This window comes from Columba livia, unplaced genomic scaffold (genome assembly GCF_036013475.1).
Source record: "Columba livia isolate bColLiv1 breed racing homer unplaced genomic scaffold, bColLiv1.pat.W.v2 Scaffold_156, whole genome shotgun sequence".
NCBI classification, from domain to species: Eukaryota; Metazoa; Chordata; class Aves; order Columbiformes; family Columbidae; genus Columba; species Columba livia.
Window position 1 is genome coordinate 373455 of NW_027043052.1, and position 71111 is coordinate 444565.

The following is a 71111-nucleotide window of genomic DNA, read 5'->3' on the forward strand; positions in this document are numbered from 1 at the left end:
CCAGGGGGGTTTGTTCCTGGAGCCACACACAGAAATGTCAGGGTTCTGTGAGGTGTCCACATCTGAGCTGGTCTCAGGACTCCTTATGCACCCAGGGATGCTCAGAGACAGTCTGTCCCTTTTACACACAGAGGCAGGAGTCACAGTGTCCCTCTGGCCTCCTGTTGCCACTCCAAAGAGACAGGAGACACCTCATCCCTGTGGTGTGTCACCTGCTCTGCACTCATCCGAGATGTCCAACATCATGAGGAATGGACATGGAGACCCCAGATCAAGGATGCATATCCCAGTGCTGCATTCAGGTGGTTTTCCAATGTGATGTGACCTCAAGCCACTCTCTGTGCCACGGACCTTCATGGACCCCAAGGAATAGTTGATGGTGTTTATGCTCGCTCACGTTCATGTCACCTCAGGTACATGATGTGTGTGCTCACATCTCATCTGTACAAAGCAAATAGGGACTGCTGAACTATTCATTGCGTGTCCATCCATGGAGGGAAGAACAACCTCTGTGGGTGAGAAGCCAGTGCTGTAAATGGTAGTTGTGAAGGGCCAGTCGATGATGATTGACCTGGGGCTCCTTCCATGGGGTGTCCAGTGCACAGGGGCACAGCCCAGCCCCTGCTCTGCTGGTCCTGCAGGTCTCTGGCAGGAGCCTGGCTGTGAGAGGACACTGCTGTGTGCCAGCCCTGCACACACACGCTCTTTTTTTCTGTACCCTGGCGTTTGCATCTGTGGCCACTTTCTTGGGCATGTTCTAGAAGAACTGCCACACAGCAGGGCAGTGACCAAGCTGCCAGAGCACTCAGGCCTTGCACCAACACCAGGGATGAGGAGAGTGTGGGAGTGGAACCAGAACAGCTCTGGAAGAACAAGCGCTGCTGATCCCTGGCAGGGCTGCCAGGATGGACTCTTTTCCCCTCCTCCCATTGACAAAGAGTTAGTCCCTGCAGCTCAAAATAGGCCTTGGAGGAAGAATCTCAGAGAAAAAAAGTAACAGCAGAGACCTTTATTTTGCAGAGAGCATGGCTTCATATTTATACAGGCAGTGGGTTTGAAAAACAACAGACAATAAATTAGAAAGGGGATGAGAAAAATATCATGATTTATTAAAAAAAAAAACCAACACCACCACCACACACACACACAGAAGTCTGGGCCTCTAATGAGTTACATTAAAACTGTTATCTCTCAAAGAGCAGATGACGGACACTTTATTATTTGTGAAAAGCATCCCGCCACTAGTTTATTCAGGGCATCCTTGAGCTCCTGGTTCCTCATGCTGTAGATGAGGGGGTTCACTGCTGGAGGCACCACCGAGTACAGAACAGACACCACCAGATCCAGGGATGGGGAAGAGATGGAGGGGGGCTTCAGGTAGGCAAATGCACCAGTGCTGACAAACAGGGAGACCACGGCCAGGTGAGGGAGGCAGGTGGAAAAGGCTTTGTGCCGTCCCTGCTCAGAGGGGATCCTCAGCACGGCCCTCAAGATCTGCACATAGGACACCACAATGAAAATGAAACACATAAAAAATAAACAGGCACTGACCACAAGGAGCCCAAGTTCCCTGAGGTAGGAGTGTGAGCAGGAGAGCTTGAGGATCTGGGGGATTTCACAGAAGAACTGGCCCAGGGCATTGCCCTTGCACAGGGGCAGTGAAAATGTATTGGCCGTGTGCAGCAGAGCATTGAGAAACCCAGTGGCCCAGGCAGCTGCTGCCATGTGGACACAAGCTCTGCTGCCCAGGAGGGTCCCGTAGTGCAGGGGTTTGCAGATGGCAACGTAGCGGTCGTACGACATGATGGTGAGAAGACAATACTCTGTTGACATTGCAAAGATAAAGAGAAAGACCTGGATAACACATCCTGCATAGGAAATGGCCCTGGTGTACCAGAGGGAATTGGCCATGGATTTGGGGACAATGGTGGAGATGGAGCCCAGGTCGAGGAGGGCAAGGTTGAGCAGGAAGAAGTACATGGGGGTGTGGAGGTGCTGGTCCCAGGCTATGGTGGTGATGATGAGGCCGTTGCCCAGGAGGGCAGCCAGGTAGATGCCCAGGAAGAGCCAGAAGTGCAAGAGCTGCAGCTCCCGTGTGTCTGTGAACGGCAGGAGGAGGAACTGGCTGATGGAGCTGCTGTTGGACATTTGCTACCTCCAAGCATAGGGCACTGTTACAGAAGGAAAAGACAGTGAGACGTTAGGGGAGGCTTCTCTGAGCAGAGTCAAAATAATTTCTCATACACCCGCCCCTGCTCCACACCCCTTGTCCTTTTCCAGACCTTCCTCCAGCTCGGTGTCTGAGCCCTGGGTGGTGCTGGCTGGAGGTGCCGTGAGGAGCAGGGCCTGTGCCCGCTGATGCTGAGGAGTCAGCCCTGCTCTGCAGCAGTGGGGTCACAGAAACAGGGGGCAGGGGCCAGTCCTGGGGTTCAGCTTTGTCACATGAAGCTGTTCCTGGTCCAGAAATACCTGTCAGCATCTGCACTCCCAGGGATAAGGAAATGAGATGGCAGAAGGCATTTTGAAAGGTTTGGGGTTTTTTACAGCTCCTTCTGCCCTCCCACCCTGGGGAATGTTCTTGGATGTCAGAAACCCTCAGCATTTCTGCTGCCCTCAGGGAGAACAGAGCGAGTCCTGCGAGACCAGAGGGTGCCTGTGGGTCAGTGCAGAGTGAGGGCAGCTGCTCTGTCCCTCTGTCTTGCTCCAGCTGCCCTGGGCTGGCACCTTTCTGAGATGGAGCCTGATCACACTCCCATGTTACCCTGAAAAGCCACCAGGCACTGCTGAGAGCAGAGGGATCCACCTCAGACCATGACAGGTCTCACCCTTTCCTAAGGTCTCAGCACCCAACGTTTAGCCCAGGACACACACAGCTCATTCCCCAGCCCCACAGACTGCATTGCCCACAGCCCACAGGTCAGAGCAAAGCTGGGACACGTGTGCCCATGGACACACCTGCAGGAAAGGACCCACAAGCTCAGGCTGTGACTCTGCAGCTGAAACTGCCATCCCCAGAGAGCCTGACAGCAAGAACAAGATCCCAACAGCAGTGACCCAGAGCAGGGGAGCAAGAAGGAGAATGCGGTGAGGGTGGGTGTGAGAGAGGCCAGGGCAGAGGCAGCCGGGCACTCAGACAGCGTCACCCTTCCCCAGCTGTGCAGCACCTCCCAGACACCAACACTGCCGGGCAGCTGCTCTCAGCCCCTGTGCTCTGCAGAGGAACTGGAGCTCTGGCTGCACAGGAGCTGCTTCATGCCCTGGAGCCCCCGGCCCTGAGGGCAGAGGCTTTGCTGGGTGGGACAGGAGGCCAGGGGGCTGCTCACAGGAGGGATCTGCACTGCAGGGGGTCACAGGGACTTTTCTCTGTTCTCCCTCCCATAACAATTCCGGGTTTGGTTTCCTCTCATTTCTGATCATTTCCCTGCTGCCTGGAGATTCTCCCCTGGGAGGTGTTTCCCTGTCCATGTCTCTTCCCTGTCAGTGCTCACAGACCATCCCACCCTCTGTGCCCTCCCCCTGGCCCTACAGATCCTGCCTGTTCACAGGGCACTGCCTGGGGGCATCTTCCTGTTTGCAGGCTGGAAAACAGGACAGGTCAGATTAAGTGTGAGGTGTCCAGCAAAGGTGATGCTGGTTCTGCATAGGCAGAGGAGAGGCAAGGCATGCCAGGATTCTCTTGAAGACCTACTGCAGTTCATGTGTCTCAAGTATTTGCTTAAAATTAAGAACTGCCTTAATCACCACCCATTCCCCAGAGGAGGAGACTGAAAACACAGACTCAGGGAGGTTCCTTATCTTTGTAGTACTCTTTGTCTTCTTCTCCTTGAAACCTCCTCTTGTCAATATTCTGGAGTGAGCTGGAGCTGTGAGCAGCCCCGACCCACGGAGAACCCAGCAGCAGAAGGACCCTGCCCTGCCGGGGGTCGCTCGTCCCCCCACATCTTCTCCCCTCGGTGTTGTTGGGATCTCCCGGGCAGGCTGAGCGCTGACCCTGGCAGGCGGCAGAGTCCCTGCCCGGCACAGCCCTGGGGTGCAGGGACCCTGCTCTGCAGGACAGCCCTGGGCACCCCTGCCTGCACATTTACATTTACACCCCACAGCCACCCTGGGGAGAACGCAGCATTCACGTCTTGTCACTCTGACAGTGCAGAAGGCAATCCCTGCTCTGCAGCACATCCTCCCCTCTGATCAGAGAACCTCTGAGAGCTGTACTTACATCTCTCGCAGGCTCTGCAATGTGACAGCTTTCTGAGATCCTACCAAGATATGCAGATTCAATGCCCTGCAGCCACAGGCTTCATATCTGAGAGGATTTCATTTCCAGTGAACTCTCAGCATCCTCCCACCCCAGACTGCGTTTCCCTCTCTGTGCCTGGCTCCTGTGCCCTCGGTGCTGCAGGCAGAGCCCTCAGCCCTGCTGCGTGTGCAGAGGAGCTGCTCCTGGGCAGAGCTGTCTCTCTGCAGCGCTGCCGCTGCCATGAGCTCCCTGTGTCCCAGGAGCCCAGCCCAGCTCAGCAGCACAGGAGCAGCCCGTGATGTCCCTTTCTCTGTCCCCTCTGGGCTCCTCCAGGTATCTCTGGGGCTCCAATGGCACAGCTTCGAAGTTGAAGTAATCAGTGATGTTGATTCTCTCTCCTCTTCAGAGACTCTTCTGTTCAGCATTGTATTTTTCTTGTCCCATCATTAGACAGGACACAAGGAATGTTACAGCAAAGGATCTAATTTCTCCAGGCTAGGGGAGGAATATCTTCAGTTGAATGAACTTAGGCATTTCGTTCTGGTTTTACACTCCTAGGTCTAGAGAGACATTCATCAGTCTTTGGCCATGTCATGTCTGTGCTCTGATTCAAAGCCTTTGCACACATGGGCTCTTGGACACTTGGTACCAGGTTTCCTGTGGCAGGTCAGAGCTGGGCTGGTGCCACAGCTGGGGTGGCTCAGCCCAGATGTGAGGCAATGTCCTCAGCCAGGGACCTGACTGGGGAGCTGGAGCTGTCAGTGCTGCAGACAGAGCTGTGACATGGATGGAATGAACTGCCAGGCAGGGTGGCAGGAGTGAGTTCATCTGGTCTCAAGGACAGCAGCCTGCAAGCACAGCAACAGTCCAGATCAAAGCTCAGTCCAGACCTGTAAGGCAATTCAAGGGCCCCATAATGAGCTGTTCCTACCACAGGAATAGTTAAAGGACAAACAAAGACACTTTGTAGCTACTGATGAATTTAATTAGGGAAAGAGGTGAGAATCCCTGTGTCCTCTTGTCCTCCCTCTTCACCAGCCACATGTCCAGGGCCTCTATGACTTGAGACAGGAATCTGCAGAATAAACAGCAGTGGATGGGGATCAAGTCAGGGGTCACTGGAACTAATACAATCCTCTCCAGTCTATGGGACAGCAGGGGCAGCATCCCAGGAGCTGGGACAGCAGGACGATGTCACAGTGAGGCCACTCTCCCCCATCTTGGAAAGCTCATGGGGACTGTGGGGACTCCCTGACCACTGGCAGCTCTCACACAGTGTGTGCACTTTTCAAAATGGCCAGTGGGTGAGCAGGGGAACTAAGGGCTGTGCCCCAGAGCATGTCCACTGGGACCCCATTTCTGGGTGTCTGGAAGAGAAGGTGACGGGGCTTTCCCAGGGCAGGTTGTGTCTGTCCATCCTCTTTGCTTTCTGTGAGGAAAGGACGGGGTGGTGGACGTGGGGTAACAACAACGGTCTGATACGTGAATGTCAGCAAGGCATTCAGTGTCATCTCCTGTAGTATTCTTGTGACCAAGGTAGGATATTATGGTCTGTGTTAGTGTGTAAGTAGATGGGTAAAAAGCCAAGTGACCAAGATGTGTCTGGATCAAGCCTGAGTAATCTGGTCTGACCCTGCTGTGAGCAGGAGGTTGGTCAAGACACCTCCCGAGGTGCCATCCAGCCTGAATGACGCTGTCCTTCCTTCCCCTTCATGTTTTCCAATTAGGGAGAGCTCTCAGGTTCTCTGTGACCACAGGAATAATTCACATGAGGTGCAGGGCTGCTTTACAAGTGCCCCCGAACAGTCCTGACCACATCTTTTCCATCCTTTCTCTTTTGCCCTGACCCAAGGTCTTCTTTTTTTGCTGTCCTAATGCCCTTCCAGAAAGAACAACCAATGTTGTTAACCCTTTCAGAGCAGGTTGCTCAACAGGTGTCAGCATCCATGTACAGAGTCTGCACATCAGCCAGGCAGCAAATCCATCATTATAGAAATGGAGACGAGGCTCTTGACCAGCTCCTTGGACCGAGCAATTGGCACAACTTGTCTGCTGAGATTCCAGGGAACACGGAACTTTAAGAACTGAGAAGTTTTAGTCCTCGCTGAGCATCCTGGTTCATCTCCCGACCCATGTGGTGCTTCAGGCTGTGAAGAGAATCCAAACCAGCCATTGGACTGGGCTAATTCCATTTTACATGGTGCCAAACAGGGCAGATGAGGGGGGCTTATAACTCCAATCTCTGCTGCACAGTTGGGACTTCAGAGATTAGAAATGTAGGGAACAATGTATTGTCAGTGCACACCACATAAAGATTCTGGCTTCCTTTGTGCCTTTTCACTAACCTGGGATCTGTTCCTTGGCTTTCATTGGCTAAAAAGGAAACAACTCCCCCATGCCACCTGCCCCTCACACCAGACAAAGAAAGGAGAAAATGGATGGAAGAGGGATGATTTGGGAGCAATTCTGACCAACAGGTGCATTCTTTCAATGACAAAAATGGTGGAAGTGGGAGAAAGCACTGTTCCAAGGACTTCATACAAGAGATGCAATATGTATTTTGAGAAGTGAGAATGACTGCTGGGAGGGAAGTTAAAGAGCTTTAATTCATCAACATAACCAAGAATACGGAGTATTCTGTTACTGTTACTAGTGACAGCACCACTGTTCACAAACATCTTCAGAGCATCTCCACTTTTCCTGGGCTCCAAAGCTCATCCTGCTCAGAGTTTGACAGGATTGCTGCAAACCCCTGTGACCCAAATCTCTACAACTGTCTCTGCTCAACAGCCTTTTACCCCAGGAAGGGGAAAACTGCCAATGCAGATACCAAGCCAGTGCCCAACCTGCCTGGAGAGCCAGGACAGTTGTGCCACACAACAGCAGCCACTGAGGGAAGCTGGAGATGATGGGATTGAAATGGTTTCAACCCAAATCAGAGAATCATAGGATCATTTAGGCTGGAAAAGACCCTTAAGAACAAGAAGTCCAACCGTAAATCAAACTCTGCCAAGTCCACCACTAAACCATATCCCAAAGCGCCACATCTCCACGTCTTTTAAACACCTCCCGCAATGGAAGCTCCAATCCTGAGGTGGCAGGACACCACTGGCTGCAGTTGGACATAAGATACTGGTCATGGCTGTGAGTTCAGCCCTCGCTGGCAGAATGTCTCACACCCTCACTGAGGAGGGCAGGGGGCTGGGAGATGGGAGCACGTTTCAGTTTCCAGATCCCAGCACAGAGCCCAAACCATCCTGCCCTTGGACTCTGGATCCCATTTCCTGAGATGCAAAGCTGGTGGGGCTTCTGTGGATGATCATGTTAAAGGCATGAATAATCCTTCAGGGGTTTGTGTAATCTGTCTAGGTATGTCAGGTTTTAAAGAAAAATCAAAGTTTAACATGCTTTTATTTAAATATCTATAAAATAATACACTGCATCAGTGGTAGCCCCTCAGGCAATGACAATTAAATAGGCATTTGCACTATAAGGCTCCATACCTCATCCACAAGCACACATCTCAGTGGTTCAGATGACGGGTGTCTGGCAAACGTCACCCTTTGTGTCCCCAGGTGGTGGACACTGCTCATGTGCCTCTGCAGAGAGTGGCAGGAGCTGGATCCCCTTCTCGGGACAGACTCCTTCCAGGAGAGACACAGACACAGGAGGAACTCATCAGGGCTTTACGGCATTTCACTCAGCATCAGTTTTGGCATATTGGGTGCTGTCCTGTGACTGCCCTTTCTGCACAAATGATCATACAAACACAACCATTTAGTGAGACATGGTCATAAAGGGGCTGTTATGGACAAGAAAGCTCACCATGAACTCTGGAGAGAGCGAGGAAGTTTATAATAAGCACCAGGAAGAACCAAGAAGCTCAAGGCCTCTTCTGAAGAGCGGGAGGCCTGAGCAGCCGTGATTGGCCATTGTAGGTGTGGGAGAGGGTCAGGACATGTCATGGAGAAGCAATGAGATGGCTGATGGCTTCAGTGAACCCTTCCAGCCACGTCTGAGCCCAGAAATGGAAAGCAGTTGATGTCTGCAGGTGGAGGAGGAACAGGAGGAAGATTTTCCTGGGAATACGGAAGGAAGAAAGGCCTCTCTTGGGCTAATCGTGTATGGCAGTGACATTTCCATGTTCTGGGCATGGCTGTGCCTGGGAGATGGGGAACGGCTGCTGCTGGGGTGGCTGTGCTCAGTCATGGCCCATGAGATGACCCTGCTCTGCTCCTCTCTTACACTGCCCACACTTGGATGGTCCTCAGGAATCATCCATAAGCCTGGTGGATCCATGAACCTCCTGCAGTGATGGGGTGTGGATCCAAATAGGGGATTCAAGCAAGTGTGGGATTGGGACATTGAGGTGATTGGTGACCATTGCCAGGTGTATGAAAGAAGCTGGATGAGTTGTGATTTGCTCACAGGCATTTCCAACTCCACAGAAAAGCAGAGTCTTGCAGTTAAAGCAACAGCACTTGACATAAAACCCACTCCAAAACACAAAACACTCACACTGACCACAGGAAAAGCCTTGAAAAACATTGGAGAAAAATCCACCAGGTCCCAGGGGTCAGGGCTCAGCCATTCTGGTGATGAACAAGCATCAAGGGCTGACATGGCACCAGAGCCACCTCCGCATGGACCTCACCACCTGGAACCAGTGTCTCCAAGTCTTTCCTTCACCAGCCTCCAGGGACAGGGACCTGCACTGGTTGTTTCCTTCACAGGTGTGTCAGTGATGGCCCTTCATGGGGTCCAAACACCCTCAGAAACTTGGGGTTTGCTTCTGCATTTCAGTTCATTACAGGTTTGTTCACTCACTCAGTAGCTGCAGTTCCGGATCATGGCAGCAGAGGGGTCACTAACATTTAAAATGCTCTTAGAAGCCAAGGCTCTGTGCATCATTATCCTAAAGGCTTCAAGTCTGGTGTGGATGATTAGGGGGATTTCAGGAATAGCCAAACAGAGAGCATTTGCATAATAAATAGCAATAAAGCCAAATTTCTTCTATTCCCTTCCCTGCTCGCCCTTCCCTCCCTTTCCAGAACAGGTGGCATCAACAGCCTCCAGTTCATATTGATGTGGAATGTCTCCTAGGAAAGACTGAATATGTCAGAAAAGTGTGTAACTAAATCACCATATGAGTGAGGAGACTGGCCAGGACACCTCAAGAGGAGTCACACTCCTCTGGACCAAGAGGTGGGTGTTCCTGGCAATCTCAGGTGCCACAGCACAGCGATACTTGTGTTCAGGAGCTGGTCAAGTGACCCATCTCCTGTTCTGTAACGGTGTCTGAGTTTGCTCTGGTCACCCCTGACTTGAGCCCCATCCACTGCTGGGTGTTCTCCAGACTCCTGCCTTCAGGAACAAAGTCCCAGGAGACCTTGCTGGTGAAGATGGAGGCAAAGAAGCCATGAAGAACCTCAGTCCTGTCTGATTCTACTCTTATGAAGTTCAGCAGCAGGCCCACGTTCACCCTGCCTATTCTTTCACTGCAAGTTAAGCTCTGTCAGCTCATCTTGCTGCCCTCAGCCTCTCCTGCAGGTATCGATTCCAGGGCAGCTTTGGCATATTCTCTGCATCCATAGCCAAGGTTTCTAAATTCCCCCTCTTTAGCTTCCCCTGCTTCCACCTCCTGTGTGCTGCCTTTGTGCCCTGCAGCTCTATCGGTTCAGATCAGCAGCCTCATGAGTTAAATGCTTCTTTCCATGGGTACTTGGAGAGATCATTCTTGTGCTTGGAGCAGGATGTCCTGTAAGGATTATCAGAGTTCCTGAGCTCCTTCACCCTTCAGACCTACTTCCATGGCACCACTTTGCCCACCATCCCCCAGTATGTCCAAGTCTTCTCCTCTGGAGCCCACCAGCCTGTGCTCTGCTGCTGGCCTTCCTCCCTCCCCTCTGGTGCCGGGGACCCCACTGTGTCCTGGTCACAACAGCCAAGGTGGACACTGATGTTCACATCCATCACCAGCCCTTCCTTGTTTCCCAGTTCCAGATCCAGTTGAGCATCACTCTCATTGGCCCACAATGCAGACACGTTAAGCAGTTGGCCCAAGATCCTTTGGACTGATGGCACTTGCCACTTTGCCAGGCCAGTTAATGTCAGAGCAATTACAGTTCCCCATAGGAACCTGCTCATTGACTGGTGATTTCCTCCTTGAGTTGCTGACAGAAGATCTTGTCCATTTCTTCTACATGATCATGTAGTTTGTAACACCAACACATTGTCACTCTCTATTGTGTTTACATGACAAAGTCTTGGAACTGGGGGTAGGTGTGGGTGTGCTACAGCTGTCACCTCTCTGGGAAGACAACAGGAGTTTGACCAATGTCAGACAGAGCCGATTTCAGCTGCTCCAAGATGGAGCCACTTCTTGCCAAATCTGAGCCACTCAGTGATGCTGGCAGCACCTCTGGGATATTGTATTTGAGAAAGGGTAAAAAACGCTGCACAACAGCAGGTGGGAGAGAGGAGGGAGGAGATGGGAGAGAAAAGCACTGCAGACACCAAGGTCATATCCCATAGGACCCAAGCAGGTCCCTCAGCAGGCCAAAGCTTGCTCTCCTGAAATCCTGCTCTTGGCCTTGTTCTCATCTCCCAGGAGCCTCAGCTCCACTTTCCATCCCTGACTGTTCCATCCTGACCAACTCTTTCTGGTTTGTAAGTGTGAAGTCCCACAGGGCACCTCACCCCACTGACTCCTCAGTCACCCGTGTCAGGAAGATGTTGTCAATGAGCTCCAAAACCCTCCTTGTCCCCAGCCAGGAACCTGGGAGGTGTGGGACCATAGTCCTGCCCTTGGCCTTGCACAGCCCCACATCACACTGTCCCAGGAAGGGCCCTGGGAAACGTGGGAGGGACAGGATGTGACTCCCCAGGGTTGGGGGTCAGGGCTTGTGCCTTTGGTTAGTGAAACACATCCAGGGTTACACAGCATCAGAGAGACCTTTACTTTGCTTTTCTGACCTGTCATCACTGCCTCCAGTTTTCTGCTCTAACCAAACTCTGGGGTCAGTTCTTCAGTTGTGTCCCTCAGTGGGGCCCATTAATATTACAGGGAACTTTGGAGTTTGCATCTGAGTTTGACTTTCTGAGAAGTTTCATCACCTTCCCCTCAGGGTCTGAGGTCCATGGACTCAGCACCAAACCCACCAGAGGGGTCATTAAAGCGCCTGGGGCTGCTCCTGTTCTGCTGAGCTGGGCCGGGCTCCTGGGACACAGGGAGCTCATGGCAGCGGCAGCGCTGCAGAGAGACAGCTCTGCCCAGGAGCAGCTCCTCTGCACACGCAGCAGGGCTGAGGGCTCTGCCTGCAGCACCGAGGGCACAGGAGCCAGGCACAGAGAGGGAAACGCAGTCTGGGCTGGGAGGATGCTGAGAGTTCACTGGAAATGAAATCCTCTCAGCTATGAAGCCTGTGGCTGCAGGGCATTGAACCTGCAAATCATGGTAGGATCTCAGAAAGCTGTCACATTGCAGAGCCTGCGAGAGATGTAAGTACAGCTCTCAGAGATTCTCTGATCAGAGGGGAGGATGTGCTGCAGAGCAGGGATTGCCTTCTGCACTGTCAGAGTGACAAGACGTGAATGCTGCGTTCTCCCCAGGGTGGCTGTGGGGTGTAAATGTAAATGTGCAGGCAGGGGTGCCCAGGGCTGTCCTGCAGAGCAGGGTCCCTGCACCCCAGGGCTGTGCCGGGCAGGGACTCTGCCGCCTGCCAGGGTCAGCGCTCAGCCTGCCCGGGAGATCCCAGCAACACTGAGGGGAGAAGCTGTGGGGGGGTGAGCGACCCCCGGCAGGGCAGGGTCCTTCTGCTGCTGGGTTCTCCGTGGGTCGGGGCTGCTCACAGCTCCAGCTCATTCCAGAATATTGACAAGAGGAGGTTTCAAGGAGAAGAAGACAAAGAGTACTACAAAGATAAGGAACCTCCCTGAGTCTGTGTTTTCAGTCTCCTCCTCTGGGGAATGGGTGGTGATTAAGGCAGTTCTTAATTTTAAACAAACACTTGAGACACATGAACTGCAGTAGGTCTTCAAGAGAATACTGACATGCCTTGCCTCTCCTCTGCCTATGCAGAACCAGCATCACCTTTGCTGGACACCTTACACTTAATCTATAATCTGTTTTCCAGCCTGCAAACAGGAAAATGCCCCCAGGCAGTGCCCTGTGAACAGGCAGGATCTGTAGGGCCAGGGGGAGGGCACAGAGGGTGGGATGGTCTGTGAGCACTGACAGGGAAGAGACATGGACAGGGAAACACCTCCCAGGGGAGAATCTCCAGGCAGCAGGGAAATGATCAGAAATGAGAGGAAACCAAACCCGGAATGGTTATGGGAGGGAGAACAGAGAAAAGTCCCTGTGACCCCCTGCAGTGCAGATCCCTCCTGTGAGCAGCCCCCTGGGCTCCTGTCCCACCCAGCAAAGCCTCTGCCCTCAGGGCCGGGGGCTCCAAGGCATGAAGCAGCTCCTGTGCAGCCAGAGCTCCAGTTCCTCTGCAGAGCACAGGGGCTGAGAGCAGCTGCCCGGCAGTGTTGGTGTCTGGGAGGTGCTGCACAGCTGGGGAAGGGTGACGCTGTCTGAGTGCCCGGCTGCCTCTGTCCTGGCCTCTCTCACACCCACCCTCACCGCATTTTCCTTATTGCTCCCCTGCTCTGGGTCACTGCTGTTGGGATCTTGTTCTTGCTGTCAGGCTCTCTGGGGATGGCAGTTTCAGCTGCACAGTCACAGCCTGATCTTGTGGGTCCTTTCCTGCAGGTGTGTCCATGGGCACACGTGTCCCCGCTTTGCTCTGACCTGTGGGCTGTGGGCAATGCAGTCTGTGGGGCTGGGGAATGAGAGGTATGTTTCTTGGGCATGGGGTGGGACTTTTCAGCGTGGGGTGCTGAGACCTTCGGAAAGGGTGACACATGCTGTGGTCTGAGGTGGATCCATCTGTTCTCAGCAGTGCCTGGTGGCTTTTCAGGGTAACATGGGAGTGTGATCAGCCCCCATCTCAGAAAGGTGCCAGCCCAGGGCAGCTGGAGCAAGACAGAGGGACAGAGCAGCTGCCCTCACTCTGCACTGACCCACAGGCATCCTCTGGTCTCGCAGGACTCGCTCTGTTCTCCCTGAGTGCAGCAGAAATGCTGAGGGTTTCTGACACCCAACAACACTCTGCAGTGGATATAGGGGGAGGAGTAAGAAAACGTGGAACTCCTAAACTACCTTCACCATCTCTGTTCCCTATCACTGGGAAAGCAAGTGCTGGCAGCCCTTCTGTGTTAGCAGAACCAGGACAGTCCCCACCGTTCCTGTGGCCCCACTTCTGCAGAGCTGGGCTGACTTATCAAGAGCCCATAGGCACAGTCCCTGCTCCTGGTTGCATATTTTCCAGCACCAAGCATGGCTCCAGCCACAGTGCTGAAGAAGGTTCTCCTAGAAAAAGTAAAGCGTGTCTGTGTGTGACGGGGGAGGGTCTATGGGAGTTGGTTTGATTTTTGTCACAGAACTCTGCCCTGGCTTCTCACTGTCTTTTTTTTTTTTTTTTCTCATGACAACGCCCCGTGCTCAGGAAAAGCAAATGTCCAACAGCAGCTCCATCACCCAGTTCCTCCTCCTGCCGTTCACAGACACACGGGAGCTGCAGCTCTTGCACTTCTGGCTCTTCCTGGGCATCTACCTGGCTGCCCTCCTGGGCAACGGCCTCATCATCACCACCATAGCCTGGGACCAGCACCTCCACACCCCCATGTACTTCTTCCTGCTCAACCTCGCCCTCCTCGACCTGGGCTCCATCTCCACCATTGTCCCCAAATCCATGGCCAATTCCCTCTGGGATTGTTGGGCCATCTCATACTTGGGATGTGCGGCACAGCTCTTTCTGTTTGTCTTCTTGATCACAGCAGAGTATTCTATGCTCACAGTCATGTCCTATGACCGCTACGTTGCCATCTGCAAACCCCTGCACTACGGGACCCTCCTGGGCAGCAGAGCTTGTGTCCACATGGCAGCAGCTGCCTGGGCCACTGGGTTTCTCACTGCTCTGCTGCACACGGCCAATACATTTTCACTGCCCCTGTGCAAGGGCAATGTCCTGGGCCAGTTCTTCTGTGAAATCCCCCAGATCCTCAAGCTCTCCTGCTCACACTCCTACCTCAGGGAGATTGGGATTATGGTGATCAGTGCCTCTTTAGCTTTTATTTGTTTTGTGTTCATTGCGGTGTCCTATGTGCAGATCTTGAGGGCCGTGCTGAGGATCCCCTCTGAGCAGGGACGGCACAAAGCCTTTTCCACCTGCCTCCCTCACCTGGCTGTCATCTCTCTGTTTGTCAGCACCTCTTTTTTTGCCTACCTGAAGCCCCCATCCATCTCCTTCCTGTCCTTGAACTTGCTGGTGTCTGTTCTATACTCGCTGATACCTCCAACACTGAACCCCCTCATCTACAGCATGAGGAACAAGGAGGTCAAGGATGCCCTGAGGAAACTAATCACTGGAGGCATTTCAAAAATAATAAAGTGTCTGTCATCCACCCTTTAACAGATAACAGCTTTAATGTAACTCATTAGAGGCCCAGATTCTGTGTGTGTGTTGGTGGTATTTATTTTTTCATAAATCATGATATATTTGTCATCCCCTTTCTAATTCATTGTCTGCTTTTCTTTTCAAACCCACTGGCTGTATAAATATGCATCTATTCTCTCTGTTTATTTAAACAAAAAAAAAGGGCTCTGCAGTGACTTTTTTTTCACTGATATTATTCCCCCAAGGCCTGTATGGAGCTGCAGGGACAGTTCCTGTGTTCATGAGAGGAGGGTAAAAGAGTCCATCCTGGCAGCCCTGCCAGGGAGCAGCAGCGCTTGTTCTTCCAGAGCTGTTCTGGTTCCACTCCCACACTCTCCTTCTCATCCCTGGTGTTGGTGCAAGGCCTGAGTGCTCTGGCAGCTTGGTCACCGTCCTGCTGTGTGTCAGTGCTGTGGGCGCAGGCAGGGACAGGCAATGGGCACTGCTGTGACAGAGCTGGCCTCAGTAACAGTACTTGCACAGGGAAAAGTGACCTTCTTTGGACGGTGCATGATGGTTTATATCTTCTTGCAATGTTTCTCTCAAGCTTATTCCTACAAAAGTCACCCACTTATAAAACGCCATTGTGCATCTGAGCAGTGTGTGTGTGCAGGGCTGGCACACAGCAGTGTCCTCTCACAGCCAGGCTCCTGCCAGAGACCTGCAGGACCAGCAGAGCAGGGGCTGGGCTGTGCCCCTGTGCACTGGAAACACTTCAGAAGCTGCCCCAGGGCATCATCATGGACTGGCCCCTCACAACCACCATTTCCAGCACTGGCCTCTCTCCCCAGCTCACCGAGGTTGTTCTTCCCTCCATGGAGGGACACTGAATGAGCAGGTCAGCAGTCCATGTTTGCATTGTACATATGAGATGCGAGCATGCACATCATGTGCGTGAGATGGCATGAACCTGAGTGAGCAGAAACACCATCAGCTACTCCTGGGAGTTCCATGACGGCCTGCGGGACAGACAGTGTCTCGAGGTCACTTCACATTGGGAGTAACAGCCCACGGGAAACCACCCACTGGGATCTTCTTCCTTGAACTGAGGTCCCCGTGTCCATTCCTCATGATGTGGGGCTGAGGTGCCGCCAGCCCCTTTGGGGTAGCAACAGGAGGCCAGAGGTACAATGTGACTCCTGTCTCTGTGAGTAAAAGGGACAGACTCTGTCTCTGAACATCCCTGAGTGCATAAGGAGTCCATGAGGCCAGCTCTGATGGAACCCTGGCATTTCTGTGTGTGACTCCAGGAACAATCCCCACTGGCCCAGTGACATTCATCTCAGCTGCTGGGACGGCTCATTGCAAGTGCTCCTGTCTGCTACATCACCCTTGCCCGTGATTCTGGATTGTGCTTTCAAGAGTGACAGCAGAATCAGAGAAATTCTGAGGTCCTTGGGAAAGGAAGATGTCAAGCCCATCTTCAAGAAGGGCCTGAAGGAGGATTTGAAGAATTATGGGCTGATCAGCCTACTTCTGTCCCTGGGAAGGGTAAAGTCCATGTCTTCCTGCACCAATCTCCAGGCACCTGAAGGACAAGGAAGGGATTGCTGAACCCAAATGAGTGGAAAACCCAGTGAGTCATAAGAAACGCTCTGGACCCATTCCAGAGCTTTAGACCCTCAGGAAAGAGCTCAGTGACAGTGCAGCCCAGCCAGTTGCATCTGTGTCCCTCACTGAGCAGCACAACCAGTGTGCAGTCACCCCATGGTCCTGCAGCCAACCTGCTCTGCAGAGCATCAGTGCCAGGCTGGGGCCCTGTGGGGAGCACAGGATGGGGCCAGGAGAACCAGAGCAGATCAGAGGAGGGATGGGGGAGATCAGACAGGAGCTGACCTGGGCTGGAAATTGCCTTGGAGAGAAAAATGCTGGTGTTCAGCTGCCCCAAGATAACACCCAGAGTTAAGGGTGCAGGGCCAGAAGTCCTTGCTGTCCTGGTGCATCACCAGGCCTGGGAAGTAGCTGGAGAAGGATTGGTGTTCCCCACGTGCCATTTCTTACTGCATTTTTCCTCCTAAAGGGTGTAATGGAAAGCAAGTCTGGGACCCTGTGTCCGGACCTGCACTGCAGAAAGTATTCATCCAGAAGCCACACCATTTTGCTCTGGTACTTCAGTCCTGGTGCTCATCACATGTCCTTGAGACAAACTTATGCACCCCTTTTGTCAGCCTTACCCAAAAGTCACCCCTAGACAAGGTTCTTGAGCTGGGGCTGAGCTGGAGAACTGGGGTCCAGCTGTGACCAGAGGAAGGACAAGGCCTGTCCTGGGTCCTCCAAAGGACTGGCAGCCTCTGTGATCTCCACCAGAAAAGGCAGCGTGAAGGAAACTGGAGACCATCCCCCCCCAGCCCAGCTTGTTACTGCATGAACAACCAGGAGAAACTGCCCCTGGATCCTCATTCCAGACCCCATCTCCTCCACCCATACAGGCAGTGCTCTTCCCCTTGTCACTGAGGTGGTTCCAGGGACCCAAGAGAGGAGGAGATGTTTGGTGGGATATGGTGTCCTTCAGTGCTCCTCATGGTACCTCCTGCTGGGCTTTGTGCCACTGGTCACAACCCTCTGAGCCTGGATGTTCAGCCAGTTCTCAGTGGTGCTAAACAGGAACATGCCCATGAGCACATTGGGCTGCACTGGGAGGAGCGTGGCCACCCAGACAAGGGCAGTTATTGCCCATCATGACTCAGCACTGGTGTGGTCACATCTGGAGCCGTGTGTCCCAGTGTGAGGTTCCCCATTCTGGAGGAACGGGAGGAGCTGCCGTGTGGCCAGAGAAAGTCTGGGTCATGTGTGGAGATGTTGAGAGACCCAAACTTCTTTAGCCTGGTGAAGGGGAGCCTGAGGAAATGTGCTGGTTTTACTGAAATTGAGTTAATTTTCTTCATGCATTTTGAACCTCTCTCCTTCACAGCCAGTACAGTCTTTTGTTTAGATTTACTATGAGAATAATGAGATAACGCTGTTTCTTCCCTGGGATTGAGTTCATTTTGTCTTTTAACAGCTTTACAGTGTTTGAAATTTACTATGAAAGGAATGTCAGAACTCACTGATATCTTGGCTGTTGTCAGGGAAACCAAGGACTTCTTTGGCCATCCAGCTGTGGATGCAGATCGGCAGGAGGGGACACAGACAGGACAGCACCTGGATTGACATGCATGCTGATCAATGAAATATTCCCTATGATTAGCGCCATGCTCAGTCTAAAGCTGGAGCCGGCTTTTAGGCTTGTTACATCCGTTACTATGGGTTTTCCAGCTGGTTTGGTCAGTTCCATTCAGAAGTTTCATTCTGTCAGGAGTTCGATGTCCGTTCGGCCTTTTGCCGTTCTGCCATTTTGCCGTTGGCCTTTGGGCCTTTCTGCCTGTTGCCCTTTTGCTCTCTCTTGCTGGGATGGGCTGTTCAGGACCAAGGTGCTCCCTTCTGCAGGACTGGCTGCTCCGTGTGACTGGAGTTACATGGGGGATGGCACTGAGTATATTTTCTTAAATTAATTTATCTACTTCTATTTAACTTACCTTGACTATTGTCAGTGAAACCAAGGACTTCTCTGGAGTGCAGCTGCAGGTGCAATTGGTAGGAGGGGGCACAGATAGGACAGCACCTTGATTGACATCCAGGTCAATCAATGAGCTATTCCCTACCATTAGCGTCATGCTCGGTATAAAGCTGGAGATGCCTTTTCCAGCCCGTTAGTTTTGGTTTTCCGGCTACTTTGCTTAGCTCTGTTCGGAAGTTCCATTCTATTGGGAGTTCAGTGTTAGTTCAGTTTTATGATGTTTTGCTGTTTTTCAGTTGGCCCTTGGGCCTCTCTGCCTTTTGCACTTGTACTTTCTCTTGCTGGGATCAGCTGTTCAGGACCAGGGTGCTCTCTTCTTTTGGGCTGCCTGTTCAGCACAATGGGAGTTATGTGGGGGTTGCACTGAGTGTCATATATTTTAATTTATGTATATCTTAGTATAAGTATATTATTATTAGTAGTGTATTATTTTTATTTTCTTATTAATTTTTTGTCTAAACCCACAAGTTTCTCCCTTCCCATTCACTTCTCTCCCTTCTCCCACCTGGGGACTGGGAGCAGGATGTGAGCAGCTCTCATGGTCTTGGTTGGTGTTTGTGGTAAAACCATGACAAGAAAGGGCAGTGGTAGCTTCAGAAAACTTGAAAATCACTTTCCAATATGGTGTCAATTTTTAATTTTTTTGTTTTTGTTTTTGTTGGGAAACAGCAAGAGAAAGGAAAACCATCAGAAACTGCAGCTCTGGAGGTCCAGAGTGGAGTCAGGATAAAGAAACGTCATTCTGAGCGCAGTGCTGTGGTCATTCAGAAGGACTCTGGATCAGCCACGGCTTTGTGTTTCCAGGAAGAGCTGGTGCGGATGGAGAGACAGCAGCACAGGTGGGGACACACTGGGGTGAGAACAAGGTGGGGAAGCGCATGGGGTGTCTGCAGCCTGTGGGGAAACAGCCACAGGCCTGGGACAGTGCAGGATGGACTGTGGTGGAGATGGCCAAGGGTGAGGCTGAATGTCCCTGAAAGAGCCAAGGTCTTTGTCCCCTTGGCTATGGCTGATGTCCCTGCCAGCGAGGGCTAAGAAAAGACACAGTCGTCATGGCCATGGGGCTTCTTTGCCTCCTTCACCCCCAGGGAGACAGGGAGGTATGACACCATTGTCCTGCACTGGGCATCACACTCCCCACATCCCCAGGAAGAGCCCTGAGCCACCTGTGAGGGACAGGATCTCCCTTCCCAGGGGCAGGGGCTCAAGGCTTGGCCATTGTCCTTCATCAGACAAACCAAGGGCTTTCTCAGCATCAGAGCTGCTGCACTTTGCCTTTGCCTGATGCAATCACAGCCTCCAATTATCTGCTCTAACGAGTCCCTGGGGAGGCTTTGTCAGGAACAGCCATCAGTGGGGCCCATTAATGCTTCAAGGTACTTTGGAGTTTGCTTCTGGTTTGGACTTCTTGAGCAGATTCTTCAGCCTGTCCTTGGTATCTGAGGTTCATGGACTCAGCACCAAATACGCCACGGGGCTCATTAAAACACAGAAAGACATAACAAGTAATGCTTCTTTCTTTAATTTCATTCAAATATTCCAGACTTGTAGAACTAACTGGAGAGGTTTCAATGGGACACTTGCTGACGAAGGTTTCAAAGAAGATTTAATGAAGGAGGTTTATTATTTCAAGCTTGTTTTCTGTCATTTTTCAGTGTATAGAAGAAGTGACAGCAGCATTCTACACTGGACATGGATCCTGAGGGTCTCCTGAAGACATCTGGACAGGCAGGAGAACAGTCCTTGAGGCTGGACACTGTATGGACAACCTGGCTCCTCACCCCCACCCCCAGTCTGCCGGTTCCCTCATTGGCCACCAGAGATTGCATCACTTTTCCTACACCAGACTTCTCCACTGAGCTCTGCAGGAGATGCTGCAGCTCCTGTGCACCAGCTCCACCTGCTCTCCTGTGCAAACACTGCACAGTTCAATAAACAGCAGAACACTTTCCTCAGCTGTGTGTGTAAGTGGATCTGGTGAGGTCCAGCATCCACAAGGGACACCCACACAAGAACTGGTTTAGACAGAGAGATAGGAGAGGATAGAAATAAACACAATGAACGTGTTGACTGCCATGTTAATTAGAGCTCTGAAGAATGGGGCAAGTTTGTAACTCCCTGAAGCTCAAAGCAGAAACCAGACAGCTGAGAGGCCACTGAACGACCAAAGAGCAAGTGGAGGAGAAACCTGAGAGCACTGGGAAGGGCAAACGTCCAGACAGTGCTGGAAAGTTGTCCTTGGACAGGGACATTTAATCAGGAGAGGTGGGAACTCCTGAATGATGACGGAGATTAAATACTAGAGTGTTGGTAATGGAAGTACAGGGGAAGACCAATATTTCTTCTCCTTCCCTTAGTACATCTTTTGTCAGCTGTCTCACCATAAACAGCCAGGGCCATTTTAGGGGCCCAGTGTACCTGAGGTGCTGGCCTGGGATTGGCATCTATCACACAGGACCTGGGGAGACCAGAGCACCTTGCAGTGCAGGTGGAGCCTGGGCAGGGGTTCCCGGGGCATCTACACTGGCACCAGGTGTTTGTGTCCCTGGAGCTGAAGACATTTGTGTCCTAAACCCGTGCCCGGTTCTGGAAAACTCTTTTATTTTTAAAGAAAAGAAACCCCGCCAAAGACTTATTTTAATTTTCATTGACATCAACTGACATCTGATGGGCCTGCAGGCATGAAGCCAAGATCACGTTGTGTCTTGCACAGCGCCCCATGCCCTCTGAACCTTCCCTGCCCAGGACTCCTCACACGTTGCCCAGAGCGAGTCACACTGAGGGGTTGGCTGGTTCACTGGCTGAGATGTTGGTTTAGATGGTCACCTACAGCACAGGTGGATCCTGCCCCATCATCACCTGCTCTGCTCCAGTCTGAAACAGAGCCCAACATCACAATGGGATCATGAGAGAACTGAGGTTGAAGGGACCTCAGGAGTCTGCAGTCCAACCTGTCACCAACTGGTCACACCAAGGTGTTCAAGCCTTGATTCAATCAGAGCTTTAGCAGGACTAGAGAAGTGATCATCCCTTTGTACTGGGCACTGGTGAGGCTGCACCTTGAATCCTGGGGTCAGTTTTAGGCCCCTCATGGCAAGGAAGACATTGAGGTGCTGGAGAGAGTTCAGAGGAGGGTGACAAGGCTGGTGAAGGGTCTGGAGCACCAGTCTGACGAGGAGCGGTTGAGGGAGCTGGGGCTGTTCAGCCTTGAGAACAGGAGGCTGAGGGGAGACCTTATTACTCTCTACAGCTGCCTGAAAAGAGGTTTTATCATGGAGGGTGTTGGTCTCTTGTCCCAGGTAGCAAGTGACAGGACAAGAGGAAATGGCCTCAAGTTGCACACGGAGAGGTTTAGATTGGATATGAGGAAAAAATTCTTTATGGAAGCCACCAGTGACTGAAATGCCAGAGAGGTTTTAGATCCAAATAATATTTCAGGGACACATACACAAAGGATACAACTGGAAACAGAATTTTATTTTATTTTTTTATTTATATTTATATTTATTTTATTAAAATTACAAATTTTAATAGAAGAAGGAGAAGGAGGAGAGCTGGCTCCTGCTGCAAACTTGCCCTGGGAGAAAGAACCCGAGAAAGCCAGGGCACGAGTGGTGCCTTGGAGGGCAAGAGCAGTGGGCATGAACCGAGCCAAAAGGGCCCAGAGGAGCTCTGACAGGTGGTCATGCTCAATGCTGCAGAGGAAGGCAAAAAAACCCCGGGGACCAGGGCCAGTCTGCCCCGGGGGAAAATTCCTTCCTGACCCCAACACTGGCGATCGGCTGTTCCCTGAGCATTTGAGCGAGACCTGGCTCCTCGGCCCACAGGCTGGTCATGCCTCCCAGAAGACCACAGAATAATAGAAGGATAGAATGATAGGATGATGATGTCTTCTCTCTTCGCTTCGCTTCGCTTCGCTTCGCTTTCCTCTTCTCTCTCTTCTCTTCTCTTCTCTTCTCTTCTCTTCTCTTCTCTTCTCTTCTCTTCTCTTCTCTTCTCTTCTCTTCTTCTCTTCTCTTCTCTTCTCTTCTCTTCTCTTCTTTCTCTTCTCTTCTCCTATCTCCTCTCCTCTCCTCTCCTCTCCTCTCCTCTCCTCTCCTCTCCTCTCCTCTCCTCTCCTCTCCTCTCCTCTCCTCTTCTCCTTTCTTCACCTCTTCCCTCTCCCTCTTCTCTCTCCTTCTTCTCCTTCTCCCTCCTTTCACTAGCAGTACATGCTGAGGAAATTGCTGACAAACACTAATAACCTTGCCCAGCTTACCCATTCGCTCCATCACCTTGTGCCAACCACGCATCTACCTTCTGGTGGCCGGGAGAGCACCGGGCCCCCTTCAAACCACTCTGCATTCCACTTCCTACAGCTGCTGACCCTAGCTCCCCACTCCATCAGGACGGTGAGCTCTGCAGTGCTCCTCAAGAAGGCATTCCCTTCATTTTGCTGCTGCTATCCAGCTGAAAAGGATGATCATCCATCAGATGAACCTGGAAGGTTGCCCTGCTGGGAGATGGCCTTGCAGCGGAGAAACTCCAGCTGCCTCGTCCAGCTCTTCCTCCTTCAGCCCCTGTCAAGGGATTCCACCGGCTCCTCAAGGACTTCCTCTCCGATGTCTTCAGGCTGCCTCCAGGCCAGCTCTGGCAGCAGACACGGGACGCTGCTCCCTTTTATACTGCCCCGGGGCATTGTGACATCAGCATTGCCCCGTGGTCGCATTGTGACACGGAGGTGACATGGGCCCCCAGTGTCCCACCCCACCCACTGCCCATGCACCCAGCACTCCTTGGAGGAAGGACTTCGGGGTGCTGCTGGCCCCGAGGCTGTCCTTGTGCCCAGGAGGCCCAGGGCGCTGTCCCTGCTCTTGGTGGTCACGCACTGGGCATGGCTGAAACCACCTGGGAATCGCGGTGGCATGAAATTACTGAGGAGGTTATTCACATACAAAGGAACTTCTTCTCTTTGCCTTTAAAGTTACTAAAAGAAACTATGAAAAACAATCCTCTAGTACACGATGGTAATGAATTGCTCTGCGAAAGTGCTGCCATGGGTGCAGGAACCTGCCAGCCTACGTCTATTCCATTAAAGGATCTCAACATTTTGGTGCAGGCTCCATGTGTTTGGCATGTGGCCTCTGTCACCTCCTAGATGTCCAGGTAGGAAAACAGGTGGGGGAGCAGGTCTCAGCTAAACCCCAGGGCACCTGCTATGGAAAGCATAGGTGTGAAAGCATAGGCATAGCCTCTGGGCTCAGGCACCAGGTTCTGTGGGCTGGCAGATGGCTGCCTGACAGCTCAGACATGGTAATTATCCCTAATTCAAGCACTCGGGGTAATGCAAGGTGGTGCCGTGTTGGAAGCGCTTCATTAACTGCAGAAGAGTAAAGACATGCCCATGGGCAGATCCTCTGCTGCAAAGGGGCATTGTTCCTGTTGTAGCAAAAACAAGCCCAGCGATAATCTTTAGCCCATATCGGCATCTGTAGCCGGTTGTAAGAAGCAGCTAAGAAGAGTAATCGGGCTGCAGATGATAGCAAGGGGCCGCATTCATCCCCAGGGGCATCATCAGGGGAGGAAGTGACCGTTACCCGGTCTTTTTCTCCAAGTGATCTGAGAGAGTTGCGAAAAGACTATACTCGTAAAGATGGTGAGAATGTGTTAACCTGGATGCTCCGATGCTGGGATAACGGGGCTGACACAAGAGAACTGGAGGGTGGAGAAGCCAAGCAGTTGGGATCTCTGTCAAGGGATTCCACCCTTGATGGGGCAATTGCCAGTGAGCCCAACCCCACGGCCCTCTGGACCCGACTCTTGACAGCCATGAAAACAAGATTTCGTAACAAGGACGACTGTCAATGCACATCAAGGAAATGGAATGCTATGGAGCGAGGTATCCAGTTCCTGAGAGAGTTAGCTGTGCGAGAGATTATCTGTTTTGGGCCAGATAGCCAGGAGGGGGTGAATCCAGATAGAGTTGAGTGTACACGGTCTATGTGGCGCAGATTCTCACAGAGTGCACCAGCTCCATATGCTAAGATATTGGCAGGAACGTTCGTGTCAACTGGCGGTAGACAAAGTGTTAATGACATGACTGAGCGGCTCCGGGAATTTGAGGAAAACCTTTCTGATCCCCTGGGGGCTTATGTCTCTAGGGTGGAGAAACTGAGTGAAACGACTGTTGACTGTTTTGAAAAGCTGTTGAGAGAAATGAAAGCACTCAGGGAACACACACATGGCTCTTGATTTGTAGGAACAAATGCTTCAGCTATTAGGAGAAAGCATTTCCAATATCCAGAGAGAGAGAGAAAGCGTTTCCAGTCCCCAGAGAGAGAGAGAAGGCGTTCCCAATCTCCAGAGAGAGAACACAGGCAGGCCACCAGCAGAGGTTTGCTGTGGTCCTTCCTACGTGAGCAGGGAGAAGATATGAGTAAGTGGCACAGTAAACCTACTGGGGAACTTCAAGAACGAGTGCATGAGTTAACAGGGCAGGCTTCTAGGAAAAGGGCTGCCCCGGTTTACAAAAGAGATTCTGGTGCTCGTGAAGGAACCTCTAATTCACAGCGAGTGACCGTGGAAGACCGAGATTAGAGGTGCCCTGCCTCCAGCCAGGCGGAGGAAAGGGATAACAGAGTTTACTGGACGGTACAGATAGGATGGCCTGGTACAACACACCCCCAGGAGTACAAGGCTTTGGTGGACACTGCTGCTCAGTGCACAATAATTCCTTCAGGCTGTAAGGGGACACAACTCATCAGTATTTTTGGAGTGACTGGGGGATCCCAAGAGCTGACTGTTGTAGAGGCTGAAATGAGCCTAACTGGAAAAACCTGGCAAAAGCATCCCATTGTGACTGGCCCAGATGCTCCGTGCATCCTTGGCATAGACTACCTTAAGAGAGGGTATTTTAAGGACCCAAAAGGTTGTAGGTGGGCATTTGGTACAGCATCTGTGGACACTGAGAGAATTGAACAGCTGTCTGATTTGCCTGGTCTTTCAGATGACCCTTCTGTTGTAGGACTGCTGATGGTTGATGATCAGCAGGTGCCAGTTGCTACCACAATGGTGCATCGTCGACAGTATCGCACCAATCGGGACTCTTGGGTTCCTATTCAGAAATTGATTGGTCAACTGGAAAGCCAGGGTGTGATCAGGAAGACTCGCTCACCTTTCAATAGCCCAATTTGGCCAGTGCGTAAGTCTAGCGATGAGTGGAGATTAACTGTAGACTACTGTGGCCTGAAGGGGGAAGGGGGAAAAAGGGTGAAGGGAAACCTTCTCCCACGGTTTTGATTGTCTCCCCATGATCAAACCACGACAAAAACAAAGAATCAGCGTGGTGAGGCTGTCGAGTGGCCCTTGGTTTGTCCTGCAAACAACCTCTGAATGCGGATTCTTGCAGGTGCAGCGGAGCAGGCAGCAGCATCTGAGCAAAGCTCTGGGGGACGGGGTCCTGTGTGCTGGGGACAGCTTCCCTCGCCATTCTCTGCTCCCTCCTCCTTCAAGCAGGGGCTGCCCCACACAACACAGCCAGTCCCAGCCGGGCCCGGAGGTGGGTGTCTCCATGACGACCGCCCGGGCTCTGTGACGTCATAACCAGAGGCCATTGTGACACGGGGTTGACATCACCAGAGTCCATTGTGACACGGGGGTCCCCGCCCTGACCGTGGGGGTATTTAAGGAGCGAGAGCCCTGGGGTGCTCACTCCCAGGAGAGCAGCTTCTCAGGAGCAGCAGCTTCTCAGGAGCAGCAGCTTCTCACGAGGCAGCATCTCCCCTGGGTGCCCGTTGCGGCTCTTTGATAGAGGAGACCCAAGATGCCAACTGACAAGGAGGTGTCCTGCTCCTCCTCCTGCCCGCAGATCAGCCACAGCCTGGGCCAGCACACCCTCCAGAGCACCTGGGTCACCCCCTCGGTCCAGGAGCGCTTGCAGGACCACCATAAAGGTCCCCAGGAGGGGTCTGGCTGGCCTCGCAGCACCAACAGCGAGGCAGCAGCAGAGGCAGAGTGCCCGGCACCTGCCCCACAGGGCGCCACAGCCGACGACGCGGCTCTGTGGGACACAGCCCAGCGCATCGTCAGTGAGGCCGTGCGCAGGGCTGTGGCTCAGATCATGGCAGCTGGCCAGGAACCAGAGGAACAGCAGGACCTGGCCCAGCGCATGGACTTGCAAGATGAGAACAGCAAAGAGGGGTGCCAAGGCGGAGACACCATCCACAGCACCTGGATCAACCCCTCGGTCCAGGAGCACCTGCAGGACGCCCCTGCATGTCCCCAGGAGGGGTCTGGCTTGACCAGCACAGACACGGAGGCGGCAGCAGAGGCAGAGCGCCCGGCACCTGCCCAGCACAGCCCCACAGAGGACGATGTGGACATGTCAGACATTGTGGAGTACATCGTCAGTGAGGCCGTGCGCAGGGCTGAGGCTGAGATCCAGGGACCTGGCCAGCAACCGCTGGAACAGCAGGACCTGGCCCAATGCACGGATGTTCCAATGGCAGCACCAGCACCTGCAGGACTTGAAGCCATTGAGGCTCATTTGGCAGGAGAGGATGAGGGACAGGCCAGCACAGCCCCTCTCGTCCCAGCTGCAGAGGAGGAAGAAGAGAACACGGTTTCTCCAATGTCTGCAGAGCATGGGGGAGAGACCAGCGCAGACATTGCCTGCCCAGCGCAGGGCCCGGCTCCACGGCGACGGCCTTCCCGGTTCAGGAGGGCGCTCCGGGCTCTGCGCAGGGCTTTCCGCTGCAGCTGCACCGCGGGACAGCAAGAGGAGTAGAGCCGTGACCCCTGGCATTCACCTGCTCTGAGGACATGGTGCTGCCAGCCTCTGCTCGGCCTTGGATTGTTTTCAAAATCAATAAAGCCAAAAAAAAAAAAAAAGACAAGTTTTCCCCCTGTGCTCCTCTGCTCCTGCTCCACCTCGGGACAAAGAAGGCTGCAGGAAATCTCTGTCCTCGGGGTGCCCCGGCCTTGGTTGCCGGAAGCCCTGGGCTGGTGCTGCCGCAAGCCGGCAGTCTGGCTGGATCCCCCTCAAGCTCCCTTCCCACCCGCCTGTCTCCAGTTCCAGTCCAGGACTTGGAACATTTGAGATCTATTGCCGACTTGGCCTGGTTGACCTGCACCGTACGGCATCCCCTTCGTCTCACAAGGAACCTCCCCATTGCAGGGGTGTTTCAGAGCACCTGCATGAGCTGATACAGGCGAGACCCTCCAAACCCACATGTTGTCCCTCTCCTCCACTGAGGGTCTTCCAAGTCAGGAAGAGCCGGCTGCTCGCTCCCTTGCTGGAAATCTGAGCCATGACCCATCTCTGCACAAGGCTCTGATGCACAAGGCTGCCAGCATCACAAGAGCACGTTCAGGCCTGAGACACCGGGGAGAAGCACCGCAAACAGTGCTGGTCTTGACCAGAAATCCACCTGCTCAGAGCTTCGTCCCAGATGCGAGTTACTCTGCCCTGGGTTTCTGGGGCCCAGAAATGGAGGGAGGCTCAGCTATAAACCCAGTCAGCCAAGAGCCGCAGCAGCTGCTGATCCCTGTGTGGCGCATTGCAAACCAGCCATGGCTGTCTGTGGCTGCTGCATGGCCCGGGCTGCAGCCTTCACAGCATCCTCCTCTTCCCCAGCACCCCCGTCCCAGTGTAGGCTACGAAGCCATTGGACTCGTTGACAGTAGTTTACCAACAGTAATTTGCCAACAGGAGGAGTTCTTGCTAAATTAACAGCAAAAGCCATGCTGAAAAATGCAAGGGAGCAATGAGGGAGGGCTGGAGTCGTGCTCGGGAGCTGTGTCCGTGCGGGAAGGTTTATGTGTCTCGCTGGGTAGTGCCCAGAGAGTTGGTCTGATCGCACCGCAGAGCTCCCGGAGACATCAATCTGTTTGCTTCTTTCCTACACCAAGCTTTAAAGGCTGGTTTTGATAGTCAAATGGGATTCAAACGTAACGTTCCTCCAAGGAGGCCTTGGGTAAGTCATGTCCCAAAATTCCAACTTCTTTTCCCAGGGAGGCTGAATTTCCTCCATAGCAATCAAATGATCAGGTTTTGCACAGAAGAGTTGCTGTGGTTCTAAGCGCCTTTATTTTGTCTATGCTGCCTTAAAGAAGCAGCTGATCTGCCTTTTGCTTTTGGTGATGGAAGTCGGGAATGGCCAGCGCTGTGCTTCATGTCAGGATGGTTTCATTCTCGTCTTATTGAAACTTAACTTTTGCCGGATGCAACTCCAAGAAAATGCCTCAGCCTCTTCCAGGGCCCTGCTTTTTAGTCCGCTCTCAACATCACCGGCAAAGAGCTGCTGCTTCTCTTCTGCACTGGATGTTTGGACATCTCTTTGCTAGAGGGACAAGGTCCCTTCGATCAAGAGACTGAAGCAGAAACATCAGAAATTGACATTCCTCCAAGTTTTCCCCCAGTGCCTCAAGTTCCAAAGCAAAGAGAAGGGCATGGCGGTGGTGCCATTTTCTACCCCAGGGATAAAATTGTGGCAGGAATCATAGTATGGAACATCTTCTACAGGATGCCTATTGCCGGCAACGTCAGTGCAGGACTGTTGTGCTGAACAGTGAGTCTTGCTTAGATTGGGGATTTTCTTGTGGAAAAATCCATCTGCCCATTTAAAATGATGAAAAAGAAATGGAGATGCTCTGTTTGGTACAATACTTGCAAGAAACTTGTAGGTTGGTTGTGCTTTAGTTGTTAGCAGTGCAGGTCAGAGCGGCTTCACAGTATCACAGTATCACAGTATGTTTGGGATTGGAAGCGACCTCAGAAGATCATCCAGTCCAATCCCCCCATGGAGCAGGAACGCCCGGGTGAGGTCGCACAGGAACATGTCCAGGTGGGTTTTGAATGTCTCCAGGGAAGGAGACTCCACACCCCCCTGGGCAGCCTGCTCAGTGCTCTGTCACCCTTACTGAGAGAAGGTTTTTCTCAAATTTAAGTGGAACCTCTTGTGTTCCAGCTTGATCCCATTGCCCCTTGTCCTATCATTGTTTGCCACCGAGAAGAGCCTGGCTCTGTCCTCGTGGCACTCTCCCTTTATATATTTATAAGCATTAATAAGTTCACCCCTCAGTCTCCTTCAAACTAAAGAGACCCAGCTCCCTCAGCCTTTCTTCATAAGGGAGATGCTCCACTCCCTTAATCTTCTTTGTTGCCCTACGCTGGACCCTCTCCAGCAGTTCCCTGTCCTGCTGGAACTGAGGGGCCCAGAACTGGACACAGTATTCCAGATGGGGTCTCACCAGGGCGGAGTAGAGGGGAAGGAGAACCTCTCTCGACCTACTAACCACCCCCCTTCTAATACACCCCAGGATGCCATTGGCCTTCCTGGCCACAAGGGCCCAGTGCTGGCTCATGGTCATCCTGTTGTCCACCAGGACCCCCAGGTCCCTTTCCCCTACACTGCTCTCTAATATGTAATTTCCCAACCTATACTGGAACCTGGGGTTGTTCCTGCCCAGATGCAGGACTCTACACTTGTCCTTGTTAAATTTCATTAGGTTATTCCCCACCCAACTCTCCAGCCTGTCCAGGTCTCTGATGGCAGCACAGCCTTCTGGCGTGTCAGCCACCCCTCCCAGCTTGGTTTCATCAGCAAACCTGCTGATAGTACACTATTCCCTCGTCTAAATTGTTAATGAATATATTGAATAATATTGGCCCCAGTACTGACCCCTGAGGCACTGCACTAGATACTGGCCTCCAACTAGACTCCGCACCATTGACTACCACTCTCTGGCTTCTCTCCTTAAGCCAGTTTGCAACCCACCTCACTACTCTATTGGCGAGACCGCACCTCCTCAACTTAGCTGTGAGGATGCTGTGGGAGACTGTGTCAAAGGCTTTACTGAAGTCAAGGTAGACCACATCCACCGCTCTGCCATCGTCCATCCACCTTGTTACATTCTCATAAAAGGCTATGAGGTTGGTCAAGCACGACTTACCCTTGGTAAAGCCATGCTGACTGCCCCTAATAGCCCTCTTATCCTTGATATGCCTTGAGATGGCACCAAGGACAAGCTGTTCCATTCCTTTCCCAGGGACAGAGGTGAGGCTGACCGGTCTGTAATTACCCGGGTCCTCCTTCTTGCCCTTTTTGAAGACTGCAGTGACATTTGCTTTCCTCCAATCCTCGGGCACCTCCCCCGTTTCCCAAGACTTGGCAAAGATGATGGAGAGCGGTCCAGCAATGACTTCAGCCAGCTCCCTCAGCACCCGCGGGTGCATCCCATCCGGACCCATGGATTTATGGATGCCCAGACTATTTAATTGCTCCCTAACCCAGTCCTCATCGACTAAAGCAAACTCCTCCATTGACCTGGCTTCATCGGGGGTCTCAGGGGTACAGGGCTCCCCAGGACAGCCTCCGGCAGAGTAGACAGAGACAAAGAAGCATTCAGTAATTCTGCCTTCTCTGTATCTTCTGCCACCAGGGCACCCACCCCGTTCATCAGTGGGCCTACATTGCCTCTGGTATTAGTTTTATCTGCTATGTATTTGAAAAATAATTTCCTTTCTGTCTAAAACATTTCTTGCATGGTTCTGCCTTGGAGAAGGTGAACCTCAGTGGTGGCAGCTTGTCCTTGGTGTACAGTTGAGGAGTGTGTTTTCTTTTAATCATGACTCTCATCAGTTGTGTTTTGTTTGTTCAAGGGTAAAGCAAAGTCCCTGTTTCCTGTGTGCACTTGGGTCTGCAAGGAGAGCAGGTGGGAGCTGGTGCAAAGGAGCTGGCACATCCAGCTGCAGACTGCAGTGAAGTCTGGTGTGAGGAAAAGGGATGCAAGGCCCAGGGGCCAATGAGAGAAACGATGGGGTTGGGGAGGTGAGGAGCAAGGTTGTCCACACGGTGTGAGACCTCAAGGGACAGCTTCTCCAGCCAGTCCAGACCTCCTTAGGAGAGACCCTGGATCAACATCAGATAATGCTGCAATCACATCTTCTCCAAACTGAAAAGGATTAAAATACAGCCTTTACAATAGAAAGACTTTTTTATCAGAAGCTTTTTGAAATCTTTTTCCATAATTACACAAAGAAAACTCTCTAATTAACTATACAAGATTGGAAGGACATAACAAGAAGAGACATGGTTTGTCAGAGCTTTCTTGAGTGTAATGAGCCCCATGGTGCATTGGGTGCTGAGTCCTTTAACATTACCCAGGTGCTGAGAGGAGACTGCACAAACCTTTCCAGAAGTCAAAGCCAGAAGAAAAAAGCACTAAGTTCCTTGAAGTATTAATGAGTTCCACTGAGGGCAAGAACCAGCAAAGCCTCCCCAGGGACTCGTTAGAGCAGAGAATTGGAGGCCATGATGGCAGATAAACAAAGGGAAGCGTGCAGGCAGCTGAGGTGCTGAGAAAACCCTGGTTTAGTTGGATGAAGCAGAGAGGCCAAGGCCTGACCCCCAGCCCCTGGGAAGGCAGATCCTGTCCCTCACACGTTGCTCAGGGCTCTTCCTGGGGCAGGGGGTGTGGGCTGTGTGGTGCTGAGTGAAGGACAATGGTGTGACCGTTCCCAGCCTTACTGGGGTGTGCAAGGAGGCCATGAGGTGCCCCAGTGCCTGAGGACAACATGTCTGCTCACAGGCCTTGGTGGCAGAGGCCATTGCCACAGCCAAGGTGACAAAGACTTGGGTTCTCCTGGTGACATCCAGCCTTGCCAGTGCCCTTTGCCATCTCCACCACAGGTTGTCCTACACTGTCCCTCAGCTGCTTCTGTTTCCCTGCAGGCTGTAGACACCCATCTCGCTTCCTCCCCTTGCTCTCACCCTGGTATTTCCATACATTGACTGATGTGTCTCCACTCTCATGCTCTGTTCCTGGAAACACAAGTACATGGACTGATCTCCTGCTCCTTCTGGATGATTTCTCGTACCACAGCACTGCCCTTTGAGTGACATTTCTTCCTCCTCATGTCCAGTCTCCACCTTCCAAGCTGCGCTGTGTGGCAGTGTTTCTCTCTGCTGTAGATCCTGAAAACTACTGACCTGTCAGCCTCTTACCTGTGCCTGGGAAGATGATGGAACAGAAGCTGTGCTAAGGAACAAAGAATAGTGACACAACAACTTCCCTGGGCAGCCTGTTCTACTGCTTTACAACCTTTTCCATGAGGAAATGTTTCCTAATATCAATTCTGAACCTCTGGCACAAGCTGAGGCCATTTCCTCTCATCCTGTCACTTGCTACCCAGGAGAAGACCAACATCTCCAGCCTTGTCCCCCTCCTCTGCTCTCACTGCAGCACCTCAAGGTCTTTCCTACAGTGGGGGGCACAAAACTGAACTGAAGCTTCGAGTTGTGGCCTCACCTGCACCAAGTACAAGGGGATGATCGTTGCCCTGGTTCTGCCCACTGCACTGTTCTTGATGCACACCAGGAGGCCATTGGCCTTTTAGGCCACCTGGGCACATGTTGGCTCATGTTCAGCTGCTGTTAATCAACACCCCCCAGGCCTTTTTCCGACAAGCAGCTTTCCAGCAACTCTTCCCAAGCCTGTGTTGTTGCAGGGGGTTGTTATGACCCAAGTGCAGGACCCGACACTTGGCTGTGTTAAACCTCAGACAACTGGCCTCAGTCTAATGAACCAGCAGTTCCAGACCCCTCTGTAGAGCCTTCCTACCCTCCAGCAGATCAACACTCCCACCCAATTTGGTGTCACCTGCAAACTTATTGAGGGTGCACTCGATCTCCTTTTCCAGATCACTGATAAAGAGATTAAACAGAACTGGCCCCAATACTGACCCCTGGGAACACCATTCGTGACCAACTGGATTTGGCTCCGTTCACCACAACTCTTTGGGCCCGTCCCTCCAGCCAGTTCTTTACCCATCACAGATACACCATCCAGGCCATGAGCTGCAGCTTCTCCAGGAGATGCTGTGGGACATGGTGTCAAAGGCTTTACTGCAGTCTAAGGACACAACGCCCACAGCCCGTGTGGCGGATTCACTCCCCACGACAGACTTTCCCTCACCTGCTCAGCCGGTCACCTTGTCACAGAAGAGATCAGGGTGGTCAAGCAGGACCTGCCTTTCATCCAGCCATGCTGATTGGGCCCGATTGCTCGTCTCGTGTGTGTGACCTCACAGTCCTTTCCCAGCCCTGTTCCTGCTGTTGGCCAATCCCCTGCAGAGGCAGAAGTGACCTCACAGTGCCCTCCACAGCCATTGGTTCCTACTGGACTATGAGTTCCTGAGACACAAGTGACCACACGACATCGTACCCACCATCACCCTCCTTGTGGTCCAGTGTGTGAGCAGATCAAACTGAGCTGCTTTCATCAAATGTATCCAATAGATTTCCTATCAAGGGTTTGAGTGGAGAAACGTTCCTCAGAGGAGCTGCTGTATTTACTCTGGGGCATTTTACATCTCTGCTTCTGCCTCTGCTTTTGTTCTCCTTCCTCTGTCTATTCTACGTGAAAGAGCTCTCCAAGGAAAAGATTCAGGTAATCCTACAATAACGCAGGTTGGAAGAGACCCCTGAACACCATCTCTGTCCCACTGACCTTTAGGGCACCCCAAGGAACAGCTGATGGCATTTGTGCTCATTTGGGTTCATCTCACCACATGCACACAGTGGACATGCACATGATGTGTATGTTTACGACTCATTTGCACAATGAAAACAGGGACTTTTGACCTAGTGTTTCATAGAATCATAGAATGTCCTGAGTTGGAAGGACCCAAAGGATCACGGAGTCCAACTCCTGTCCCTGCACAGGACACCCCACAGGTCACCCCGTGCGTCTGAGGACGTTGTCCAGTCTCTTCTTGAACACTGTCATGTTGGGGCCGTGACACCTCCCTGGGGAGCCTGTTCAGTGTCCAGCACCTCTGGGTGAAGAACCTTTTCCTCATGTGCAACAGACCCTCCCCTGGCACATATTTCTTCCGTTCCCTTGGGTTCTCTCACTGGTCACCAGTGAGAAGAGATCAATAACTTCTCTTCCTTCTCCCTTTGTGAGGAAGCTGTAGCCACCATGAGGTCTCCTTTGAGTCATTTCTTCAGCTCTGATGCTCAGAAACCCCTTGCTTTGCTTTCTGAAGCAGAAAGGAGAAGCCATGAGCTCCAGGCAATGGGAAGGGGGATCCTGTCCCTCACACTCGGCTCAGGGCTCTTCCTGGGACCGTGGGATGTGGGTGTGCAAGGCCCAGGGAAGGACAACACTGGGACAACAACTTCCAGCTTCCCCATGGGGCTGCAAGGAGGCACCGAGGCCCCAGTGCCATGAGGACAACATGTCTTCTGCTGGGCCTCAGTGGCAGAGACAACTGCCCTGGCCAAGGGGACAGAGACCTGGGTTCTGTGTGTCCCTTCCAGCCTTACAGCGCCCTTTGCCATCTCCACCACAGGCTGTTCCACACGGTGCTACCCCTGCCCCTCTTTCCCTGCAGGCTGCAGACACCCATCTCGCTTCCCCACCTGCTCTCACCCAGCATTTCTGCACCTTCACTGCTGTGTCTGCACCCTCACTGGCTGCTCTTTGGAACACAAACCATGGGCTGATCCAGCTCCCTCGGGGTCACCTCTTTCACCACAGTACTGCCCTTCCAGTGACATTTCTTACTCCTGATATCCAGTCCTTACCTTCCAAGTTGCACTTTCTGACCTTTTTTTTCCCTCTTCTGCTTTTTGCTATTACCAAGGAAAGCTCGGCCATCTCACTAACAGGCCTCCATGCATGGAATCCAACTCATAAGATGTTTCGAGATCTTTTACCTGAGAGAAGCAGCCTCACACTGATCTTCTAAATCCCCTGACTGCTGTTGGTCTTTCATCTTCTCTGACAAACACGACCACCTTCCTGCTGCTGTCCCATCATGTTCTTATGCAGAATGGACATGACAACCCGTCTCTAAGGCCTCTTTTTGGGTAGGGCCTTTGGGTACTTGGGCAGAGGTTCTTTCCCAGCCATGTCCCTGCTGCTGGGCTGTTACCTCCAGAGACAGACCTCACTGTCCCCTTCACAGATACATGCTTCTTACTGGATTATGAGATATTGGGACACAACTGATGTCATAACACACCATACCCATCCATAAAACTCCTATGGCCCAATACCTGATCAGATGAATGTATGCTTGTTTTATCAAAGTTATCAAATATATTTCCTACTAATTATTTGAGTGGGGAAACATCCCAGTGCTGCATCCAGGCAAATTTCTCTGGTATGTAACATCCAACGTGAAGTGACCTGTAGATACTGTCTGCCCCACAGGCCTTCATGAAACCTCAAGGAATGGCTGGTTTCACTTGGGCTCATCTCACCTTGGGTTCCTCTCACCTCCCATACATGATGTGCATGCTCACAGCTCATCTGTTCAATGAAAACCTCCTGTTGCCACTCCCAAGGGATGGGAGGTACCTCAGCCCTAAGGTGTGTCCCCCTGCTCTGCACTCCTCTGAGATGTCCCACGTCATGTGGAATGGACACAGGGATCTCAGTTCAAGGAAGCACATCCAGGGCTGCATTCACGTGTTTTCCTGTGGGATGTTCCTCCCAACATGAAGTGATCTCGAGACGCTGCCTGTCCAACGGGCCCTTATGGAACCCCCTGGAATAACCAGATGGTGTTTGTGCTCACTCAGGTTCATGTTACCTCACATACATGATGTGCATTCTCGCATCTCATCTATACAATACAAACCTGCACTGCTGAACTACTCATTTGGTGTCCACCCATGCAGGGAAGAACAACATCTGTGGGTGAGGGGCCAGGGCTGGAAATGGTGGAGGGGGTTGGAAGGGTTTGGAGCTCATGGACAACATCTTCCTGACACGGGTGACTGAGGAGTCAGTGGGGTGAGGTGCCCTGTGGGACTTCACACTTACAAACCAGAAAGAGTTGGTCAGGATGGAACAGTCAGGGATGGAAAGTGGAGCTGAGGCTCCTGGGAGACGAGAACAAGGCCAAGAGCAGGATTTCAGGAGAGCAAGCTTTGGCCTGCTGAGGGATCTACATGGGTCCTATGGGATATGACCTTGGTGTCTGCAGAGCTTTTCTCTCCCATCTCCTCCCTCCTCTCTCCCACCTGCTGTTGTGCAGCGTTTTTTACCCTTTCTCAAATACAATATCCCAGAGGTGCTGCCAGCATCACTGAGTGGGTCAGATTTGGCAAGGAGTGGGTCCATCCTGGAGCAGCTGAAATAGGCTCTGACATCAGTCAATCTCCTGTTGTCTTCTCAGAGCGGTGACAACTGTAGCACACCCTCACTCACCCCCAGTCCCAAGACTTTGTCATGTAAGCCCAGTACAGGGTGACAACATGTTGGATGTTACAACTACTTGACCATGGAGAAGAAATGGATCTTCTGTCAGCAACTCGAGAAACTCAGCAGTCAATGAGTACGTTCCTATGGGGAACTGTAATTGCCCTGACATTCACTGGTCAGGCAAAGCTGCAGCTGCCAACAGTCCAAAGGATTTTGGGCCAACTGCACAACATGGCTGCCTGGTTGGCCAACAAGGGTGATGTTCCCCTGAATCTGGAACTGGGAAACAAGGAAACCCTGGTGAGGGATGTGAACATCAGTGTCCACCTTGGCTGTCATGGCCAGGACACAGTGGGGTCCCAGGCACCAGAGGGGAGGGAGGAAGGCCAGCAGCAGAGCACAGGCTGGTGGGCTCCAGAGGACATTCTGGGGGATGGTGGGCAAAGTGGTGACATGGAAGTAGATCTGAAGGCTGATGGAGCTCAGGAAATCTGATAATCCTTACAGGACAGCCTGCTCTAAGCACAAGAATGATCTCTCCAAGTACCCATGAACAAAAGCATTTATCTTGTGAGGCTGCTCCTCTGAACTGATGGAGCTCCAGGGCACAAAGGCAGCACACAGGAGGTGGGAGCAGGGGAAGCTGCAAAGGAGGAATTTAGAAACCTTGTCCATGGATGTGGGGATGATGCCAAAGCTGCCCTGGACTTGATACCTGCAGGGGAGGCTGAGGGCAGCAAGATGAGCTGACACAGCTTCCTTACCAAAAAAGAATAGACCAGGGTTAAATAGACCTGCTGCTGAACTTCATAAGAGTAGAATCAGATGGGACTGAGGTTCTTCATGGCTTCTTTGCCTCCATCTTCACCAGCAAGATCTCCTGGGCCTTTGTTCCTGAAGGCAGGAGTCTGGAGAACACCCAGCAGTGGATGGGGCTCAAGTCAGGGGTGACCTGAGCAAACTCAGACACCCTTACAGAACAGGAGATGGGTCACTTGACCAGCTCCCTGAACACAAGTATCGCTGTGCTGTGGCACCTGAGATTGCCAGGAACACCCACCTCTTGATACAGAGGAGTGTGACTCCTTTGAGGTGTTCTGGACTATCTTCTCATTCAAGTGGTGATTTAGGCACCCACTTTTCTGACGTATTCAGTCTTTCTCAGGAGACACTCCATATTGATATGAACTGGAGTCTGCTGATACCACCTGTTCTGGAAACGGAGGGAAGGGCAAGCAGGGAAGGGAATAGCAGAAATTGGGCTTTATTGCTATTTATTATGCAAATGCTCTCTGTTTCGCTATTCTTGAAATGTCCCTAATCATCCACACCAGACTTGAAGCCTTTAGGATAATGATGCACAGACCCTTGGCTTGTAAGAGCATTTTAGATGTTAATGAGCCCTCTGCTGCCATGATCCTGAACTGCAGCTACTGAGAGAATGAACAAACCTCTAATGAAATGAAAGGCAGAAGCAAACCCCAAGTTTCTGAGGGTGTTTGGACCCCATGAAGGGCCATCACTGACACAGCTGTGAAGGAAACAACCAGTGCAGGTCCCTGTCCCTGCAGGCTGGTGAAGGAAAGACTTGGAGACACTGGTTCCAGGTGGTGAGGGCCATGTGGAGGTGGCTCTGACGCCATGTCAGCCCTTGATGCTTGTTCATCACCAGAATGGCTGAACCATGGGACCTGGTAGATTTTTCTCCAATGTTTATCAAGGGTTTTCCTGTGGTCAGTGTGGGTGTTTTGTGTTTTGGGGTGGGTTTTATGTCACGTGCTGTTGCTTTAACTGGTTGTGTTTGTATGATCATTTGTGCAGAAAGGGCAGTCACAGGACAGCACCCAATATGTCAAAACTGATGCTGAGTGAAACGCCGTAAAGCCCTGATGAGTTCCCCCTGTGTCTGTGTCTCTCCTGGAAGGAGTCTGTCCCGAGAAGGGGATCCAGCTCCTGCCACTCTCTGCAGAGGCACATGAGCAGTGTCCATCACCTGGGGACACAAAGGGTGACGTTTGCCAGACCAGCCTTCATCTCACCACCAAGAGCAGGGACAGCCCCCTGGACCACCTGGGCACAAGGACAGCCTCGGGGCCAGCAGCACCCCGAAGTCCTTCCTCCAAGGAGTGCTGGGTGCATGGGCAGTGGGTGGGGTGGGACACTGGGGGCCGATGTCACCTCCGTGTCACAATGCGACCACGGGGCAATGCTGATGTCACAATGCCCCGGGGCAGTATAAAAGGGAGCAGCGTCCCGTGTCTGCTGCCAGAGCTGGCCTGGAGGCAGCCTGAAGACATCGGAGAGGAAGTCCTTGAGGAGCCGGTGGAATCCCTTGACAGGGGCTGAAGGAGGAAGAGCTGGACGAGGCAGCTGGAGTTTCTCCGCTGCAAGGCCATCTCCCAGCAGGGCAACCTTCCAGGTTCATCTGATGGATGATCATCCTTTTCAGCTGGATAGCAGTAGCCAAATGAAGGGAATGCCTTCTTGAGGAGCACTGCAGAGCTCACCGTCCTGATGGAGTGGGGAGCTAGGGTCAGCAGCTGTAGGAAGTGGAATGCAGAGTGGTTTGAAGGGGCCCGGTGCTCTCCCGGCCACCAGAAGGTACATGCGTCCTTTGCACAAGGTGATGGAGCGAATGGCTAATCTGGGCAAGGTTACAAGTGTTTGTCAGCAATTTCCTCAGCATGTACTGCTAGTGAAAGGAGGGAGAAGGAGAAGAAGGAGAGAGAAGAGGGAGAGGGAAGAGGAGAAGAAAGGAGGAGAGGAGAGGAGAGGAGAGGAGAGGAGAGGAGAGGAGAGGAGAGGAGAGGAGAGGAGAGGAGAGGAGAGGAGAGGAGAGGAGAGGAGAGGAGAGGAGAGGAGAGGAGAGGAGAGGAGAGGAGAGGAGAGGAGAGGAGAGGAGAGGAGAGGAGAGAAGAGGAGAGAAGAGAAGAGAAGAGAAGAGAAGAGAAGAGAAGAGAAGTGAAGAGAAGAGAAGAGAAGAGAAGAGAAGAGAAGAGAAGAGAAGAGAAGAGAGGAGAAGAGAAGAGAGGAGAAGAGAGGAGAAGAGAAGAGAAGAGAAGAGAAGAGAAGAGAAGAGAAGAGAAGAGAAGAGAAGAGAAGAGAAGAGAAGAGAAGAGAAGAGAAGAGAAGAGAAGAGAAGAGAAGAGAAGAGAAGAGAAGAGAAGAGAAGAGAAGAGAGAAGACATCATCATCCTATCATTATATCCTTCTATTATTCTGTGGTCTTCTGGGAGGCATGACCAGCCTGTGGGCCGAGGAGCCAGGTCTTGCTCAAATGCTCAGGGAACAGCCGATCGCCAGTGTTGGGGTCAGGAAGGAATTTTCCCCCGGGGCAGACTGGCCCTGGTCCCCGGGGTTTTTTTGCCTTCCTCTGCAGCATTGAGCATGACCACCTGTCAGAGCTCCTCTGGGCCCTTTTGGCTCGGTTCATGCCCACTGCTCTTGCCCTCCAAGGCACCACTCGTGCCCTGGCTTTCTCGGGTTCTTTCTCCCAGGGCAAGTTTGCAGCAGGAGCCAGCTCTCCTCCTTCTCCTTCTTCTATTAACATTTGTAATTTTAATAAAACAAATATAAAAAAAAAAAAATCTGTTTCCCGTTGTATCCTTTGTGTATGTGTCCCTGAAACTGTTTTTGGATCTAAAACCTGTCTGGCATTTCAGTCGAACAGTCACATCTTTATTGGACTCCTTGTGAGCGTACAGAATAGAGCAGCACAGCACAGCACAGCATGGTTGTGCTCAGTAGCTGTGCCTGGAGCACGATGAGCTCTGAGCCAGGCCTGAGGACTCCATCCAGGAGAGCCGCTCTCTGCAGGGCAGGGCCCAGGCCCGTCCAGGAGATGGGGCAGAGACAGGCACACACACCTACAACATGGCTCAGGCAGGCACCAGAGGTCCCAGGCTGAGCTGAGACACGGCCCCTGGGCCCCTGCAGGAGATGGTCCCCAGGGAGGCCGGTCCCAGCCACTGAGGCCTTTGAGCACCCCAAGACCCTGTAGACACGGATGGCTGGCAGCTTTGGAGACTGAGTCTTGGCCCAGATGGACCTTCTCTCTGATCAGGACTTTTGTTCTCAGATTCTTTTCTTTAGGTATGTTTTTTCCAAAGCAAAGATCTCAGGCATTACTAAACAGGAGAACACGGAGAAAAAGAAATCCATGTCACACAGCACACACTATCCCATGTGTGTATGAGTTTTGGTGCAAATGTCCAAAATGGAAGCAGCTTCCTTACTCTTCCAGTACTCCAAAGAGTATCTCTTAAAGGCTTTCCATAAGTTCTGAACCTCTTCCCACCAATCAAGGTAGGCAAATAACTCCGAGAAAGGTGCAAGTCACACAGGAGGTGTGGAAGGTTTACCCTGCGGCTGAAGTGCATTTTGCATCCCCTGTACAGATGGCCAACTGTGGATCTTGGTTTGGGTAGAAAAGGAAACATGACTGCAGTAGCAGCAATGGACTCTTTTTGCTCATTTGGGAAGAGTCATCATTTGCCTGGTTGTGCTTTGGGAATGGATTCAAAGCGAGTCTTATTTCCATGGCGGTCTGTTGGCACTGTCCAGCGCAGCCTATGGCTCTGGTCACACTGGGGATTTTCTCCACGCTGCAGTGGTTGAAACCATCCTGTTATCCCCTCAGAAAAGGCTTTGTGAGCCTGGTCCTCCTCGCTGTGGGGCCTCATGGACATCAGCTCTGGTGCAGAGAGGGGACAGCTACCAGGGCTCTTCTCTTGGTTGCAGGGCTGGTTTCTGCCATGGCTGCAGTTGTTGCCATCATGATTTCTCTGCTGCAAAGGGCCCTGCAGCGGACAATGAGGGCAGCATTTTTAGCACAAATGAAAAAAGGGGGAATTGTGGGAAACTGCAGCGGATCTGTGGAATCCTTGACAGAAAATGTGAGAGTAGAGATCAGCCTTGAGATATTAAGATTTACCCTTGAGAAGGATGGGAGTAAAGGAGTATCCGGAGAGAGGAGAGATGTACCCGTGAGAGAGAAGGGGATAGAAGAATAACATGGACGATAGAAAAATTAACTAATGGGATGTTAGTGCTGTAACTTGTAACCAATGGTGAAAAGACACATGAACTGGTAGAATTGTATAAAAATGCACTTGTAGCAATAAATGGCATCTATTACTTTCATCTTGAAAGAACTTGGTCCACGTCGTTTGTCCGTCTCAACCGCGACACAAAACCCCCTGGAGAGCGTGTGTGTCACAAACCCCATTGGACAGTGTGTGTGTCACAAACCCCCCTGGACAGCGTGTGTGTCACAAACCCCATTGGACAGTGTGTGTGTCACAAACCCCATTGGACAGCGTGTGTGTCACAAACCCCCCTGGACAGTCTGTGTGTCACAAACCCCCCTGGACAGTGTGTGTGTCACAAACCCCATTGGACAGTATGTGTGTCACAAACCCCCCTGGACAGTGTGTGTGTCACAAACCCCATTGGACAGTATGTGTGTCACAAACCCCATTGGACATGTGTGTGTGTCACAAACCCCATTGGACAGCGTGTGTGTCACAAACCCCATTGGACAGTGTGTGTGTCACAAACCCCATTGGACAGCGTGTGTGTCACAAACCCCATTGGACAGTCTGTGTGTCACAAACCCCATTGGACAGCGTGTGTGTCACAAACCCCCCTGGACAGTCTGTGTGTCACAAACCCCATTGGACAGTGTGTGTGTCACAAACCCCATTGGACAGCGTGTGTGTCACAAACCCCATTGGACAGTGTGTGTGTCACAAACCCCATTGGACAGTGTGTGTGTCACAACCCCCCTGGACAGTGTGTGTGTCACAAACCCCATTGGACAGTGTGTGTGTCACAAACCCCATTGGACATGTGTGTGTCACAAACCCCATTGGACAGTGTGTGTGTCACAAACCCCCCTGGACAGCGTGTGTGTCACAAACCCCATTGGACAGTGTGTGTGTCACAAACCCCCCTGGACAGCGTGTGTGTCACAAACCCCATTGGACAGGGTGTGTGTCACAAACCCCATTGGACAGCGTGTGTGTCACAAACCCCATTGGACAGTGTGTGTGTCACAAACCCCCCTGGACAGCGTGTGTGTCACAAACCCCATTGGACAGGGTGTGTGTCACAAACCCCATTGGACAGCGTGTGTGTCACAAACCCCATTGGACAGCGTGTGTGTCACAAACCCCCCTGGACAGCGTGTGTGTCACAAACCCCATTGGACAGTGTGTGTGTCACAAACCCCCCCTGGACAGTGTGTGTGTCACAACCCCCCCTGGACAGCGTGTGTGTCACAAACCCCATTGGACAGTGTGTGTGTCACAAACCCCATTGGACAGCGTGTGTGTCACAAACCCCATTGGACAGTGTGTGTGTTCCAAACCCCATTGGACAGCGTGTGTGTCACAAACCCCATTGGACAGCGTGTGTGTCACAAACCCCATTGGACAGCGTGTGTGTCACAAACCCCATTGGACAGCGTGTGTGTCACAAACCCCATTGGACAGCGTGTGTGTCACAAACCCCCCTGGACAGCGTGTGTGTCACAAACCCCATTGGACAGTGTGTGTGTCACAAACCCCATTGGACAGCGTGTGTGTCACAAACCACATTGGACAGTGTGTGTGTCACAAACCCCATTGGACAGTGTGTGTGTCACAAACCCCATTGGACAGCGTGTGTGTCACAAACCCCCCTGGACAGTCTGTGTGTCACAAACCCCCCTGGACAGTGTGTGTGTCACAAACCCCATTGGACAGCGTGTGTGTCACAAACCCCATTGGACAGTGTGTGTGTCACAAACCCCATTGGACAGTGTGTGTGTCACAAACCCCATTGGACAGCGTGTGTGTCACAAACCCCCCTGGACAGTCTGTGTGTCACAAGCCCCCCTGGACAGTGTGTGTGTCACAAACCCCATTGGACAGTCTGTGTGTCACAAACCCCATTGGACAGTGTGTGTGTCACAAACCCCCCCGGACAGTCTGTGTGTCACAAACCCCATTGGACAGTGTGTGTGTCACAAACCCCATTGGACAGCGTGTGTGTCACAAACCCCCCTGGACAGTCTGTGTGTCACAAACCCCATTGGACAGTGTGTGTGTCACAAACCCCATTGGACAGTGTGTGTGTCACAAACCCCCCTGGACAGCGTGTGTGTCACAAACCCCATTGGACAGGGTGTGTGTCACAAACCCCATTGGACAGCGTGTGTGTCACAAACCCCATTGGACAGTGTGTGTGTCACAATCCCCATGGGACAGCGTGTGTGTCACAAACCCCATTGGACAGTGTGTGTGTCACAAACCCCATTGGACAGCGTGTGTGTCACAAACCACATTGGACAGTGTGTGTGTCACAAACCCCATTGGACAGTGTGTGTGTCACAAACCCCCCCTGGACAGTGTGTGTGTCACAACCCCCCCTGGACAGTGTGTGTGTCACAAACCCCATTGGACAGCGTGTGTGTCACAAACCCCATTGGACAGCGTGTGTGTCACAAACCCCCCTGGACAGCGTGTGTGTCACAAACCCCATTGGACAGCGTGTGTGTCACAAACCCCATTGGACAGCGTGTGTGTCACAAACCCCCCTGGACAGCGTGTGTGTCTCAAATCCCATTGGACAGCGTGTGTGTCACAAACCCCATTGGACAGTGTGTGTGTCACAAACCCCCCTGGACAGTGTGTGTGTCACAAACCCCATTGGACAGCGTGTGTGTCACAAACCCCATTGGACAGTGTGTGTGTCACAAACCCCATTGGACAGCGTGTGTGTCACAAACCCCATTGGACAGTGTGTGTGTCACAAACCCCATTGGACAGCGTGTGTGTCACAAACCCCCCTGGACAGTCTGTGTGTCACAAGCCCCCCTGGACAGTGTGTGTGTCACAAACCCCATTGGACAGTGTGTGTGTCACAAACCCCATTGGACAGTCTGTGTGTCACAAACCCCATTGGACAGTGTGTGTGTCACAAACCCCCCCGGACAGTCTGTGTGTCACAAACCCCATTGGACAGTGTGTGTGTCACAAACCCCATTGGACAGCGTGTGTGTCACAAACCCCCCTGGACAGTCTGTGTGTCACAAACCCCATTGGACAGTGTGTGTGTCACAAACCCCATTGGACAGTGTGTGTGTCACAAACCCCCCTGGACAGCGTGTGTGTCACAAACCCCATTGGACAGGGTGTGTGTCACAAACCCCATTGGACAGCGTGTGTGTCACAAACCCCATTGGACAGTGTGTGTGTCACAATCCCCATGGGACAGCGTGTGTGTCACAAACCCCATTGGACAGTGTGTGTGTCACAAACCCCATTGGACAGCGTGTGTGTCACAAACCACATTGGACAGTGTGTGTGTCACAAACCCCATTGGACAGCGTGTGTGTCACAAACCCCCCCTGGACAGTGTGTGTGTCACAACCCCCCCTGGACAGTGTGTGTGTCACAAACCCCATTGGACAGCGTGTGTGTCACAAACCCCATTGGACAGTGTGTGTGTCACAAACCCCCATTGGACAGTGTGTGTGTCACAAACCCCATTGGACAGTGTGTGTGTCACAAACCCCCCTGGACAGCGTGTGTGTCACAAACCCCATTGGACAGTGTGTGTGTCACAAACCCCATTGGACAAGGTGTGTGTCACAAACCCCCCCTGGGCAGCGTGTGTGTCACAAACCCCATTGGACAGCGTGTGTGTCACAAACCCCATTGGACAGCGTGTGTGTCACAAACCCCCCTGGACAGTGTGTGTGTCACAAACCCCATTGGACAGCGTGTGTGTCACAAACCCCATTGGACAGTGTGTGTGTCACAACCCCCCCTGGACAGTGTGTGTGTCACAAACCCCATTGGACAGTGTGTGTGTCACAAACCCCCCCTGGGCAGCGTGTGTGTCACAAACCCCATTGGACAGCGTGTGTGTCACAAACCCCATTGGACAGCGTGTGTGTCACAAACCCCCCTGGACAGCGTGTGTGTCACAAACCCCATTGGACAGTGTGTGTGTCACAAACCCCATTGGACAGCGTGTGTGTCACAAACCCCATTGGACAGCGTGTGTGTCACAAACCCCATTGTACAGTGTGTGTGTCACAAACCCCCCCGGGACAGCGTGTGTGTCACAAACCCCATTGGACAGCGTGTGTGTCACAAACCCCATTGGACAGTCTGTGTGTCACAAACCCCATTGGACAGCGTGTGTGTCACAAACCCCCCTGGACAGTCTGTGTGTCACAAACCCCATTGGACAGTGTGTGTGTCACAAACCCCATTGGACAGTGTGTGTGTCACAAACCCCATTGGACAGTGTGTGTGTCACAAACCCCCCCTGGACAGTGTGTGTGTCACAACCCCCCCTGGACAGCGTGTGTGTCACAAACCCCATTGGACAGCGTGTGTGTCACAAACCCCATTGGACAGCGTGTGTGTCACAAACCCCCCTGGACAGCGTGTGTGTCACAAACCCCATTGGACAGTGTGTGTGTCACAAACCCCATTGGACAGCGTGTGTGTCACAAACCACATTGGACAGTGTGTGTGTCACAAACCCCATTGGACAGTGTGTGTGTCACAAACCCCATTGGACAGTGTGTGTGTCACAAACCCCATTGGACAGCGTTTGTGTCACAAACCCCATTGGACAGTGTGTGTGTCACAAACCCCCCTGGACAGTCTGTGTGTCACAAACCCCCCTGGACAGTGTGTGTGTCACAAACCCCATTGGACAGCGTGTGTGTCACAAACCCCCCCGGACAGCGTGTGTGTCACAAACCCCATTGGACAGTGTGTGTGTCACAAACCCCCCCGGACAGTCCGTGTGTCACAAACCCCATTGGACAGTGTGTGTGTCACAAACCCCATTGGACAGCGTGTGTGTCACAAACCCCATTGGACAGTGTGTGTGTCACAATCCCCATTGGACAGCGTGTGTGTCACAAACCCCATTGGACAGCGTGTGTGTCACAAACCCCATTGGACAGTCTGTGTGTCACAAACCCCATTGGACAGTGTGTGTGTCACAAACCCCCCCGGACAGTCTGTGTGTCACAAACCCCATTGGACAGTGTGTGTGTCACAAACCCCATTGGACAGCGTGTGTGTCACAAACCCCCCTGGACAGTCTGTGTGTCACAAACCCCATTGGACAGCGTGTGTGTCACAAACCCCCCTGGACAGTCTGTGTGTCACAAACCCCATTGGACAGCGTGTGTGTCACAAACCCCATTGGACAGTGTGTGTGTCACAAACCCCATTGGACAGTGTGTGTGTCACAAACCCCCCTGGACAGCGTGTGTGTCACAAACCCCATTGGACAGGGTGTGTGTCACAAACCCCATTGGACAGCGTGTGTGTCACAAACCCCCCTGGACAGCGTGTGTGTCACAAACCCCATTGGACAGTGTGTGTGTCACAAACCCCATTGGACAGCGTGTGTGTCACAAACCCCATTGGACAGTGTGTGTGTCACAATCCCCATGGGACAGCGTGTGTGTCACAAACCCCATTGGACAGTGTGTGTGTCACAAACCCCATTGGACAGTGTGTGTGTCACAAACCCCATTGGACAGCGTGTGTGTCACAAACCCCATTGGACAGTGTGTGTGTCACAAACCCCCCTGGACAGCGTGTGTGTCACAAACCCCATTGGACAGTGTGTGTGTCACAAACCCCATTGGACAGTGTGTGTGTCACAAACCCCCCCTGGACAGTGTGTGTGTCACAACCCCCCCTGGACAGTGTGTGTGTCACAAACCCCATTGGACAGCGTGTGTGTCACAAACCCCATTGGACAGTGTGTGTGTCACAAACCCCCATTGGACAGTGTGTGTGTCACAAACCCCATTGGACAGTGTGTGTGTCACAAACCCCCCTGGACAGCGTGTGTGTCACAAACCCCATTGGACAAGGTGTGTGTCACAAACCCCCCCTGGGCAGCGTGTGTGTCACAAACCCCATTGGACAGCGTGTGTGTCACAAACCCCATTGGACAGCGTGTGTGTCACAAACCCCCCTGGACAGCGTGTGTGTCACAAACCCCATTGGACAGTGTGTGTGTCACAAACCCCATTGGACAGCGTGTGTGTCACAAACCCCATTGGACAGTGTGTGTGTCACAAACCCCATTGGACAGCGTGTGTGTCACAAACCCCCTGGCGCAGGGTGTTTGTTGGCGCAGGGGGTTCTGTGCAGACTTTTCCTGCTGTGTGCAACTTGACTGCGAGCCAACCACTTTATTCTATAAACACGACAGTCTGGGTGAGCCACTGTGAGCTCTCCCTGCTAAATCAGTGAGCTGTGTGGCAATGCTTTTACTGCTCACAGCTCAGCGGATGAGCCCAATTTCAGTCTAATATTAACCATTTAACTTAAGTAGATGAGCGCTAAATATAATGAATTCTTTAGAGATATAAGGCTGTAGGATTTTTAATATACTCTTTGCTTCATGCTTCCCATGCCAGGTAGACACTCCCAAACTTGCCCTTCCCCAGCGGCCACCCAGTCTCAAAGTCATCCAGCGTGAAGGTCCGTCTGCAGGGCGGGGGCAGAGACACACGATGGCGGGGACACCCCATCATAGGGGGGACACCCCATCATAGGGGGACACCCCATCATAGGGGGACACCCCATCATAGGGGACACCCCATCATAGGGGGACACCCAGCACCTGCGCCCACACATAGTCAACACCAACCCCGGTGTCACCCACCAATGCCCAGGGGTCACAGGACCACCGCACTGTCACCCATGGGGTCTCAGGGATGGCCCCCACTGTCATACTGGGGGTAACTGGGCCCCCCAGTGCCACTCAAGGTGTTGTTGGACCCCACACGATCACCTCAGGGTCCTCAGGACACCCCACAGTGCCGCCCACCATCACCCAGGGGGTCTCTGGGACCCCCCCACTTATGATACTTGGGTTCCCAGGACGGACCACAGGACCTCAGGACCTCCCCACTGTCACCCCACGGATCCCAGGAGCCATGCTCATTACCCCAGGGTCCCCTCAGTGCCACCCACCATCACCCCAGGGGGCCCCAGGGCTCCCTTCCCACCAACACCCACGGAGTCTCTGGGACCCCACACTGTGGTCCCCGGAAGATCCCCAGGAGCCCCCCGCTGTCACCAGGGGGTAACTGGCATCCCCCAGTGCCACCCAGTGGGTCCCTGGCACCCCCTCCCCCATCCCCCCAGGGTCTCCAGTGTCCCACATCCCCCCAGGGGTCCCTGTTACCCCCAGGCCCCCCAGTTCCGCCCCCACCGTCACTCACTGGGCGGGGGAGAGGCCTGCAGGGCAATGGGCTGCAGGGGCGCAGCTCCTGGTGGGGCAGGCTCAGCTGCGGGAACCCCCACACACACCCTGGGGGCCCCCGAGGACCCTCCCGTGGGACACAGGCGTCCAGGGACCCCCAAGTAACACCCGCGCCCCCACCAAGGGGCCCCTGCTCCCCGGACCCGCTGTCCCCGAGCCCCGCCGCCGCCTTCAAACCCGCCCCTCGGCGGGCACGCGCCGCCCGCCCATTGGTCCCCGCTGACGACGGCCCCGCCCCCACCCGCCTGCCGCCCGCCCCGCCGCGCTTACGCCGCTTCTCATTGGCCAGCCACGCCGCCCGCCTGGCGGGCGGGGCGGGAGCTCAGCGCTGATTGGCTGCCGGGCGCAGTGAGGGGTTCGAGTGCGTTGTTGTGCGGGGGCGTTGGCGAGGAGACACAACGGTTTCAGGTGCGGGCGGGCCGGACGAGGGTCGCCCTGCCGAGCAGAGAGCGGCTGTGCGGGCAGGGAGTGCGGGAAGGGGAGCGGCGGGGCTGGCGCCTCCGGTTTGTCAGAGGGAAGCTGAGGCAGCGCGGGCAGCGTGTGAGTTCAGACAGGCTGCGGGTAAATGAGCCACAGCGCTGGTGACACGATGAGTCTCTTGCAGAGCTCACGGGTGGACCTGGCGTTCAGTAACAATTCTCTTCAAGCATTTCATTTCTTTTGGGGCTGTTACTGCTTTAAGTGAACACCTGATTCCAGTGGGTTTGTGACACACACACCGTCCAATGGGGTTTGGACACACACGCTCTCCAGTGGGGTTTGTGACACACACACTGTCCAATGGGGTTTGTGACACACACACATGTCTAATGGTGTTTGTGACACACACGCTGTCCAATGGGGTTTGTGACACACACTGTCCAATGGGGTTTGTGACACACACATGTCTAATGGGGTTTGTGACACACACACCGTCCAATGGGGTTTGTGACACTCACACTGTTCAGGGGGTTTGTGACATACGAACTGTCCAACGTGGTTTCTGACACACACACGCAGTCGAGGGGGGTTTGTGACACACACGATGTCCAGAGGGTTTTTTGACACACACGCTGTCCAATGGGGTTTGTGACACACACGCAGTCCAGGGGGGTTTGTGACACACACATGTGCAATGCGGTTGTGACACACACACTGTCCAATGGGGTTTGTGCCACACTCAGTGTCTAGGGGGTTTGTTAACACACACGCTGTCCAATGGAGTTTGTGACACACACCCTGTCCAGTACGGTTTCTGACACTCACAGTGTCCAGGGGGTTTGTGACATACAAACTGTCCAACGGGGTCTGTGACAAACACAGTGTCCAATGGGGTCTGTGACACACACACACTGTCAAATGGGGCTTCTGATACACACGCTGTCTATAGGGGTTCGTGACACACACGCTGTCCAATGGGGTTTGAGACACACACGCTGTCCAGAGGGGTTTGTGACACACACACTGTCCCATGGGGTTTGTGACACACACGCTGTCCAATGGAGTATGTGATAAGCACACACAGTCCAGGGGGGTTTGTGACACACACAATATCCCATAACTTTTTGACACACACGCTGTCCAATGGGGTTTGTGACATTAAAAGATTCCTTAAAAGTAAACAAAATTTGAAGATAAAAACTAATATCCACAGAAGCTCATCATCACAGAGACTATCACAGAGGCTACGCAGCAGATCATCGCACAGGGGAAGCAAGAAACCAATAATTTGTTTAAACTGACACTTAATGTATCACCATTTTAGAGCAGAACCCTGTTCGCACCACGCTGTAACCTGCTGTTTCTAAGTACTGGATTGCACAATTTTTACCTCTTAGTAAGTTAAATCAAAAAATATCTCCAATTTGCTTTCCTGCTCCCCCAGGAGCTGCTTGTCCCTCAACCCTCCGACATCCAGATCAGCAGCACCCACACAACCGGCAAAACTGAGAGAGCAGAAACTTGCACCAAAAATCATCAGGGAACTGTGTTTGCTGTGCTTGCCAGAACAATGCCAAGGGATATACCCACCACTATATACTGGTAAAAAGCTCCAGCTTCTTGTTTCACATATCACTCTTTTATAAATAGGGAACTCAAAGCAAACTTCTCTCCAGATACTGGAAAGAATAATTACAATTTACCGATTAGTTTTGATCCTAATATTAAAGCAGAACTTATGATTTGGAGTTGATTTAATACTCAATGAAAGCATTTCATCCTGGCAAACAGAAGCATTATCTGTATTGGGGGTTTTGTTGGCAGAGGTTACTGAATTTTGTTATATATACTGTTGTCAGGGTAACATTAGCTGAGAGTAATTGTGAGAGTTTGTTTATTCGTGACTGTGAGGCAGTAACCAGAATTTGGGATAGGCGTTGTGTGTGCAATACATTCGTCATGGTGGTTTGGTGCAGGGATCATGCATCTCATGGGAATATTTCCCCGTTTCTGCTCTGGTTTCCAGTGTATTACACCAAAACACCCACCTGATGACATCCTTTCAGGAGCAAAGGCAGCAATTTGCAGAATTCCGCTTCTTTGGGGAAGTGAGAAATTGCTGAGCTGACACCAAGTCCTGCAGTGTCCCTGTCACCTGCAGAGTCACCGCATCCTCGCCACGGTAGCGGGCATTGTGACAAAGGGTCAGTGTCAGCTGGGTGTGGCAGCCGAGCGCCCCCTAGGGGAGGGGGAGCCTGTCAGCCCCGGGCCTGTCACTGCCTGCTGTCCCTGCTGTCACCAGCCAGGCCTCTGGAAACTGGTCAAACCATGGCCAGACTTGGGGCCAAAGTGGAACAAAGTCTCCAAGAGACAAGTCGGGACGAAAGGTATGGGACAGAGGGAGAAAGCGAAGGGAGCAGGAGAAAGGGAAGGAACACTGTATGGACAACCTGGCTCCTCACCCCCACCCCCAGTCTGCCGGTTCCCTCATTGGCCACCACAGATTGCATCACTTTTCCTACATCAGTTTAATAAACAGCAAAACACTTTCCTCAGCTGTGTGTGTAAGCTGGATCTGGTGAGGTCCAGCATCCACAAGGGACACCCACACAAGAACTGGTTTAGACAGAGAGATAGGGGAGGATCGAAATAAACACAACGAACGTGTTGACTGCCATGTTAATTAGAGCTCTGAAGAATGGGGCAAGTTTGTAACTCCCTGAAGCTCAAAGCAGAAACCACACAGTTGAGAGGCCACTGAATGACCAAAGAGCAAGTGGAGGAGAAACCTGAGAGCACTGGGAAGGGCAAACGTCCAGACAGTGCTGGAAAGTTGTCCTTGGACAGGGACATTTAATCAGGAGAGGTGGGAACTCCTGAATGACGAGGGAGATGAAATCATAGAGTGTTGGTAATAGAAGTACAGGGGAAGACCAGTGTTTCTTCTCCAATCCTTAGTACACTTCCAGACAGACATCAGTCATCAGCTGTCTCACCATAAACAGCCAGGGCCATTTTAGGGCCCCAGTGTACCTGAGGTGCTGGCCTGGGATTGGCATCTATCACACAGGACCTGGGGAGACCAGAGCACCTTGCAGTGCAGGTGGAGCCTGGGCAGGGGTTCCCAGGGCATCTACACTGGCACCAGGCGTTTGTGTCCCTGGAGATGAAGACATTTGTGTGCTAAAGCCAGCCCCAGTTCTGGAAAACTCTTTCATTAACTGACTTCTGATGGCCCTACAAGCATTAAGCCAAGATCATGTTCTGTCTTGCACAGCGCCCCATGCCCTCTGAACCTTCCCTGCCCAGGACTCCTCACACGTTGCCCAGAGCGAGTCACACTGAGGGGTTGGCTGGTTCACGGGCTGAGATGTTGGTTTAGATGGTCACCTACAGCACAGGTGGATCCTGCCCCATCATCGCCTGCTCTGCTCCAGTCTGAAACAGAGCCCAACATCACAATGGGATCATGAGAGAACTGAGGTTGAAGGGACCTCAGGAGTCTGCAGTCCAACCTGTCACCAACTGGTCACACCAAGGTGTTCAAGCCTTGATTCAATCAGAGCTTTAGCAGGACTAGAGAAGTGATCATCCCTTTGTACTGGGCACTGGTGAGGCTGCACCTTGAATCCTGGGGTCAGTTTTAGGCCCCTCATGGCAAGGAAGACTTTGAGGTGCCTGAGAGAGTTCAGAGGAGGGTGACAAGGCTGGTGAAGGGTCTGGAGCACCAGTCTGACGAGGAGCGGTTGAGGGAGCTGGGGCTGTTCAGCCTTGAGAACAGGAGGCTGAGGGGAGACCTTATTACTCTCTACAGCTGCCTGAAAGGAGGTTTTATCATGGAGGGTGTTGGTCTCTTGTCCCAAGTAGCAAGTGATAGGACAAGAGCAAATGGCCTCAAGTTGCACATGGGGAGGTTTAGAGTGGATATGAGGACTAAATTCTTCAGGGAAAGGGTTTTGAAGCAATGGAACAGACTGCCCAGCGAGGTTGTGGAGTCACCATCGCTGAAGATGTTTAAAAGACATACAGAAGAGGTTCTTAGGGACATGGTTTAGTGCCAGATTTAGGTTATGGTTGGACTCGATGGTCTTAAGGGTCTCTTCCAGCCACAATTATTCTATGATTCCATTATAAGTCATTTTTGCTGTTTTCTTTCTCAGAGGACCATGCAGCCTCCCTGAGAGCCAGGACTTTTCTGAGGTGTTGGAGAGACGTCTCACGGTCACACCAGCCAGTTCCACCAGCACCTGTCTGTCCCTTCCCAGACCAAACCTTTTCTCCATATCCCAACCTTCCAGGCGAGTTTCTGGGACACAGCAAATGCTGTGCTGCTCTTCTGGGCTTGTTCAGAAGAGAACAGCAGGCCAACATGTTGATGGGCTCTCTGTGCACCTCAAAGCTTTCCTGACAATTTTTCTCAATGTCTTCCTTGTACCCAACCTTTCTGGTCCTTGAACTGTACATTAGGAGATTGAGCAGGGATGTGGGGAAGGTGTAGAAAAAAGGCTTTGTCAAACTGTCTTGGGAGGGCTGTTCTGGGCATCCCACAGTCAAGGGTGAGGGTGCTGGAGAAACCAGTGGTACAGGTGAGGTGAGAGGTCCAGGAGGAGAAGGCCTTGTGCCTGTCTACACTGGGGTAGAGCAGTGATGCATTCATGGGATGCCCATGTAAACAGGAAGGGGACAAATGGCTCCAGGGGACAAAATGCCTTCCAGCCAGTGCTGTACCCATCACAGATACACCATCCGGGCCATGAGCTGCAGCTTCTCCAGGAGATGCTGTGGGACACGGTGTCACAGGCTTTACTGCAGTCTAAGGACACAACACCCACAGCCCGTGTGGCGGATTCACTCCCCACGACAGACTTTCCCTCATCTGCTCAGCCGGTCACCTTGTCACAGAAGAGATCAGGGTGGTCAAGCAGGACCTGCCTTTCATCCAGCCATGCTGATTGGGCCCGATTGCTCGTCTCGTGTGTGTGACCTCACAGTCCTTTCCCAGCCCTGTTCCTGCTGTTGGCCAATCCCCTGCAGAGGCAGAAGTGACCTCACAGTCCCCTCCACAGCCATTGGTTCCTACTGGACTGTGAGTTCCTGAGACACAAGTGACCACACGACATCGTACCCACCATCACCCTCCTTGTGGTCCAGTGTGTGAGCAGATCAAACTAAGCTGCTTTCATCAAATTTATCCAATAGATTTCCTATCAAGGGTTTGAGTGGAGAAACGTTCCTCAGAGGAGCTGCTGTATTTACTCTGGGGCATTTTATATCTCCAAGGCAAAGATTCATGGAATCCTACAATAACGCAGGTTGGAAGAGACCCCTGAACACCATCTCTGTTCCACTGACATTTATGGCACCCCAAGGAACAGCTGACGGCATTTGTGCTCACTTGGGTTCATCTCACCACATGCACACAGTGGACATGCACATGATGTGTATGTTTACATCTCATCTGTACAATGAAAACATGGACTTTTGACCTCGTGTTTCATAGAATCATAGAATGTCCTGAGTTGGAAGGACGCACAAGGATCATGGAGTCCAACTGCTGTCCCTGCACAGGACACCCCACAGGTCACCCCGTGTGTCTGAGGACGTTGTTCAATCTCTTCTTGAACACTGTCAGGTTGGGGCTGTGACACCTCCCTGGGGAGCCTGTTCAGTGTCCAGCACCTCTGGGTGAAGAACCTCTTCCTCATGTCCCACTGACCCTCCCCTGACACATTTTTCTTCCATTCCCTTGGGTATTGTCATTGGTCACCACAGAGAAGAGATCAGTACCTTCCCCTCCTTCTCCCCTTGTGAGGAAGCTGTAGCCACCATGAGGTCTCCTTTGAGTCTTTTCTTCAGCTCTGATGCTCAGAAAGCCCTTGGTTTGCTTTCTGAAGCAGAAAGGAGAAGCCCTGAGCTCCAGGCAATGGGAAGGATGATCCTGTCCCTCACACACGGCTCAGGGCTCTTCCTGGGACCGTGGGATGTGGGTGTGCAAGGCCCAGGGAAGGACAACACTGGGACAACAACCTCCAGCTTCCCCGTGGGGCTGCAAGGAGGCACCGAGGCCCCAGTGCCATGAGGACAACATGTCTTCTCCTGGGCCTCAGTGGCAGAGACAACTGCCCTGGCCAAGGGGACACAGACCTGGGTTCTGTGGGTCCCTTCCAGCCTTACAGCGCCCTTTGCCATCTCCACCTCAGGCTGTTCCACACGGTGCTACCCCTGCCCCTCTTTCCCTGCAGGCTGCAGACACCCATCTCGCTTCCCCACCTGCTCTCACCCAGCATTTCTGCACCTTCACTGCTGTGTCTGCACCCTCACTGGCTGCTCTTTGGAACACAAACCATGGGCTGATCCAGCTCCCTCTGGGTCACCTCCTGCACCACAGCACTGCCCTTCCAGTGACATTTCTTACTCCTGATATCCGGTCTCTATCTTCCAAGTTGCACTTTGTGACTATTTTTTATCTCTCTTGTTTTTTTTCTGCTACTGAGGAAAACTCAACCATCTCTAAAATTGTTCTTCATGCAGGGAACGCAACCCGTTAGGCTTCTTGTGTTTTTTTACCTGACCAGAGAGAGGTAACACCACCACGATCTTCTAAATCCCAGGACTGCCACTGGCCTTTCAGCTTCTCTGACACACACGACCATGTCCCTGCTGCTGTCCCATCATGTTCTCAGGTGGGATGGACATGACAACCCATCTCCAAGGGCTCTTCCTGGGTAGGGCCTGTGGGCTCTTGGGCAGAGGTTCTTTCCCAGCCATGTCCCTGCTGCTGGGCTGTCACCTCCAGAGACAGAACTGACCTCACTGTCCCCTTCACAGCCACAGGATTCTGACTGGATTATGAGCGTCTGAGACACAACTGACCTCATAATACCACACCCATCCATCCCCCTCCTTAGCACCCAGGACCTCACCAGACTGAAGCATGTTCTATACATTCCTACACCTGCCCCTCTTCCCACAGGCTGTAGACACCCATCTCGCTTCCTCACCTTGTTCAAATTTGTCAAATATATTTTCTACTAACACTGTGAGTGAAAAGCACTCCTCACTGGAACTCCTGTACTTCCGTTAACACCTTCCATATCTCTTCTTCTGCCTTACCTTTTTTTTTTTTTTTTTCCTATTCTTCCACCTATTCTCTTTCCAGAAACCTCTCCAAGGGAAAGTTCTGTCAAACCACAGAATAACTCAGGTTTGCAGAGAGCCCTTGTCTCACTCTTCTTGTCTCACTCCTGCTCAGGGTGAACCAGGTGAGGTTGCTCAAGGCCTCCACCCAGGTTTGCATCATCCTCAAGGCCCTTAAAGTGCTGTCTCTTATATCTTGGAAAGGGAGAATAAAGACTTTCAACAGTGTTGTCCAAGTGTTGGTCACTGAGAGATGACACCAGTATCTGGCTGCACGGAGGACTTTGTACTACTGATGACATTTGTGCTGGATGGTTCAGCCAACTTCCCACCCAGCATCCACTTCGTGAGCCCCATCAGCACCACTCTGGCCAGAAGGAGACCATGGCTGAGCCTTGCAAACACCCTGTACACAACATGCCTTTCCTTCCCCTGTCCATTTGGGTTCAGCAATCCCTTCCTTGTCCTTCACATTCCTGGAAATGGCTGCAGGAGGCTTGTCCCATCCCCTTCCCAAGGAGCGAGGTAGGGTGGCCAGACTGTTATTCTCCCCATTCCTGTTTGTGCTCTTCTTGAAGATGGGACTGAGTTCTGCACTTTTTAAGGACTCCAGAACCTCTCTGGTTTCTAGGGCACTTTTGAGAGCACAATGCGGAATCAAGGGCAAGGGTGATGTAGCAGACAAGAGCACTTGCAATGATCCTGTCCAAAGCAGCTGAGATGAATCTCACTGATCCAGGGGGGTTTGTTCCTGAAGTCACACACAGAAATGTCAGGGTTCTGTGAGGTGTCCACATCAGAGCTGGTCTCAGGACTCCTTATGCACCCAGGGATGCTCAGAGACAGAGTCTGTCCCTTTTACACACAGAGGCAGGAGTCACAGTGTCCCTCTGGCCTCCTGTTGCCACTCCAAAGAGACAGGAGACACCTCAACCCTGTGGTGTGTCACCTGCTCTGCACTCATCCGAGATGTCCAACGCCATGAGGAATGGACACGGAGACCTCAGATCAAGGATGCATATCCCAGTGCTGCATTCAGGTCGCATCCCAATGTGATGTGACCTCAAGCCACTCTCTGTGCCACAGACCTTCATGGAGCCCCAAGGAATAGTTGATGGTGTTTATGCTCGCTCACATTCATGTCACCTCACGTACATGATGTGTGTGCTCGCATCTCATCTGTACAAAGCAAACAGGGACTGCTGAACTATTCATTGAGTGTCCATCCATGGAGGGAAGAACAACCTCTGTGGGTGAGAAGCCAGTGCTGTGAATGGTGGTTGTGAAGGGCCAGTTGATGATGATTGACCTGAGGCTCCTTCCATGGGGTGTCCAGTGCACAGGGGCACAGCCCAGCCCCTGCTCTGCTGGTCCTGCAGGTCTCTGGCAGGAGCCTGGCTGTGAGAGGACACTGCTGGGTGCCAGCCCTGCACACACACAATATTCAACTGTAAACTATTGGTTGCATCTGCGGCCACTTTTGTGGGAATGTTCTTGAGATAAACTTTGTAAGAAGACATAAACCTCTGGACCTGCCCTGAGGAGATCACGTTTCTATCTGGAAAGGCTGTTGTGAGGCCAGCTCTGTCACAGCAGTGCCCATTGCCTGTCCCTGCCTGCGCCCACAGCACTGACACACAGCAGGACGGTGACCAAGCTGCCAGAGCACTCAGGCCTTGCACCAACACCAGGGATGAGAAGGAGAGTGTGGGAGTGGAACCAGAACAGCTCTGGAAGAACAAGCGCTGCTGCTCCCTGGCAGGGCTGCCAGGATGGACTCTTTTCTTCTCCTTCCATCACAGAAACTGTCCCTGCAGATCCAAAAGGCCTTGCAGGAAGGATATAGTGTAGGACAGAGTGATATAGTGTCACTACAGAACCCTTTATTTTGTTTAAATACACACAGATCATGGCTCCTCATTTACACAACCAGTGGTTATAAAATAAAAGCAGACAGTGATTTAGAAAGGGGATGACAACATTATCGCATCAAAACCAATGTCAATAACAACAGAAAATAGAGATGAGAGGCTGGACGTGTAACTAGTTACATTAAACCTGCTAAGTAGAAGCAGATAGGCAATTCATTGCTTCAGAAAACACTAAGATATGAGTTTCCAGAGGGCATCCTTGAGCTCCTGGTTCCTCATGCTGTAGATGAGGGGGTTCACTGCTGGAGGCACCACTGAGTATAGAACAGACACCACCAGGTCCAGGGATGGGGAGGAGAAGGAGGGGGGCTTCAGGTAGGCAAACAAGGCAGTGCTGAGGAACAGGGAGACCACGGCCAGGTGAGGGAGGCAGGTGGAAAAGGCTTTGTGCCGTCCCTGCTCAGAGGGGATCCTCAGCACGGCCCTCAAGATCTGCACATAGGACACCACAATGAACACAAAACACGTAAAACCTAAACAGGAACTGACCACAAGGAGCCCAAGTTCCCTGAGGTGGGAGTGTGAGCAGGAGAGCTTGAGGATCTGGGGGATTTCACAGAAGAACTGGCCCAGGGCATTGCCCTTGCACAGGGGCAGTGAAAATGTATTGGCCGTGTGCAGCAGAGCAGTGAGAAACCCAGTGGCCCAGGCAGCTGCTGCCATGTGGACACAAGCTCTGCTGCCCAGGAGGGTCCCGTAGTGCAGGGGTTTGCAGATGGCAGCGTAGCGGTCGTAGGACATGATGGTGAGGAGACAATACTCTGCTGTGATCAAGAAGAGAAACAAAAAGAGCTGTGCCGCACATCCCAAGTATGAGATGGCCCTGGAATCCCAGAGGGAATTGGCCATGGATTTGGGGACAACGGTGGAGATGCAGCCCAGGTCGAGGAGGGCGAGGTTGAGCAGGAAGAAGTACATGGGGGTGTGGAGGTGCTGGTCCCAGGCTATGGTGGTGATGATGAGGCCGTTGCCCAGGAGGGCAGCCAGGTAGATGCCCAGGAAGAGCCAGAAGTGCAAGAGCTGCAGCTCCCGTGTGTCTGTGAACGGCAGGAGGAGGAACTGGGTGATGGAGCTGCTGTTGGACATTTGCTTTTCCTGAGCACGGGGCGCTGTCATGAGGAAAAAAAAGACAGTGAGAAGCCAGGGAAGAGTTCTGCAACAAAAATGATACCAAGTCCCATAGACCCTCCCCTGTCACACACAGACACCCTTTTCTTTTCCTAGGAGAACTTTCTCCAGCACTGTGGCTGGAGCCCTGCTTGGTGCTGGAAAATGTGCAACCAAGAGCAGGGCCTCTGCCCATGGGCTCACGTTAAGTCAGCCCAGCTCTGCAGTAGTGGGGCCACAGGAACGGTGGGGACTGTCCTGGTTCTGCTAACACAGAAGGGCTGTCAGCACTTGCTTTCCCATTCATAAGGAACAGAGATGGTGAAGGTAGTTTGGGCTTTCCAGGTTTTTTTACACCTCCCTCCATATTCATTGCGGAGTGTTCTTGGGTGTCAGAAACCCTCAGCATTTCTGCTGCACTCAGGGAGAACAGAGCGAGTCCTGTGAGACCAGAGGGTGCCTGTGGGTCAGTGCAGAGTGAGGGCAGCTGCTCTGTCCCTCTGTCTTGCTCCAGCTGCCCTGGGCTGGCACCTTTCTGAGATGGGGGCTGATCACACTCCTATGTTACCCTGAATAGCCACCAGGCACTGCTGAGAGCAGAGGGACCCACCTCAGACCATGACAGGTCTCACCCTTTCCTAAGGTCTCAGCACCCAACGTTTACCCCAGTGCACACTCAGCTCATTCCCCAGCCCCACAGACTGCATTGCCCACAGCCCACAGGTCAGAGCAAAGCTGGGACACGTGTGCCCATGGACACACCTGCAGGAAAGGACCCACAAGCTCAGGCTGTGACTCTGCAGCTGAAACTGCCATCCCCAGAGAGCCTGACAGCAAGAACAAGATCCCAACAGCAGTGACCCAGAGCAGGGCAGCAAGAAGGAGAATGCGGTGAGGGTGGGTGTGAGAGAGGCCAGGGCAGAGGCAGCCGGGCACTCAGACAGCGTCACCCTTCCCCAGCTGTGCAGCACCTCCCAGACACCAACACTGCCGGGCAGCTGCTCTCAGCCCCTGTGCTCTGCAGAGGAACTGGAGCTCTGGCTGCACAGGAGCTGCTTCATGCCTTGGAGCCCCCGGCCCTGAGGGCAGAGGCTTTGCTGGGTGGGACAGGAGCCCAGGGGGCTGCTCACAGGAGGGATCTGCACTGCAGGGATCACAGGGACTTTTCTCTGTTCTCCCTCCCATAACCATTCCGGGTTTGGTTTCCTCTCATTTCTGATCATTTCCCTGCTGCCTGGAGATTCTCCCCTGGGAGGTGTTTCCCTGTCCATGTCTCTTCCCTGTCAGTGCTCACAGACCATCCCACCCTCTGTGCCCTCCCCCTGGCCCTACAGATCCTGCCTGTTCACAGGGCACTGCCTGGGGGCATCTTCCTGTTTGCAGGCTGGAAAACAGGACAGGTCAGATTAAGTGTAAGGTGTCCAGCAAAGGTGATGCTGGTTCTGCATAGGCAGAGGAGAGGCAAGGCATGTCAGGATTCTCTTGAAGACCTACTGCAGTTCATGTGTCTCAAGTATTTGTTTAAAATTAAGAACTGCCTTAATCACCACCCATTCCCCAGAGTAGGAGACTGAAAACACAGACTCAGGGAGGTTCCTTATCTTTGTAGTACTTTTTGTCTTCTCCTTGAAACCTCCTCTTGTCAATATTCTGGAATGAGCTGGAGCTGTGAGCAGCCCCGACCCACGGAGAACCCAGCAGCAGAAGGACCCTGCCCTGCCGGGGGTCGCTCGTCCCCCCACAGCTTCTCCCCTCAGTGTTGCTGGGATCTCCCGGGCAGGCTGAGCGCTGACCCTGGCAGGCGGCAGAGTCCCTGCCCGGCACAGCCCTGGGGTGCAGGGACCCTGCTCTGCAGGACAGCCCTGGGCACCCCTGCCTGCACATTTACATTTACACCCCACAGCCACCCTGGGGACAACGCAGCATTCACGTCTTGTCACTCTGACAGTGCAGAAGGCAATCCCTGCTCTGCAGCACATCCTCTCCTCTGATCAGAGAACCTCTGAGAGCTGTACTTACGTCTCTCGCAGGCTCTGCAATGTGACAGCTTTCTGAGACCCTACCATGATTTGCAGGTTCAATGCCCTGCAGCCACAGGCTTCATATCTGAAAGGATTTCATTTCCAGCGATCTCTCAGCATCCTCCCAGCCCAGACTGCGTTTCCCTCTCTGTGCCTGGTCCTGTGCCCTCGGTGCTGCAGGCAGAGCCCTCAGCCCTGCTGCGTGTGCAGAGGAGCTGCTCCTGGGCAGAGCTGTCTCTCTGCAGCGCTGCCGCTGCCATGAGCTCCCTGTGTCCCAGGAGCCCAGCCCAGCTCAGCAGCACAGGAGCAGCCCAGGATGTCCCTTTCTCTGTCCCCTCTGGTCTCCTCCAGGTGTCCCTCAGGCTCCAGGGGCACATCCTTTGAAACAACCTATAGTAATCAGTAATGTTAGTTGTGTCTGCTCTGCAGAGATACTTCTTGCCAGCATTGTATTCTTGCTAGTAAAAAATAAATTGGTATGAGAATATTCCAGGTGTGGTCTCCCCAGGGCAGAGCAGAGGGGCAGGAGAACCTCTCTGACCTACTGACCACCCCCTTCTAACCCACCCCAGGTACCATTGGCTTCCTGGCCACAAGGGCCCAGTGCTGGCTCATGGTCACCCTGCTGTCCCCAGGACCCCCAGGTCCCTTTCCCTACACTGCTCTCCAACAGGTCCTTCCCCAACTTACACTGGAACCTGGGGTTCTTCTTGCCCAGATGTAATACTCTACACTTGCCCTTGTTCTATTTCATTACATTTTTCCCTGCCCAACTCTCCAGCCTGTCCAGGTCTCTGATGGCAGCACAGCTTCCAGTGTCACCCACTCCTCCCAGCTTGGTGTCATCAGCAAACTTGCTGACAGTCACTGTATTTCCTCATCCAAGTCACTGATGAATTTATTGAATAGTACTGGCCCCAGCACTGCCCCTGAGGCACTGCACTGGATCCAGGCCTCAACTGGACTCTGCCCCATTGACCACGACCCTCTGGCTTCTTCCCTTCAGCCAGTTCACACTCCACCTCACTACCCCATCGTCCAGACCGCACTCCCCCAGTTCAGCTGTGAGGATGCTGTGGGAGACTGTGTCAAAGGCTTTACTGAAGCCAAGGTAGACCACATCCACTGTTTTGTCATCATGTATCCACCTCATTATGTCTTCATAAAAGTCAATGAGGTTGGTCAAGCACAACTTCCCCTTGGTGAAGCCATGTTGACTGCCCCTAATGACCCTCTTATCCCTGATATGCCTTGAGATGGCACCAAGGAGAAGTCGTTCCATCAGTTTCCCAGGGATGGAGGTGAGGCTGACCGGTCTAGAGTTCCCCGGGTCCTCCTTCTTGCCCTTTTTGAAGACTGCAGTGACATTTGCTCTCCTCCAGTCCTCAGGCACCTCTCCCATTTCCCAAGACTTGGCAAAGATGATGGAGAGCGGCCCAGCAATGACTTCAGCCGGCTCCCTCAGCACCCGCGGGTGCATCCCATCCGGACCCATGGATTTATGGATTTACCTTCAAGCAGCCTTGCCCACGGGATTTCCCCCAGCAATTACCTGAACAGGCCAAAGTTTGCCTTGCTGAAATCCAGGGTTGCCATTCTGCTTGCTATCCTGCTCCTGCCACACGAGATCCTGAACTCCACCATCTCATGGTCGCTGCAGCCAAGGCAGCCCTCAACCTTTACCGCCTCAACCAGCCCCTCCTTGTTAGTGAGGATGAGGTGCAGCAGCTCCTCCCCTGGTCGGCTCCTCCACCCTTTGCATCAGGAAGTTCCCATGGATGCACTTGCTGAACCTCCTGGGCTGTGTCTGGCTGAGTCGTCCTTCCAGAAACATCAGGGGAGTTCAAACCCCCACGACAGGCAGGGCCTGTGACTGAGGCCGCTCTCAGCTGCTGGAGAGGCCTCGGCAACGTCCTCGCCCTGAGCTGGTGGGTTGTGATGGACACCCACAGCAGTGTCACCCTAATGCTCCCAGTGCTCCCAGTAACCCCCACTAGCCCCCCCAGTGCTCCCAGTAATGCTCCCACTCACCCCTCCAGTGCTCCCAGTAACCCCTCCAGTGCTTCCAGTAACCCCTCCAGTGCTTCCAGTAATGTTCCCACTCACCCCTCCAGTGCCCCCAGTAACCCCCACTAACCCCTCCAGTGCTCCCAGTAATGCTCCCACAAACCCCTCCAGTGCTCCCTGTAACCCTCCAGTCCTCCCAGTAACCCCCACTCACCCTTCCAGTGCTCTCAGTAACCCCCACTAACCCCTCCAGTGCTCCCAGTAATGCTCTCACTAACCCCTCCAGTGCTCCCAGTAACCCCCACTAACCCCTCCAGTGGTCCCAGTAATGCTCCCACAAACCCCTCCAGTGCTCCCAGTAATGCTCTCACTAACCCCTCCAGTGCTCCCAGTAACCCCCACTAACCCCTCCAGTGGTCCCAGCAATGCTCCCACAAACCCCTCCAGTGCTTCCAGTAATGTTCCCACTCACCCCTCCAGTGCTCCCAGTAACCCCCACTAACCCCTCCAGTGCTCCCAGTAACCCTCCCCCTGACCCCTCCAGTGCACCCAGTAACCCCTCCAATGCCCTCAGTAACCCCTCCAGTGCTTCCAGTAATGTTCCCACTCATCCCTCCAGTGCCCCCAGTAACCCCCACTAACCCCTCCAGTGCTCCCAGTAATGCTCCCACAAACCCCTCCAGTGCTCCCAGTAATGCTCTCACTAACCCCTCCAGTGCTCCCAGTAACCCCCACTAACCCCTCCAGTGGTCCCAGTAATGCTCCCACAAACCCCTCCAGTGCTCCCAGTAATGGTCTCACTAATCCCTCCAGTGCTCCCAGTAACCCTCCCACTGACCCCTCCAGTGCTCCCAGTAACCCCCCCAATGCCCCAAGTAACCCCTCCAGTGCTTCCAGTAATGCTCCCACTCAACCCTCCAGTGCTCCCAGTAACCCCCACTAACCCCTCCAGTGCTCCCAGTAATGCTCCTACAAACCCCTCCAGTGCCCCCAGTAACCCCTCCAGTGCTCCCAGTAACCCCTCCAGTGCTCCCAGGAATGCTCCCACAAACCCCTCCAGTGCTCCCAGTAACCCTCCAGTGCTCCCAGTAACCCCCACTCACCCCTCCAGTGCTCCCAGTAACCCCCATTAACCCCTCCAATGCTCCCAGTAACCCTCCCACTGACCCCTCCAGTGCTCCCAGTAACCCTCCAACTAACCCCTCCAGTGGTGCCAGTAACCCTCCCATTAACCCCTCCAGTGCTCCCAGTAGCCCCCAGCTAACCTTTCCAGTGCTCCCAGCAGCCCCCATTGTTCCCAGTAATCCTCCAAGAACTCCCAGTTAACCCCCAGTGCTCCCACTAACTGTCCTTGTGCTCCCAGCAGGCCCCCACAGTGCTCCCAGTAACCATGTTGTGTTCCCATTAACCCCCCACTAATCGTCCTACTGTTTCCAGTAATCCTCCCAGTAAACCTCCCAGTGCTCTCAGTAAACCTCCCAGTGCTCCCAGCAACCCCCCCAGTGCTCTCAGTGAGCCCCAGCAACCCCCTCATTGCTCCCAGTAATCCCCTGCTAACCCTCCCAGTGATCCCAGTAGCCACCTAGTGCTTTCATGTGAGCCCTCAGCAACCCCTACTGTCCCCAGTAACCCCTCCCAGTGTTCCCAGTAACCCCCCACTAACCCCTCCAGTGCTCCCAGCAACCCCCATTGTTCCCAGTAATCCTCCAAAAATTCCCAATAAACCCTCAGTGCTCCCAATAACCCTCCCAGTGCTCCCAGCAACCACCTAGTGCTCCCAGTAAACCCCCACCAACTGGAATGTTCCCAGTAATCCCCACAATGTTCCCAATAACCCCGCACTAATCCTTCTAATGTTCTCAGTTACACTCCCAATAACCCTCCCAGTAAAGCCCCAGCAACCCCCAATGTTCCCAGTAATCCTGCAAGAACTCCCAGTGAACCCCCAGTGCTCCCAGTAACCCTCCCAGTGTTCCCAGAAACCCCCCACTAAGAAACCTACTGTTCCCAGTAACCTTCCCAGTGCTCCCAGTAACCACCTAGTGCTCCCCGTAACTCCCCAGCAACCCCCAGTGTACCCAGACACCTCCCCAGAGCACCCAGTGGCCCCCACTAACCCCTCCAGTGCTCACAGCAACCCCCATTGTTCCCAGGAATCCTGCAAGGACTCCCAGTAAACCCCCAGTGTTCCCAGTAGCCCTCCCAGTGCTCCCAGTAACCACCTAGTACTCCCAGTAACACTCAGGCAACCCCACATGCTCCCAGGAACCCTCCCAGTATTCCCAGTACTCCCAGTAGCCCCCAACTAACCTTTCCAGTGCTCCCAGCAGCTCCCATTGTTCCCAGTAATCCTCCAAGAATTCCCAGTTAACTCCCAGTGCATGAGTACGTAGTACTCCCAGCATGAGTACGTAGTAACCCCCGCTATCCTCTCCAGTGATCCCAGCAACCCCCATTGTTCCCAGGAAACCTTCAAGAAGTCCCAGTAATCCCCCAGTGCTCCCAGTAAACCCCCAGTGCTCCCAATACTCCCCCACAAATGTCCATCCTGGGGCCCTGGGCAGCATCCTCTGGGCACTGTGGGGCAGGGGCAGGGTCGGTTGTACACGAGTGGGTCAGCTCTCCACTCGGGTGGGGAGAGCTGCTGGGTGAAGCTGCCGGCCTGGCTCGCACAAGCCAGACAAGACCTTTGCTGGTTATCAGCATCGATGCATCCAGTCTTTCCTGTCACTGAATCCTGGAATCACAAAGTAGTTGGAGTTGGAAGTGACATTCACAGCCCGTCTGGTCCAACTCCCCTCGGCCATCAGGGACATCTTCAGCAGCTCAGGTTGCTCAGAGCCCCGTCCAGCCTGGCCTGGGATGTCTCCGGGATGGTTCATCCACCCCGTCTCTGGGAAGCCTGTCCCAGTGTTTTACCACCCTCAGTGTAGAAAATCTCTTCCTCATTTCATTCCTTGACTCTCCCCTCTTCTAGTTTAAACCATCACCCTTTGTCCTGTCGCAACAGCCCCTGCTCTAAAGTCTGTCCCCATTGTTCTTATCGGTCCCTTTTCAGCCCAGAAAGGCTGCAAGAAGGTCTCCCAGGAGCCTCTCTTCTCCAGCTGAACCCCCCAACTCTTAAACAGGCAAACTCATGACATTTTAATTTTTCAATACACTAGTGTCACAAAAGCATGAGCACATCTTTTTCTATAGCATTTTATATAGCATCTATAGTCCCCCGTAGAGCCCAAATGTCACCAGTGGTACAAAGTGCCCACAGAGCCAGTTACCAGTGGGATCCCTCAGGGACCAGCACTTGGGCCAACACTGTTGAACGTCTCTGTTCTCCCCCTGTATGATGTGTCCTCCTTCTTGCACTTTTTGAAGACTGCAGTGACATTCGCTTTCCTCCAATCCTCGGGCACCTCCCCCGTTTCCCAAGACTTGGCAAAGATGACGGAGAGCGGTCCAGCAATGACTTCAGCCAGCTCCCTCAGCACCCGCGGGTGCATCCCATCCGGACCCATGGATTTATGGATGTCCAGACTATTTCATTGCTCCCTAACCCAGTCCTCATCGACTAAAGCAAACTCCTCCATTGACCTGGCTTCATCGGGGGTCTCAGGGGTACAGTGCTCCCCAGGACAGCCTCCGGCAGAGTAGACAGAGACAAAGAAGGCATTCAGGAATTCTGCCTTCTCTGTATCTTCTGCCACCAGGGCACCCACCCCATTCATCAGTGGGCCTACATTGCCTCTGGTGTTAGTTTTATCTGCTATGTATTTGAAACAGTTCTTTTTGCTGTCCTTGACCCCTCTCGCCAGCTGTAATTCTAAGGAGGCCTTGGCTATCCTAGCTGCCTTCCTACATCCTCTAACAGCAGCCTTATATTCCTCCCAAGTGGACAGCCTCTGCTTCCATGACCTGTAACTCTCCTCTTCTGCTTGAGCATACCCAACAGGTCCCTGTTCAACCACGCAGGCCTCCTGGCTCCCTTCCTTGACTTCCTACGTGTGGGGATGCTCTGATCCTGAGCGTGGAAGAAGCAATCTCTGAATGCAATCCAGCTATCTTGGGCCCCTTTTCCTTCAAGCAGTCTTGCCCATGGGATTTCCCCCAGCAATTGCTTGAAAAGGCCAAAGTTAGCCCTGCTAAAGTCCAGGGTTGCAATTGTACTTTCTCTTCTGTTCCTGCCACACAAGATGCTGAACTCCACCATCTCGTGGTCACTGCAGCCCAGGCAGCCCTCAACCTTTACTGCTTCGACCAGACCCTCCTTGTTAGTGAGGATGAGATCCAGCAGTGCACCTCTCCTAGTCGGCTCCTCCACCATCTGCATGAGGCAGTTCTCACCAATGCACGGCAGGAACCTCCTGGACTGTGGCTGGCTGGCTGAATGGTCCTTCCAGCAAACATCAGGGAAGTTAAAATCCCCCACAACAACCAGGGCCTGTGACTGTGAGGCCGCTCTCAGCTGCCCATAGAAGGCCTCATCAACTTCCTCAGCCTGCTCTGGTGGCCTGTAACAGACGCCCACAGCAGTGTCACCCCTGCCAGCCTGCCCCTTGATCCTGACCCATACACTCTCAACTCGCTCCTCATCCGCTCCTGGGCAGAATTTAGTACACTGTAGCTGCTCTCTCACATAGAGAGCAACTCCACCACCACGCCTGGCTGGCCTGTCTTTCCTGAAAAGGGCATAGCCATCCATGACCACATTCCAGTCATGAGAACTGTCCCACCATGTTTCTGTAATTGCCACCAGATCATAATCTCCCGACCGAACACAGGATTCTAACTCCTCCCGCTTATTCCCCATGCTGTGCATTGGTGTGCAGGCATTTCAGGGAGCGAGCAGAGCACACCAGTTTATCCCCGGGGGCATAGGAGGCCACCCGGTCCTCATCAGTTTTAGAATGCTGCCCCACTGGGACAAGCCCAGCTACAACCCCATCCCCCTTCGAGCCTAGTATCTAGGATGCTGTGTATAGGATGCTGTCTCTGGGATGCTGTCTCTGGGATGCTGTCTCTGGGATGCTGTATCTGGGATGCTGTATCTAGGATGCTGTATCTAGGATGCTGTATCTGGGATGCTGTATCTGGGATGCTGTGTCTGGGATGCTGTATCTAGGATGCTGTATCTGGGATGCTGTCTCTGGGATGCTGTATCTAGGATGCTGTATCTGGGATGCTGTATCGGGGATGCTGTATCGGGGATGCTGTATGTAGGATGCTGTGTCTGGGATGCTGTATCTAGGATATTGCATCTGTGATGCTGTATATAGGATGTTGTATTTTGGATGCTATATCTAGGATGGTGTACCTGGGATGCTGTATCTAGGATGCTGTATCGGATATGGTGTACCTGGGTTGCTGTGTTTAGGATGCTGTATCGGGAATGCTACATCTAGGATGCTGTATCCGGGATCCTGTATCTGGGATGCTATATATAGGATTCTGTATCCTGGATCCTGTATCTAGGATGCTGTGTCTAGGATGCTGTATCGGATAAGTTGTATCTGGGTTGTTGTGTTTAGGATGCTCTATCTGGGATGCTGTATCTAGGATGCTGTATCTGGGATGCTGTATCTAGGATGCTGTATCTGGGATGCTGTATCTAGGATCCTGTATCTAGGATGCAGTATGTGGGATTCTGTGGGTTGTCTGAATTTAGGGTTGACGAGTTAGTTTTCTGTATTTGGAGTTAATAGGCTAGTTTGCTGTATGAATAAAGTTAAGTGTTGCGGTAGTTGTGAGGCGACTTGGAGGCGGGGAGCTTGTGGTGGGTGGGGGTGCCTGCGCCCTGGAGCCCTGGAGCGGGGACAGCTTGTGACTACGAGATAACGATCTTGTTACCATGCCAACACTGCCTGACTAAGATTCCCGCCTTAGCTAGCTTAATGTCTGTTAAAGTGATTAGCCAATCAGCATGAAACATGTGTGCCTTAGACTATATAAATGTATGTTTGCCATACAATAAAGCGGACACCTTGCTTGCATCAAGCTGCGTCCCCGTCTCTCAATCGCGGCACCCTATAGATCCTCTTCTAGCCCCCTAAGGCCCGTCTAGCCCCTATATCCCTTATAGCCCCCCCTATAGATCCCCCTATAGACCCTATAGCTTCCCCTATAGATCCCCCTATAGCCCCTATAGACCCTTATAGCTCCCCCTATAGATCCCCCTATAGTCCCTATAGATCTTCCTCTAGCCCCCTAAGGCCCGTATAGCCCCTATATCCCTTATAGCTCCCCCTATAGATCCCCCTATAGCCCCTGTAGATCCTCCTCTAGCCCCCTAAGGCCCGTATAGCCCCTATATCCCTTATAGCCCCCCCTATAGATCCCCCTATAGCCCCTATAGATCCTTCCTGTAGCCCCCTAAGGCCTGTATAGCCCCTCTAGCTCGCCCTATAGATCCCCCTATAGATCCTCCTCTAACCCCCTAAGGCCCGTATAGCCCCTATATCCCTTATAGCCCCCCCTATAGATCCCCCTATAGCCCCTATAGCTTCCCCTATAGATCCCCCTATAGCCCCTATAGCCCCTATAGACCCTTATAGCTCCCCCTATAGATCCCCCTATAGCCCCTATAGATCCTCCTCTAGCCCCCTAAGGCCCATCTAGCCCCTATATCCCTTATAGCTCCCCCTATAGATCCCCCTATAGCCCCTATAGATCCTCCTCTAGCCCCTAAGGCCCGTCTAGCCCCTATATCCCTTATGGCTCCCCCTATAGATCCCCCTATAGCCCCTATAGATCCTCCTCTAGCCCCATAAGGCCCCTCTAGCCCCTCTAGCTCCCCCTATAGATCCCCCTATAGATCCTCCTCTAGCCCCCTAAGGCCCGTATAGCCCCTATATCCCTTATAGCCCCCCCTATAGATCCCCCTATAGCCCCTATAGCTTCCCCTATAGATCCCCCTATAGGCCCTATAGATCCTCCTCTAGCCCCCTAAGGCCCGTGTAGCCCCTATATCCCTTATAGCCCCCCCTATAGATCCCCCTATAGCCCCTATAGCTTCCCCTATAGATCCCCCTATAGGCCCTATAGTTCCTCCTCTAGCCCCCTAAGGCCCGTGTAGCCCCTATATCCCCTGTATAGCCCCTCTAGCTCGCCCTATAGATCCCCCTATAGATCCTCCTCTAACCCCCTAAGGCCCGTATAGCCCCTATATCCCTTATAGCCCCCCCTATAGATCCCCCTATAGCCCCTATATCTTCCCCTATAGATCCCCCTATAGCCCCTATAGCCCCTATAGACCCTTATAGCTCCCCCTATAGATCCCCCTATAGCCCCTGTAGATCCTCCTGTAGCCCCCTAAGGCCCCTCTAGCTCCCCCTATAGATCCCCCTATAGATCCTCCTGTAGCCCCCTAAGGCCCCTCTAGCTCCCCCTATAGATCCATAGGATGCAGTTCCTGCGGCGCCGCCTGTCGGACGGGAATTTCCTGGCGGGGGGAGGGGCGGGGGGGAAACCCCCCCCCAGCGGACCCGCCCCCCCCCTGCTGCTCGTCATCGGCCCCCCCGACACCGACTGGTACGTATAGAACACACCCCCCCCCCCCCCCACCCCGGGACATATAGAACCCCTGCCTCCCCACCCCCAAAACCCTGGGACCTATAGAGCCCCCCCCGACCTCCCCCAGGACCTATAGATCCCCCCTGA

At 52.9% G+C, this 71111-nt stretch overlaps 3 protein-coding genes across 3 annotated transcripts; 1 reads left to right on the top strand and 2 right to left on the bottom strand.

Annotated features, from left to right (window-relative positions):
* Positions 1-1045: 1045 nt before the first annotated feature.
* Positions 1046-2148, bottom strand: LOC135577888 (olfactory receptor 14A16-like). The gene has a single exon (XM_065048002.1). The coding sequence runs from the start codon at positions 2146-2148 to the stop codon at positions 1192-1194; it is 957 nt and encodes a 318-aa protein (XP_064904074.1). The 3' UTR covers positions 1046-1191.
* Positions 2149-13800: 11652 nt separating this feature from the next.
* Positions 13801-14757, top strand: LOC135577881 (olfactory receptor 14A16-like). Its single transcript, XM_065047994.1, has one exon. The coding sequence runs from the start codon at positions 13801-13803 to the stop codon at positions 14755-14757; it is 957 nt and encodes a 318-aa protein (XP_064904066.1).
* Positions 14758-15620: 863 nt separating this feature from the next.
* On the bottom strand, positions 15621-59031 carry LOC135577882 (olfactory receptor 14J1-like; the record flags this gene model as incomplete). The annotated part of the gene is made up of 2 exons (XM_065047995.1): positions 15621-15740; positions 58570-59031. Coding segments are annotated over 2 exons (582 nt in total), but the record flags the coding sequence as incomplete, so codon positions are not given.
* Positions 59032-71111: the final 12080 nt, after the last annotated feature.

Coding starts and splice junctions, on each gene's coding strand:
- LOC135577888 (XM_065048002.1), bottom strand. CDS start 2,148: ATGTCCAACAGCAGCTCCATCAGCCAGTTCCTCCTCCTGCCGTTCACA.
- LOC135577881 (XM_065047994.1), top strand. CDS start 13,801: ATGTCCAACAGCAGCTCCATCACCCAGTTCCTCCTCCTGCCGTTCACA.